Source organism: Rutilus rutilus, assembly GCF_951802725.1.
Source record: "Rutilus rutilus genome assembly, chromosome: 22".
NCBI classification, from domain to species: Eukaryota; Metazoa; Chordata; class Actinopteri; order Cypriniformes; family Leuciscidae; genus Rutilus; species Rutilus rutilus.
In genome coordinates this window covers 5,371,960-5,444,048 of record NC_140227.1, presented here as the reverse complement: position 1 = coordinate 5,444,048, position 72,089 = coordinate 5,371,960, and the positions used below count along the sequence as shown (strand labels likewise).

Below are 72,089 nucleotides of genomic sequence, written 5' to 3'. Positions count from 1 at the left end.
CAACAGCACAAATCTGCAAAACAGATGTTTTCTCAAGCACACCTGATGCAACTAATCAAAGATTTCATAAGTTGGATGAGGTGTGCTTGAGCTAGAACACATGAAATATCTTTGTTGAGTGCAAAGTCAAAATAATGGTCCAAAAAGTTAAGAGAAGATATCATCGCCCTTCACAAACAAGGAACAGGATACAAAAAGATAGCGAAGGCACTAAATGATCCTAGAAACACCGTTGGGTGCATAGTTCACAAGTTCCAAGTTCCTGGATGGGGAAGAAAAATAAGCAAGCAAGTAAGCAATACTATAATAAATAAGCAAGACTTGGTGGCAACAGGCTGAGGTTTCAGCTGTAAGGCTTGTACTAAACGCATGCCAGCGCTCCAAGACATACACCACTACTGACCCAGAAGCACAGGAAAAGTCAACTCCAGTTTGCTCAAAATCATTTAAATAAGCCATAGAAGTTGTGTGATTCTGTTCTGTGGAGCGATGAAACAAAACTGAAACTTTTCGGCCCTATGGGTCAGCGATATGTCTGGAGGAAGAAGAATGAAGCACATGCTGAAAAGAACACTCTTTTCAGATTTTGGAACTGTCTGTCTTCTGAAGGAGGCAGGAACCGACGAACGCTCAACATACTTTAATGCTAAAAAACAACAACACAAAACTAAAGTAAAGCGGCAGCCCCTCATGGACGACTGTTGCACAAACATAACCAAACACAATGTAAATTCCAGGCATGGTCCTCTCTCGTCCTTCACTGTCATCAATCCTCCTTTTATCCTCTAGGAGTTCCTCCGTGAGAGACTCGAGGCTCATTAGCAATCGCACCACTGGCCTCGCTCCGTTCCCACGGCTCTTGGCCCCACCCTACTTGCCACACTTAATGTCATCTTCCTCTCCAAAAGACAATAGCCCTCCATCGGATGCAGCTATCGGCATCTGATCCTAATCCAGAGCACCGACTGACGCATTGGGTCGCCGTGATAGGAAACCAAGCTGTCATCCGGCAACTTAACGGCACACAACATGTTAGGAACGGGAGGTCCTTGGGGATTCACCAGGCGGAAGAGCTCCCACTGCAACCCTCAAGTCCCCCAAAGTTAACCGCACTCGCTGCTGTGCTTTACACACAGGTGACGTGCTGGGTAACTTTAGCCTTTACGAGAAAGGTTAGTCTCGACAGGCGTGTCAACATGGTCATGTTCTCATAATGTGAACATGAACCATCCACGAATGCAGTCTCAGCATGCTTACGGCCCAGACATGTGAGATAGCGACCGTGGCCGTCAGATGAGGTCAGGAAATGACCACATCCAGGAAAACACGGACAGAGAGGCATCTTTTAAAAGATGCTTGCCGTCTGCTTGCTCATTTAGGGAAACTGCTCTTTTAACTGTTGAAGAGCCCAGAGGTGTGATCGCTGCACTTGACCACGCACGTTTGCTCTTTCTGTGAAAACACACCGCTGGATGCGCCATCTCTCCAACACAGAATATCTCCTCTTGTCAATGAAGGCAGATTGGCAGAGCACTGACAAACAACCACTTGGCTCCGATGCAAAAAGCTGAACGAATGAGTTCCACATGAGCTTATATGACGGCATGTATGGGGAGTGGCTTGTCATGCAAATCTCACTCGCCAATGACCACTTGAAGGTGATTGGGCTCCCAAGTGAGATCCTACTACATCCGTCTGGCAACGTAACGTGATATAGGGAATTGATAAGTTGGATTAAAAAAATAAAATAAAATAAAATCAGTTATGTCAAGAGAAATATTCAATGAAACAGAATGGGACACCCCAGATCCCTAAACTCTTAGTGAAGTTCACTAATGTAATTTCGGGAGGAGTGAACCCATCTAATCTTTCAATTAACTGCCGGAGCATATAAGCAATCGCTCACCTTGCTTGCACCTTGCATCAGCTGTTTTGGCATCCCTCCACCTCCCCAACTCTATTAACATAATTTAGGCATCTTGATACCATACTCATCATCCAAGCATTAGTAGTCCCACTGGGGGGTACATAAGCTCAAGTTGAAGTTGCTTCCTTGAGCCCCTCCACTGTGGACAGCAAGTCAAATATGCTTAACTTTATTAGCTTAAAGATTATATGGGCAAATGAACTTATGAATTGGGGTTTTGACCTCAGTTTTCTGGATTTCTTACATCTGCTTTGAGCCTGTGATGGTGGTAAGATATGAACATTGATATTTGGTGTATTTACTGCAGAAGTATGGCCTTGTTATGTTTAAGAAATCATCAGACTGAGGCGAGCCAAAGTGTGTTTGTGAAATTAAAAAGCACTGATGCAAAATACTGGGCAATAAGGGCAAGCAACTGAGGGGCGTTTACTCTGTGCTAAGCACCACTGACGCAGTAAAAGAACTGATGAGAACTTTCTCAGTGACAGAGACAATGTCAAAGCACAGCATATTAGACACATACAGATGAAGGAAGGACACCAGAGTGATGTCGTGTCACAAGTGAATTTGCACCCTTGACTGCACTGTTAGGAAATTGTGTTTGTCTGGTTAGGAACAGAATGTGTCATTTCCTCTGTTGCATGTCCAAAAAGAGAGAAAGACAGAGGACAAGGAAGGAAATATCAAAGTTGCCATAATAAATATGTTTGAATACTGCCAAAAACATGAAGATCTTTAGCTTCAATTATGATATTAGAGAGACCACCCATACATTTCACATGTTTTAAATGAGGTTTCCAAAATGCCTTTTTACAAGATAAAGGGTGATATTACTTATTAAGAAGCTTATTAAGAATCGATTAACAGCCACTGAATGAAATGATATTGATAAGATCACAGGAGAGCTCAGGACAAACTAAGTAAACTACTGAAACTAGATTTATCCACTGCTCCTAAATTTGAAGCAGGGAATCAATTATTCAGACGCCAAACTTTCTTTACTTTCCTGCAGAAGGCAGTCACTGAACCTTACAATGATTTTCCCTCAGTCTCTCCCAAAGACAAATTATTAACTCATTTTGTGGAATTCACATTATACATTCCAAACCCAGACAAGACGTATCTTCCACATTAGTAGTGCTGCTTGCCAAGGCAAATGAAAATACTATCATTATTGACTTACCATGTCTATCAAAACTGTATGACTTTCTTTCTTCTGTAGACCACAAAATTAGATATTTTGTAGAATCACACTGGTATTTTTTTCAGAGATGTTTAAAAAGGAGAAAAAAAAACACCATAAAGCTAGTCTGCGTAACATGCTTTATCTTACGTATTCAGAAGACATCATAGGTTTGTGCAAGGAACAGAATAAGTTATTATATTTTTAATGTCTTCCAGGGCACTGCGTTCAGGGCACTGCACTTTGGACATGGGACAGTCTTGCACACTTCCTGTAGCGTACACGCGCTCTCAAGTGGCCAAGACTGCAAGTGTGGGTATTTTGGAAAGGCCCAAAGATCACCACTTACTTCAGCAATAAAAAAAAAATTAAACACAAATGGGATGTTTAACTAAAGACATTTTTGCTTATTCACATGGTTAAATTGGATCATTGGATGTTAGCATCAAAGACATTAGTTATTAAAGTGGAAGAAGATTAATTAAATAAAGTATTTGTATTATTTAACATATTTAAGTATGGCAGGTTTGCATAATATTCTAAGTTTGCATTTAATTTTCATTCATTTTGAGGAATACTGAATCTGTTTTTGTACAAGTGAGACATTTAGTCTAGAACTATAATAACCATCATGTTCACACAACACCTCTGCATTTACTCCCAACCTCTCTCAACATGAGAACAGGAGAGGTGTCAGTCAATAAAGGAATTTATCTATTTAGAGATTTAGTGCAGTTACTGGTTCATGTCTAGTAAAATATAGACTATATGAGTTTTATCACCAGGATTTTATTTAAAAATAATAATAATAATAATTAAAAGAATTACATTTTTGTTTAAGTATTGTTGATTTTGTTGTGTCCAGTGTTTTGTCAGATATTTCTAAAATAATTTTTACAGTAATGCATCCTTTAAGAAAGTTAAATTGTTAAAACAAATTAAAACCATTATGATCTGCATTACAATAAACTGTCAATGTATAGAACAGACCTTTGTGAAGATTTATTCAGAGAAAGTAAAACAGTCAAACATTATTTGTGCCAAACATGTGGTGACAATACCGGCCATCCGTGTGTTATATGCTTGCGCTATAATGGATTGTGACTTTGTCCAGTAGTATTAGAAGAAATTACTCAAGGCTTAGGAGGCTCTAGGAACGCAATTACATAATGATGGCTGGCAAACACATCACCTGCTGTTGTGCTAGTTTTCCTCCAATCTGAAAATGGCAGTTTTTCAGCCTTTGGTATGTTGCCAAAGTGAGAACATGTGTGGTTATTGTTGGTGAGGAATTTATCACATATATGACTGTGTTTCGCACATTTGTGAGGTGGGGCTCTGAGATTATTTTGTCTTCCCCACTGCTGGCACAATAATTCTTCATGCAGCATCCATGAATCTGTGCCTATTAGGCCCTGTAACCATATGGTGCTTGGTAACTACACCTCATCAAGGTGGCTCTGAGATTTGCGTCGCATGCTGAGGCCAAGCCATTTCGCTCACTATACAGCAATCTGTCTGCGTTATCTGTTTTTTCTGAGAGGACTGAGAGTGTCACAGTTTAGTGGGCAGCATTTGCAATGTGATGCATGAATATATTCTAGTAACTAAAAACAACAGGTTTTTTTTATTTTACTTTTTGATGCGTTGGACCCACAAATATGTACTAAAATGTATATTACATAGGGTAAGATGGAGGAAGATCAAGTCAGAACAGGATGCATCAGCCAAAGTGTTATTTAGGAAAATAAATAGAAATATTTGCTAATTTAGTTTTTATTAATTAGCAAATTGTAAAATTGTAAAAAGCAAGAAGCCCCAGGCTGTATTACATTTATTTATATATATTTTCAAAACAACATTCTGTATGATTTATAAGCTGTTTTCCTCATTGGGACCAAAAATGTCCCCACAAGGACAAGCATATTGGATATTGATATCACACAGCCTTGTCAAATTTTTCAGTCAAGTAATGAGTCAAGTCAAAGTTTTGAGTCAAGTCATTTTTTTTTTCTGTGTGTGTGTGTGTGTGTGTGTGTGTGTGTGTGTGTGTGTGTGTGTGTGTGTGTGTGTGTGTGTGTGTGTGTGTGTGTGTGTGTGTGTGTGTGTGTGTGTGTGGTGCTATTAGTCTGCATTAGTCTCAGGAACAGCTGAGCAGGAGTTGTTGTTTTTTTCATCTTGGCCTTATGGGTCGGTCTCTCTCTCTCTCTCTCTCTCTCTCTCTCTCTCTCTCTCTCTCTCTCTCTCTCTCCTCAAAGTCACCCTGGTGGTATATTCCAGGTGTGCCACTGGCAGGTCTGACGGAGTCACAAGGTGTCCCTCAGCCCCCACGACCACGCCAGCTGCTCCAATCACTCTGATTAGCCCGAGTTTGTGTCTCAGAGCCACTGGAGAGGACAGGGCACCTCTGGGTCTGGGGCACTCTTTATAGACACACTGAATCAACAGAGACAACAGATATCTATCTTCAAATAGCGCATGACAAAATTCAAACATGGTGGTGTATTCAGGAGATTTCAGCCAACCAGATTGCTTATTGAATTCAGAGCCCACATTAACTTGTTATATTTTTTTCATTGAGGCTTGAAATGTGTGAAATAAAGTATCTCACAAAATCAAATCTAAAACTATGTCATAAATATTTAAATACAATTCCGTCTTCACATCAGAATTCTGCTGAAATACCAGTAATCCTTGAGGCAATCATTACAAGCCTAAGAGATAAAAAAACAAAGATGAAACAACACTCTTGTTTTATCCACCAGAACACTTTAAATGCATGCTTTTCCTCTTTTTCCTTTCGCCAGAGTGCATGCAGATTGGATCCGTTCCTGGGTCAGCTTGCCACCGGAATCGGTAATCTGTTCTGGCGTCGAGGGAAGTCGTTGCTCTCTCTTCAAGCTGACCTCATGTCAGCCGGGATGACAGTAAATTGAGATAAGTTCTAAAACTCTCACTAAGGTCTTAGACGTGTTGAACGATTCCCCCAAGAACAGCGGAACTTATGACATCCAACATATCTCAGGTTTCCTACAGGTTTGAAGATAAAACATGTCATTGATTTAAAAAGTTCCTCTCGTTGTCCCCATCTCTCTTGGGACGTCCCTGTAATTTTCTGCAAACCATGATGCAATAAAGGACAATCCAGGAGATTATAATAATGGCACCTTCAGTGCTCTTCAGACTGATGCCCAAGAAAAACAAACCACAATGGCCTGCAAAATGACCCATATACAACCAATGAATTCATTTATTTAAAGTTAACAATAACCTCACATTTTCATGCAATATTTTATGAAGTGGCGACCCTAACACATAAAATGCTTTGCCTCTATATTGTTTTCACATTAATTAAAAATAATTAAAATGTCCCTGATACATTTAGCATTCCAGTTATTTAGTTAATTTATTTATTTTGCTTGACGATTTTTTTCTTTTTCTTTTTTTTACATCAGTGCAAGGTGTGCAAAAGATAAAAACCAAAATGAGCAAATATTATTATTATCATTATCATTATTCATACAATTAATGACAACAATAATAATAAATACTGGTTTCTTGTCATCTTTGTTATCAATGTAGACGGTGGTATGATTTTGATGTATATATATAGATATATAATTATAATGTATATATTATTTTTTTACAATAGTATTCTCAAATGCTTAAATGCTTGAAATTAGTTTTGTAAAAACTATACATTATAAATAGCTTGTACTGTATATTGTCACGTTTAGTGTGTTTTGATTCATGTTGTAATTCAGTTCTAGTTTTTACTGTCAGTTTGTATATTGGTCCTGTTTGTTACTATGGTTACTGATTTGATTTGAGTTTCTGGTACGAATTCATAGGATTTGTTTGTGAGATAGCATTGTTCAGATCATTTGTTTGCCCAGTGTATTTAGTCCTGTGTTTTCCTCAGTTCTTGGTCTACCCTTGTCCGTACCATGTTGGTTTTTCTGTTCCAGAATCTCTTCAGTGTTTTGTGAAGTTTGAGCTGCTGCATCTAGATCCTTCCAACTTTTCAATGTGCTGCGACCATGACACATTATGCTTACATATACATTTCTTTACGGTGCTTTCATTCCTTGTTTGAATCCAGCAAAGTTGTGAGGAAGTAACACTAAGATTTAACATTTTGGTTGCTACATAACTCATATTCTTTGATGACTTTACTGTTATTCTCATATGTGGGGAAAATATAATAATGAACAACAATTAAGCGAGTTCAAACTTTGAAGGATACTAAATATGCGATCCATGATAGAGATGATGCCTCTGACAGTTCGCCAACAACAGGCCTCACCCCAGTATGTGAACCCCAGCATAGGTGTTGCTGCGCGGGCGCTTGCACGTCTTCATAGATAAGAGCCGAGTATAAATGAGGCAGAAAAAGAAGCAGATAGAATAGAGGAAAGAAGCACATCTTTGAATAATGAGATCATCATAATGACCGATTCCTCTGCACGAAGCGGAGCTTATACTGACCTAACAAACAGCACTGATACAGTAATTAACGTCAGATTGGGAGAGAAGCACTTGAAAAGGGGCTTTTAACGAGTCTTGCTGTGCAGGCAGCCGAAAGGTCCTCTTGACAAAGAGCAAAGCTGACAGTAATTAAGTGTGCATTGCTGGCAAAGACAAGGCCACCGCTCTCTGAACATTTCATCTAAAAACAACAGTGAGCCGTCCTTTAGTGTTAAAGATGTGTATGCGTGTGTGCTGGTTTAAATTGCTAGTTGCTGCTTAGTGCCAGAATGTCTGTTTGTAATTCAGCTGTACAATCAGTAAATGACTTTACGGAACTCAGGTGATGTCTACAGGAAGGACGCACTGACTAAAACAGAAATATAACTCTATCATTTCAGCCAGGTGGCCATTTTTTTTCTCTGAAAACATGTCATCTCCACCTGATTTCCCTCTTGTGGGACTAGAGCTAGATCAGCCATGTGGAATAGTTTCTATGTAGCCTCTACCTCCTTTGTCCATGATTAAAAAAAGATAGACGATGCACCTTCACTCTCTTTCACTGAAGTAAGTGAAGCCGCCATTGTCCCAATATGGCACTGACATCTTAAGTCTCGAGTCTGCACAGTAGCGAACTTGACTCATTAGGCCCTATTTTAACAATCTAAGCGCACTTAGGGCACTTTGCTGGTTTAACGATGGGAAAAATGTTTCTCCCAGTCTTTTACATTGTAATCCTTTTATTTTTAATATTTGGCATGTTTGTGTGCTGCTGCACACAACCCTGTGTGTGTAATAAGCAGAGTGTACACGCGTTGTGCACCCGCCTATAGGCGCACATTACTAACGCACAATTTGAATATAACATTTTTTGTCTCTTTCAGTTGTCTCAAAATAGCAACGCGCCAACAATACGCCTGAACACAACTCGTTTTCAGACCAGCAGCCCATGGGCGCACAAATGGGCCCAAATGCATTTTCTATTTAAACAACGTGGCGCAGGACGTGAAAATGATAACTGCGTCGGGCTGAAACTAGCAAAAACACTTGCGTCGTGCCTGGCGCTGCATTGCGCCAGGTGTATGATAGGGCCCATTATGTCTGTGTGAAATAAACATTTATGGAAATGTAGAAATTAAAGTTAAAGCTCCAATCTCCTCCTTCCGAAGATCCAGAAAAAAGTCTGTTGGCGCCTCAGTGACTACTTCACTCAGAGAAGCTGTCAATCTCAGCTGTCAATCATGACATGATTTTATAGCATCAAATAACTAACTAAAACCAAACTTATTTAAAGAACGAACACTTGAACTAACATCAGCGTGATAAAAACTGGCTAAAATGACAGAATACCCATCTTTGAAAAAAAATGTTTGTGGTGTAATTTGATTGTTTAGTTTGTCTCACGTCTCATTACATTACATGGAGAGGGTGGGCTTTATGAACTATACTGCATCAAGCACCTGGGAGGCGATCGACACGCTTTGGCTTCACCTTTCAGGACTCGTGTTACAGCCTCGTTGTTTTTTAATATATAAAATATTGATCTGCTCTTTGCATTTTTTAGCTGTTCATATGCATAAAAGATTTTACACATTATGTAGCAACGCTATGTATTTGGTCTTTTCGAGTTAAAATCCTCTCCCACTCTCTCCACTGATGATGCTTTGGAAAACACTGCCTACAGTGAATCCGGTGGGTCTATGTTCACCTTGACTTGTGGAATATGAAATAGTCAGTACCTATTCATGCTGTGATGATATCATTCATTCTTTTATTTGTATGTTCTTGGCATAAACACAAACCAAGGCAAGATCTATTGGCCTTGTGACACTATCCAAAAACAATATACTGTAGCAACACTAGCAACCAACCAAAGCACTCAAGCAACCGTGTGTGTAAACAAAATCATATCTAAAGGCCCAAACAAGCCAAAACTACATCAAAAAACTCGCAGCGACAAAAATCAAAACTTGCCTATTATTTTACCATAAAATTTGTGTATCATTTTGCTCAGATAAGATGAAGGAAAAAGAGACGAGTCGCATGCGTCTGCCCTCTTCACTTTATTGTTTGCTTGCCTCTGTCACTTCCATTTTTCTTCTTGTGCACTTTTTAGCTAAGCTGGACAGCCAATCAGAGCCAATTTCTCTCACCGACAGGCTCCACCTCTGATACAACATGCTCAATTATCCAAAAAGCTGCCAACAAGGGTCTGACTATTGCCAAAAACGAAGAAGACAGATGCTCAACTTTACGTGTATGTGATTCTATAACCAAATTATTTAACCAATAAGACTCCCTTAAATTTCCAGGACTCCCAGCTGAATTTTGTAAACCTGTGCTGTGTGAAAGGAACTGCAGTCAAACTGGAGTGCGTTTCCCGATAAACGACATTACTCGCTGCTTCACTACCATAGTACGATGCATCTTTGAAGAAATCAACTAGCTAGTCACGACTGTTTCCCGAAACTGTATTGTCGCAAAGTGATCGTTCAACCACGTTGGTTTATGACGTCACGCACGTGGTGGAGTAATAACTTCTTTTAATTAATCTGTTTGAGATCGGATTAACGCTAGATGTTTTGCTATAAATGACAGACATGGCATCTGAGGACTATTTCTCATTTTTCTCAGTTATTTTGCTTTATTTTCAGATTCAATCATTGTACGCACATGCACACTCTTCAAAAACAGTGCTTTAAAGGAGTCATAATGTAGAAATTTCACTTTTCCACGAGAATCAATGTATGTTATGATTGCATAATGATTATACACTGGCCGGGAAGCCGATATTTAAAAGTGAAGCGTTTGTTTACCTCGGGGTTTGTAAAATAGGCCACGTGCACGCGCACGAAAAAACGAGATTTTGATTTCTTCCCCTTCTTGACGTCAAGACGGGGGAGGATATACCAAATATGGACACCGCAAACCTATGCCGCGGGAAGCCCGCCCCTCTCCCCCTCTCCCCCTCAGATTCAGTTTAGTTGACTCGAGAAAGATGGAGAAATCGAGTGCACACCTGAGATGCTCTGTGGGTGACTGCCACAAACAACATGCAAATGTGTTTTATCTACCAAAAACGGACGAAACTATCAGGGAACAGTGGATGAAATTCATTTTTAATGACGCTGTCCCAACAACTCTTTCAAGTGGCATATCGTTAGGTGTGTGTGCTAAACATTTTACACCGGAATCTTTTACAAATTTGGGGCAGTATCAGGCGAACTTGGCCTCGAAGCTCCGTTTGGGAAAAGGTGCCATCCCAACCATCAGGGACTTGCCAGAAATTGAAAAGGTAAGACTGTGTTTTTATTGCTCTACTGTGGTTAACAAATAGCAGCTAACAGCTAATGCGGCTATTGTATGTAACGTTACCTTCGAGGTAAACACGGGGAATGGACTCTACGAATGCTAGCCACATCTTTCGACTTTGTTTTACACTAGCAGCTACAGTAGTGACGGTACAGGAGTCCATGCTCAGTGGCTAAAACTGTTTAAATGCAAGTATGAAAACAATATACCACTAAACATTATTAGCCAAACTCATGCAAAACATGCAGTTTGAAAATAGCTTTCAGATAGTGGGGCTTCTGTAAGAATGTATCTGGCAATGGTGTATTTTTTCTTTTTTCTTTGGTTGTGATTACAATTTCACTAACAATAAGTACCGTCACATTTATTGAGCTATTGCAGTATTTTGTCTATGTTTTTGTACCGCTTGGAAGTAGTAAAATACATTCCTGCAACCAATCAACGCGCCCCTCATTTGCATTATTATAATGACCGTCCACGACAGCCAAAACATCGCATCAGATCTCGCGAGACAATAATGCCTTTAGAAATAAGGGTCTGAGGGGCTCTGTGTTGATTTTTTTTCCACTTTTCTTTTTTAGAAGTGCCTAAAATACTATAATAGAGCATTTGGGTATCCAAGGTAACACAACATTATGACTCCTTTAAGTCTCTTGACAAACTAAAAAGACATAAATGACATTTGTAGTATGTATTCTAAATAAAAGACACAGGTTGTACTGAATGTCAGCTTGCTTTTTTTGCTCAAGATAAGTATTTATTAAGTCCACATGTCATGCAAACTAGAAACTATGCTTCTAACCACAGTCTTTCCATTGTTATTAAAATCATCTTGACTTTTTTAATCACTTTTTTATGGTTACAGGTGTTATTTACAGAAAATAAAAGCCGCTTGACTTTAGTTTGATATTCACACCACCATTCGAGAGTCACACCAACTGTCAATAATAAACACTGACTGTGTGAATGTAGTCTTTGACATTCTGGTTCCTAGATATGTTTCTAGACCCTCAACCTAAGTCTACTTTTTTTTTTTTTACATGTTTTATCATCTACCACTTGAAAATCGTAAATCCATTCAAATCGAGTACAAAAGAAAGTACAATATGACACTCAAAACAATATGACAATTTCCAGCAGGGTATCACTCTTGTAATCTGTAGACTTAACTGCCAGCAGCTTCAGGAAAGTTATTAGAGGATGGGTGTGTCTTGGTTATCACTACCGTGTTCTGGGTCCCAGACCTCTATGGCTTTTAAACTGCACCAGAGCTTTTATGAGTGTCTCACTAAGGACAGTCAGAATCTCATCAGTCCAGACAGAGTACCCGAGATGGAATCCGCTGATAAGTTTTATAGTCCTTCCCTAAGGATATGGCCCCAGAAAATCCGACAAGAGGAGCGTGGGGTGATTTCTTTTCTCCAGAAATTGACAAAATAGACCTCATCCTAAAGTTTTTCTGTGGAGCAACAAGACTTAATCAAATTGCGGGCAGTTAATGTATTCAGAGGGATACATTTTACTTGCCGAATGAGAGAATAGACCCATTGTGCTCAAAATTTGGGCTCAGATTGTCATATTCAGTCCCCTTCGAATTTGCTTTGGGAAATGGTGAATGGATTATGCTTTATTTGGCAATCTTTATCTGGCATTCAGTACATCTGAATAAAAAAAAAAGGACAAAATGGGCTACAGCATAATAGAGCGCTCAAATCAGTTGCTAGTTTTGCCAGTTTGCATTTAACATTTTCTATTCAGCTCATTTTTATGGAACTATTCAGAGGCATTTAACCAGGCTTTTATACTGGAAAAAAAGTCATGTTTGCAGTCGTGGTTTGAGCTCCTACAGCTTTAGATTTTTTTTTTACCATAGAAGGCAGCTATAAGCCTTTGCTATAATAGGCGCATATATATATGAAGTTTTTTTTTCTTTTCTTTTTTCTGTGGTAACTGATTGTTCTGTCTCAGTAGCCTTATAATAAAATACAAGGTCACCTACATATTATTCTTCATTTCGTTGTTTTACTTTTTATATATAAAAGGAACATTTCGGTACATCAGTGTCTATATGTTTATGATGCTTTGAATTGTTTGGTCTGTATGTAAAAAATCCTAAAATTCTGGAAATCCAATCCTGTCTAATACATGACAACAGTGACACCACTGGATGAGATATGGCTATGAATTTATCACATATTATTTTTAAATGTAATCCACAGGGCTTTGTATGTACATTAAATATATTATTTACTCCAATACAGTGTGAAAATATCTCCTCAAATGACATGCAGTGCACGAGTAATAAATATGATCCCCAAATCCATAAATGTATGGATATATGAAGGCCCTTAAAAGCACAATGGACACTCTGTCATGGAAATTGACAAATGGTATATTCATCATTGTGTTGATTTCTAATGAGCTCATGTAGGGGAGACTGGGGACACATATTTTGCTTCATAACTCACAGCCTATTACAAATATTCCTGGCATCTTTTGATATCAGAAACATTCAGGTGCCTAAAATGACTGTACCACTACCTGATTTACAACCAGAAAGACTTGATTATATTGAATTTAATAGTCATGGCTGGAGGGAATTTTGGGTGGCAAAAATAAATTATATGATACCATTTTATAAAACGTATGTCTACTAAAGTAACTGCTTTTATATGTATTATTGCTTTTTATACGTATTAATATTGCAGCATAGTTTCATTTGTATGAATAATTTAGCTGTCAAGATAGTGATTGAAGAAAAAGTATAAGTTGGAGTACATTAAAATTGCATGACTGAATTGAAAGAAAAAAAAAATAATCTTAAAAAAATCCATAATGAACATTTGTTTATTCAAAGTTGCTTTTGACTCCTGATCAATAGGCCTATATATTTTTTCAAAAGGATTTAACTTATCTCTTATTATTTTAATCATAATCATAAATAGTGGTGTGTGTGTGTGTGGTCGTCGTCTCTGGATTCCTTTTGCCACTAATTGACCTGGCAACAGAGGTTTATCATGTTTGTTTGCTTTAAAAAAAAAAAAAAAAAAAAAAAAAAAACATTTTTAAATGAATTTAAAACTATCCAGACACATATAGAGCCTTAGACTTTAGACATCAGAAAAGAGCAAACACACGTCTGAGAAAATGGTAACATTTGCTACTGGTCAGTAACGTTTTTAAGGAAGAAAAGGGTCGACTGCCTTTAGTTACAGCTGTTACTTTCATTTAAATGGAAGATGTATTTAAAACCAATCATGATGAGTACACTCAGTTGTTAATTTTAGTTGTGAACATATTGACACACTTTAACAGGATGTTCTCAATTTCCTCTTTGGTGAACGTATCAGCATGTCTCGCATCTGCTGGGAAGCTTTATGTTACAGTTGTCTCATCGTCTCAAACTGATTTTCTGACGGTTTCTGAATACACATCCAAACGCAAATACAAGATGATAACATAAGACCCGTTTCCAACAGGTGGCCTTTGCTATCTCTGTCTTTCTCTTCTTAAATGTGGTGTCTGGCCAAGATTTAAAGAGCTATCCGAGGGAACTGTGAAAGGTAGATTAGGTTTGTTACTCTGTGAGCAATCATTCTCCTTTCCCTTTCTCTCATAGACAGCTAATCAGCACCTTCAATTACCCAAATAAATGAATCTGCTCTCTTTCCAGCCAGCATGAATTAAAGTTCACCATCCAGTCTCAGCAAAATAAAGACCGCTCTAATTAGCTTCTGCACTTCATTTTAACTGTCAGAGTAGTTGAAAATTCGGGTCTATCTTTTTATCCAAATCATGTGATGCAGCATGACAGTTTCAGAGGAAATGCAGTGTTTCAATTGCCTATAGGTGTCCTGTTGATAAACAACAGTGTTCAAAATGATTTCATTTAGTTTAAAATATATATATATATATATATATATATATATATATATTATTTATTTATTTTCTCCAAAATTACAGTTTTTTTGCAAAAGAAGAGTTCAAATCAAGTCAAGTCAAACTGAGCAAAAAAGAGCAAAAGAAGACACTTTTTTAGTGATCTAGAAACTTTATGATCACATTATGATTGGCTATTGCGCTGTTCACACGATAAATCCTGTCTCTTTTAGTTCTGTATTTGCAAAATGGTTTGAATTAATAAATAATTAATGGAAAGACTAACTAAAACATGTGTAAACAACTCACATGGCAACAAATGTACTAAAAACGTAAACGTTTTTCCTTTGCATTTTCATCCATTATCCACAATAAAGACTAAAAATACTGTATTCTGCTGCCAGGCCAGTAGTTGGCGATGTCACTTTCTAAAGAAACACTACGCACTAGGGGTGTGACGAGGCAGTTTGCTCAAGAGACGAGAGGAGGCGTGATATTGAGTTCACAAGAACGAGACAAGACAAGATTTTTACAAAGTATTTTTAAGAAACCCTTAAAGGGATAGTTCACTTTGAAATGAAATTTTGGTATGTTTTAGCTTACCTCAAGGGCATCCAAGATGTAGGTGTCTTTTTTTCCGCAGTAGTTTCAATTTTTATATTTTTAGGTCAAACCGTTCTTGTCTGTCAGTCATTTAATGCAGGTCTATGGTCACTGTCTCAAAGAGCATGCACAGAGTCCAAATTAAAACAATTCCCCGTCGTCCAAATTAAACAATTCCCCATCGTAAGTACACATTGATGGCCTAAGACACGAAACGAGCGGTTTGTGTGAGAAAACGAACAGTATTTATATCGTTTTTACCTCTTATACACAGCCACGTCCAAGTGATCTGAGGGCGCGCGCGCATCCTGGTGTGTGACGTGTACGCAGACTGGTGCATAGATATATACACTAGATGTCGCCTTAAAGACATTCGTTCCAATGAACTGCCGTAGACAAGGCGACATCTAGTGTATATATCTATGCACCAGTCTGCGTACACGTCAGATCAGATCACTTGTGTATGAGAGGTAAAAATGATATAAATACCGTTCGTTTTCTCACACAAACCGCTCGTTTCGTGTCTTAGGCCATCAATGTGTACTTACGATGGGGAATTGTTTAATTTGGACGATGGGGAATTGTTTTAATTTGGACTCTGTGCATGCTCTTTGAGACAGTGACCACAGACCTGCATTATATGACTGATAGACAAGAACGGTTTGACCTAAAAATATAAAAATTGAAACTACTGCGGAAACAAAGACATCTACATCTTGGATGCCCTTGAGGTAAGCTAAAACATACCAAAATTTCATTTCAAAGTGAACTATCCCTTTAATGATGAAATACTAGAATATGCTGTCAACATGAATGACTAGAAAAAAATAGTCTGCAAGTGCATTTGAAATGTTTTAACTAATCATTGTGCAATGAATGTCATTTCAGTTCTACTTTCTGAGTATGAATTATCAAATGCAGTAAAAGACAAAAATACTCCAGCACTGTAAAGGGGTTTGCCACAAACTCAACTGACTGCATGGCTTCTCTCCAGTATGATTTCACACGAGTCTCGTCAGACCCATAGACAGTAAAAGAAATGGACACAGCGACCCCATTGGATTCAACGGAGACAAAGTGAAGTCAATTAGAAACTCTTACTTCCTGGGGGTCGAGCGTACTGCGCAGACTCAAACTGAGCTTGACGACGTAGATGTGACGTGAGCAACCCGTCTGTCTTCTAGTAGCTGTGCAAAGAGAAATCTGAATCATTCCCTTCCGAAACTTGCAGAGACGGAGAGTGTGAGTAGGAGCTGTCCATGAGCTAGGAGCAAGAGAAACGTTTGCTATGTATTCTGATTAATTATTTTGTCACTTTGCCTCCACGTCCCCCCGATTGCGCGCGAGCTTCTCCTCCTGTCCATACAGTAATTCTCTACTGTGCGACAGAGAGTCGTGTGGTTATGACGCAATCGTTAGCCTATTTTTACAAAAATTGCTTCTACGGGGCCATAACGGAAGCTACAAGGTAATGAAGCCTTTCATACATTTTCGTGTTTCTTTAGAAATAAATAATGGACAAATGGAGTCTGTAAACGCCTCAGATGTGAAGTTATTCGCTGTCAAAGTGACGCCAAAATGAATGGGAGTCAATGGGATGCTAACAGCAGGTGGGGGTCCGCTAGCCAATGGCGGCGCCCGGGGGTACCTTCAAAATAATAGAAAACCCTGTCCCCCTGGTCAGACCTCACTGTACATGATTTATGAGCTTCTGCAGCTTTTGACCTCCTAACTAAACTCCTTTCCCCAAATTGATCATAGAAATAAAAACACAGTTTTCTCTTATTAAGTGCAAACAAAAAGTGCGACCTTAATTAAAAGTACTCTCTCAATATTCAAAGTGCAAATAGAGCGTTTGAATGTGCGCTCGCGTTTTACTTTCGATTTCGCTTTCATGCATACTCTTGAATAGGGAGCTGCTTTGCTGAGCGCGCATTCTACAAGATAAGACATTTGTCGGACGCTTAGGCTCTGTTGTGCAACGAATCCTCCACCATGGTCTTGTTAGTCATCTCGTCACGTGATCAGTGAACTCCGATTCCTGCTGCACTACGTACGACTGCAGCTTGTGTTGGATGAGCTGGATGGAATTGAAGCGACCGTTATCCAACTGAATTAAATGGTTTTTATTTCTATAAAAAGCAAAACGACAGTGGAGGCGTAATGTAAACGTAGAGGTGGCATATTCTATCCTAACTTTACCCTCATGGTGGCAATATCACGAGACAGCTTTTTACCTCGATGAGAAATCTCGTCACATTTTAATCTCGCGAGATCACGTCGTACGAGATCTCTTCACACCCCTACTACACCACGCATCACGTCACCGTTGTCACAAATTCGCATTTGGTAATTTACACGGAGACAAAAACAATATCGTTTTAAAAAAACTTGCACTTTAAAAGCCATTTTCAATAGTTTGTGCGTTAAATTAATAGCATAAAAGTTTTCCGTTTTTAGTTGAAAATGTAGTTGTGTAAACGTTTAGCAGTCTGTGACCATCATGACACCAGCAGTGTTTACTGAGCTTTGATGACTGATGATTCGAAAACAAGTCTTCCATGCCAGTGATAAGAAATTTCCGTCATTTATGAGACAACGCTTCCCTAACATTGAAGGAATTTTCCTGTTTTCCATGTTTTCACTTAGACGGTAGGGGGCGCTATGACACATCTTCTGAAAGAGTACAGAATCTTCGGATCAAAACACAGGCGAAGAAGAGGCAGAATCAGATAGCATATGTAAGCATGCATATGTAAAATAACGTGATTATCAACATTAAACAGCATATAAATCAAAACTGCAATGTTACTGAATGAAACGTCGACCCAGGACGAGCTACAGGACTGTGAAGCTTTGGGAGTGTTCATGGAATCGATCTACTACATCTGTGTTTTGATCATCATTTTTAATCTGGTCTGGATGTAGTCTTTGACAAAAACATGTTTTTCTCAGCTTTTTGCTCAAAATGTTGTTGTTTTTAATGAAACTTACCCACATTCAAGTGTTGATAAAAAAGAATGCATTAAGGGTTTTTAGTTTAAAACCAGAGGCACTGTTCTTTCTTTTGATATATTGCATGTTCAGATATTCATACAACAAAATATTCTGAGGACCATTACATTTTTGTGAAATTGATCAAAAATGCTGGCAGTGACTGGCAACTTTTTTTTTTAAATGCTGGCGGGGGTAAAGAGTTAAAAAAGAACAGCTGAACATCAATTAACAAATAAAATATGAAATTAGTTATGCTATAGGTATTATTTTGGAATAAATGTAAAAATGAGAAAACTTGATGAGAAATAGACTTATTTAATAAATAAGAAAATATGACAGAAAATTTTTTAGTGTAAGTACTGTTTATTTAACCTAAAAAAAAAAATATATATATATATATATATAATAGAACACCACCAAGATATAACATCTACTTTAATATGTAAAATATTCAACTCAATTATTTAAATTCCATATTATTAATGTGCTCTCCAATTTTTGGATTTCTGTCCGGATAATGATAAAGAAATAGATAAGCATGTCATTGTTGTTTATTTGTTGGTAGTCTGGCGCTGTGGGAGTGTCACTGAAATGGGAACAAATTCAGTACATCAAATTCAGGGACTGTATGGTGTAATCTCTCTCCCCTGATGCAATGCGAAAATCGAACTCCTGCCACAACTGGGGATTAGCCAAGGCCAAGAGAAAATAATGATAATAATTACAATTATTGATCTCTTGTACCATGTGTGCAAATGGAGTAAACCAGGGTCTATGCTGCCTATTCTCCTTCCTCCAGTGAGAGTTTGCAGCTTTGGTGGGATAGATAATACACTACTTTAAGCATTAGATGTCACACTTGAAAATATTTGATAAACACTTAAAAGGAGAAAGAGAGAAGAGGGAAAGAGAGCAGTGACTTGGTTAACCAGACTTTTCACTGTTGGCATAAAGTCTGGTTCACACTGTAAATTAACCGTCAAGAAGAGAAAATCTGACATTTATCTGACAGTTTGTTTTGTTTTAATGTGTAATTTACGTCTTTTGTAGATTTGGATGTACACTGAAATGGATGTGCTAACAGCATGAAAACATAAGTATTTACATATTTGCGGGTGTTTATTTATTTAACCATAATAATGTCAAATTAGGTATTACAAATATGTGGTGGCATTAAACATTTAATTAATCTCATTGATTAAATACAATACAATCATGAATTCAACATTATGTGATACTAAAATGATCCAAATGTCTGTGCAGAACAACTTGTGTATGTTGTGTAAGAGTCGGGAGATAAATTGATATAACAAGCGTATATTTATTAACAGCCCAGCAAGCATAAATTTATAAAGTTCTTTGGCGTAGGCCCCGTCCTTAGCGCGCAATGCGAGGGTAGCGGAAGCTGCATATCCTGCCTGAAGACGAAGGCGACCCCCTGGAGGTAAAGGAAGGGACCATCCTGGTGGTGGTGGGGAGGATGAAGGGGAAGGTACCATCTTGGTGGTGGTTGGGGAGGATGGAGGTAATTGGCAGCGTCAGCATCTGCGAACTCAGACAAATGTAAGTACCAATCTTTTACACTGCGAGTGTTAACACATGATTGGTTAGAAGTGAGGTAATATATGACGCGCTGATTGAGTCTTCCTGGCAGAACTTACGCTAAAGCTTTCATTTACTATAACCAACATATAGATACCAATGTGAGAATAACTGCATCATAAATCATTCAAACCATTTGACTGATCATAAGCAGCAAAGCATAGCATTTCTGGTATTGAATTCTCAAGTAAAACAATATAGAGATTCTTCACAGAAATTCTCACAAAAACACTGCATGCATATTAAGACCAAAACAATAAGCTGATTAATAACAACAGTGCAACCATTTTGTCAACATAACAAGTGCTTTAGGTTAAGTTTGATGTGAAACAGTGATCCAATAACAGAAACTGGAGTGAGGAATGAGTTTGGTGGTTTCAAGCCTGGACAGAGCTTCACATTAAAAGACATGTTCATTCAGTCAGTCATGCAGAGACATGTTTTATAGACAGCAAATGCCCATCTTCCACTGAATGTCTCTTTCTTTGTCGCCAATGACTTGGAGTTGCTGAAATTTGAACGTCACAGTGCTACAAACTGAAAAATTGAGTCTTGTCTGTGTAAGTCTGGTTTGGTTCAATAGACTGAAAAATCAGTCGCTCAAACAAGTGAATGAATGAATGGATGAAGGAATAGTTGAATGACATCAAGTAGAAACAAACGAGTAAATGAATAGATCAAAATCATTAATATGTTTATATACTGTACTTTAAACAAAGAGTAAACTAATGAAGACAAGGTGTTGCATGACGTTCTCAGCTCGGTCAAGTCCACTTCTAACACTTGTCAGCCGAACAGTAAAACTTATCGGCTGATGTGAAAATTAAAAAAGGAGCAAATATCAGTCAACCACAATTATTTTTAATCATTTTTAAATAGACAGTAACAATTGACCTTTACACATGAAAATATATAAACGGGTTGCTTGGATATTATCATATTTGGGGATCTTTGGCATCAAACGCAAAATTGAAATATGTTGGGTGTCATTCAAACATGGTAGGCTGCATATTGCAGTATAGTCCTTAGGTTTAGAGGTTTGTTCAAATCCATAGCTTGCTGTATTAGGAAAATTCATGTCTTATCAAGCACCTCACTGAAAAAAGTCATGACAACATATTTTTACATTGCTTTAAGCAATGTAAAGTTAAGCAATTTTCAACTTTTTTATAAGTTATACAAGATTCAATTCATCTTTGTAAGTTAATGTAATCTAAGTTGAAATGACTTAAAAATCCAAGTTGATTGAACTTAAAAATTTAAGGCAGCAACTTTTTTTTACAGTGCAGTAATAATCGACTGAGACATAGAAACAAATGAGAGATAGTTTAGACTTAATGGCTATCTATTTGCCATTTTGCAGGAGGATTTCTTTCAAATCTTATTTCCTGCTCAGATTAATGTGGTTGAGGAAATCTGTGCTTTCCAACCACGCCTGACCTTTCTCTGATGAGCTAGCTGTGTTAGCCCACTGTTTTCCGGTGCTTCCGACGAGGCGAGAGGAACGCGCACTGATCCATAATTTAGAGAGCAGACCAAAAATCAGACGAGAGGGACTGCTTTGAAAACAAAAAGACAGACAAACAAGAGTTCGCTGAACCGCAGGAAGGAAAACCACACCAAATGCCAGACACTGGCTCAAACGCTGAGAGGCCCAGAGCTGGAGGCATTGCACAACAACGCCATAGATGAGGTCACAAAGTTTTGAAGCTAAAAGACACTCATATCTGGAGGACACCATTCAGATATCGGACGGCAGACCTCTTCACCCTGTCTGCCTTTATCTCACTCAGATATGAATAACAGTCGCTTGCCTTCAGAGTTGTAATACGAGGGATTCGCATCTTGCATCCCAAGTGGCTTTGCTCAAGATATCAAGGGATATGGCTGTAAAAGCGCTTGTTTAGATTCAACTCCAGCCAAGCATACATTTACTCCACGGGAGCTGATCTACTGCGTTCCAAGAATGCAATTAATGCTTGGGTAACCCTGCATTCGCTTCAGGACCTGAAGGACGGCAGCCCGAAACCTTTCCATTCTTATGAGCATCTACACACCTGATTACTTCAACTTCTCTATCTTAAGTATCCGGTTCTGTCACAGCGCCTCTGCTAAAGTCTTGCTAATTAGCCACCAATTACCAACGTTTGATGAATAAACCGTAGCCAACGACCTTGACTGGTTTACCTTGGTTTACCTTGTGTCTACATACAAGCAATACAATTCAGTCATTAAAGGGATAGTTAACCCGAAATGAAAATTCGGTCATTGTTTTCTAACGCTCGTGTTGCTCAAAGCCTGAATTACTTTTTTCTTCTGTGGAACATTAAAGATATTTTGAGAAAATGTTACAGATTTTTTGGGTTGGTAACCAAAATATTCTTCAAGATATCTTTTGTGTTCCACAGAAGAAATAAAGTCATTCAGGTTTGGAATCTGAGGCTCACCTAATGTCCTCTCCAATTGATCATTAGTTGAACTACTTTAAATGTTGTCAGAATTTTCTTTTCTTTTTTCTTCTTCTTCATCTTCTTTTGTTTCCCTTTAAGATTGAATCTAAAAGGCAATTGTCAAGGTCAGAAATAATGTTTTACTTAATGTAAATTAGGCGTATTAGTACAATATTCTTCACTGTAAATTACTTAATTAATGGAAAAATTTGATTTTGGCAGAAAAAAGGCTTAATTTACTAACAAAGCAAATTTATTCATTCATTTATACATCCATTCATTCATTCATTCATTCATTTATTTATATAAATTATGAGATACCAGGACATATCTTGACAGTTTTTGCGAGTCAACCATTCAAGGGCTGTAGCTTTATCTCCAGCGATTAATATTTTCTATAGATGTTGCTACAGTAGGTTCATTTCTTGAGTTGTTTGCTGGTGTTGTTTGTCACGCCGATGGGACATAAAAGATCCTCGTGCCTGTATCTGTGTTGCTATCTTAATAACCTTACTCTGTCCATTCTCCCTGCACCACCCATCCTTATTCTCCCTGATCTGATGAGAATAACCTCTTAACCATCATTTTTGTGCCAGTATGTGTAGATGCTGTTCTACAGTTATCCTTATCTAAATCATAAATCACAAGTTATTAGTAATGAATTGCAGATTAGAAGAACGGCTACAAAATATGTACAAAAAAAGAAGAATTGTGATGTAAACATTGCTTTTTAAGTTATCTCAAAAAGTAAGTCACGTAAAAAAAAAAAAAAGATCATTAAAGAAACATTGTGATTTCTGGAACGATCCAATGACTCCTCAATCATTGTGAATCTTCATTTGTTTCGGAATTGCGGCTGGTTTTAATGGCATACTGCATCACTGTTTCGTGCAGTCTCGCCACAAAGTCCATTAAGTTGTTTCTATTCATTTTAAAGTAGGCAAACAGACTGGCAGCAGCGCTGGCATAGGAGCAGAATAACTCTGCAGGAAAGAAACAGCCAAAGAGAGAGCAGGCAGATACAGAAAATACCAATGGTGCAGAAAGCTGTTATATGAAACGTTATAGAAGACTAGGGGCCCTTTCACACCTACCTTGTTTGGTCTGGATTGTCTGACTTTTCAGTTTGATCTGAATCAAAATTACAGGTGTGAAACCTCCCCCGGACCACGGTCCGGACCAAACAGATGAAATTTGGTCCGACGAAAAGAGGTAGACTCGGTCCGTATCAAACTGAACAAAGCATGTGTTTCTAGTGTGAAAGCATTTTCTGTATGGTTCGGACTTTCAGACCATTTACAGAAAGTTCCGGTGGTTCTCGCAGGATTGCTTGCAGTCTTCTCCTCCTTTCTTGCCGGCGACGATAAAATGTTTGCACAACGAGGACGTTCATTTGGCGAATTTGAACTAGCCTCGAGTATAGTTGGTGCTGACGCACGTCCGTTTACTAACCAATCAATGTCAAGATGCAGCTCACATAGATGATGACGACAGGAAGCAAGTATGTCATGTAAAGTTATTTAGTGCGCTCACATAATTGCAATGTGAAACCAAACCAAAACTAACCAAATGTATACAATGTATCAAAACATGAACATTGGTTCGGATCTTGGTGCGGACTTTCAGGTGTGAAAACGCCTTAAGAGGTCAGAGACTCAGTCTCATGGTTCTGTAACTAATCAGTATGGCTGTACAAATTCAATCAGGCATTTAAAATAGAATGTATTCATAGTATGAATGCACTGTAAGAATGCTTCTGAGTGCTTAATCTTGTTCTGTACACACAAAGTTTGATTATTTATGATACGGAAACCTGCATTTTCATAGCATTCACGTAGTTTGTACAGAACCAAACTGACCTAGTCTGTCTCTCACCATTGTAATTGCTCCCATCAACCACGTGTTCTAGGGGTAAAGCCCATTATTATTCATGTTCTAGGTATGCAAAGCTTAAAGTGCTCTTCAGCTTTTACAAGTACACTATGGTAGATGCACTATTATGCAAAATTTCATCATCATCATCATAGTATGCGCACAGTCAGATTTTCAATCTAAAAAGAAACCAATGGAATGGAACAACGACAAATTACTGTGACGCGACATCAATTGACAAAAAAAAAATGTATTGAGTTAAAAAAAGACATTTATCGCTCATAAATTTGAAAGAAAAAGTGCATGCACTGGATAAAAATGAAACTTTCTAGTTATTATGTGTTCTCGCACACAATCAGATGGAGTATATTTTAAAAGGCTATGTGTTAGACTGTGTGCGTATGCATTAAAAAAAAAACGAAGTATACTTTGGACTTAACCTGTACGTTTAATTTAAAGTGACTTACATTGCATTCAAGGTATACTGTACTTTTTTTCATGCATTCCCTGAATCGAACAGATGAGATTTTGGCATTCCTAGTGCTGCAATAATGCTGAAATAAGCAACTTGGGCCCTGTTTACACCTGGTATTAAGATTTTATTTAAGATATTTTGATCTAATGGACAAAATAAGCTCACGCAATTTACATTTGAATGCGACCGGAGACGACGGAAAAACAGAGAGAGCAACAGCTTTCGTTTCTGCTCTGAGCCGCAAGATCAGCCGAACGCTGTGAGTGTGTTAGAAATCAGGAATGGTGAGAGAATATTGTCTTGGTTCATCAGTTGACAAAGTTTAAATCCCGTCTGGCTCGCGCCTTTCCCATAATGTTTAGGCATTATAGGTCAGTAGGCGGAGAGTAGACGGTCTTTTGTGGCTGTTTGAACACATTCGACCACATGAGCGTTTACACTATGAAAGCAATCTTATCGAATCCTCGTTTACACCTGTATTTAGCTTCGTCCACTTGTGATCCAAACAACCAAAACACATCTTAATAGCAGGTGTAAACAGGGCCTTAATGAACACTAACAAAACGTGTCTAAACGGTTCACTCAAAATTGTCAGACGAATCCAGTCATTAACATTAGTTTTATCAAAAGCATCCATGTTTATAGTTTAAAGTCTAAATTATTTTAATATGGTTTTCATTATGCCAACGATTGTGAGTTGGCAGTGAGTTGGCCGGACCTGCGCCTGGACACGACAACAACGCAGTCCTGAAGTGTCAACTAGTTTCTCCCCTGTGAAGGCCTCCTTCCCATCCCTTTACCTCTGTACAGATAAAGCGTTGTCGGGATAATTCCAGTTCACGTGGCCACACGGAAGCGATAAATAATTGTTTATTATAATTTTTTGCGGCCAGACAAGTAGTTTGTTGAGGGTTGGTTTGTAAAGAAGGACTACATACCTGTGCACATATATATTAAAACGCGCATACCTATAGACTAAACACGTGATGCACATGTGCACGCCGTCAATGTTTTCGCGGGTTTGCGTTTTTGAGGTTTGCGCAGAGATAACCTTTTTTTCAAAAATGTTCAAGGCTTGCACCTTGGAATCTATTTCAGGGTTTGCATTCTCGATCCACCAGGCACTGTTTTGTGCGGATGAGCGGCCGGAGCGCGTTGAGTGTTTTCTGTTTGAACGGTGTCGTGTTAGCGGCCCCTAAGTTAATAACTAATGATCTTTGCAATGGAAGTGAATCAATCAATCAAAACTAACTTTAGCTGGACAGTAACTCTGTTACTGTAATTTCCTATTATCACTGTAAAGCTGCTTTGAAACAATATATATTGTTAAAAGCACTGTATAAATGTGAGTGACTTGACTTGACTTCATTATAGCAAAAAATTATTTGCAATAAATGCGTTGTTAAGGCCTGTTCACACCAAGATAAATGTTTGTGCAATAAACATTTTAATTTGAATGAACAGCTGTTAATCTGTCTGTTTAGACTGATGCTAATATTTGAATGCCATCAGTGCAACAGAAATACAGAGAGGCGTACATAATAAACAGTTTGGGCTTGCTGTACGCTATCTAGGGTCTTGGGGAGGATATTCTACTCGATTTTCTTGGTGGCAGTGATTGTAGGCTGAGGCTGTGGAGGATAACGCCAATCAGATTCACATGTTTGGTCACATGCCCAGAGCTGCTGCTGTTACATAACCCTACAACTTGGTGGCGCTCACGAACAGTATTTTTTAAGCGATACTGGATGGCAGGGGTATTTCCAACGCTATACGACCGAGTACGAGGTGGCTAATCCCCAGTGATGGGTCGGTTTAGGGGCGGGTCAGGGGTAGGTCATGCATATGAATTCATACGAATTGGGCATCTCATAAAATATGTACAATTTAGCAAACATCATACAAATTCATACGAGTCAGGTTGTATTATTTATTAATTGCAGTACTTAAAAATGTTTAGAACCAAACAGGGTAGCAACCATTATATCATGCCATTATATTATGCATACATTTTTGACGCTACAGTCAATCTGAGAAATAAAAGGAAATGAAAAAAATTCAAACAAAGATTTTGGAAAAAAACAAACCCCAAATAGTTGTTAAATAGTTTACATGTATCATAATTTTGTTGAATTAGAGATTCTGTGTGATTTAAACAATAATAATTTTCCAACGACAGAGCTGCGATTTTGTTTTAACTACAAAAAAAAAAAAATAATAATAATTGTATCACACAGAATATTTAAATATAAATTATATTATCTATTTAATAAAAATATCTCAAGAGTTTTAATTTTGGTTGACAGATTAACATTAGTGAAGCATTCCCTTACCTAATTAATATTCATGCCACAGGCTGATAAAATATGCCAAGTTTGTGTCGCCGGAACATCAAATCACTGTAGGCCTAAATAAACTCCACAGCAATGTGGAACGAACCAAAATGACAAAATGTGACAAATTTCCTTCAGCCTAATTCATCATCATGACTTACTAAATAAGAAACATATTTATTTATTTTTATGCTCAACTATTCAAAGAATATCTCAAAATGGCATAACGCTTTACAAATTATATGATGTTTTAGCCTGCATAGCGAACATTTCAACTCATTTTATCATCAGACGTCTGCTTTGCTTCCATTTTAGTCTACCATGACAAACCCAATACCTGCCTCTTTCAGCGCTTCACTGGAGGCTTCAGAGTTGCTACGTGATAAAAATACCCCATTTGCAGCTTTGAGGAGCCTACCTCTACTTGTGTCTACAAAGCAGAAACAATTCTCTTTCAGAGTCAGGTCCTTTCAGTCTGCCATGAATTCGAATCTGCCTCTGGCTGATATGTAAGGGTTCAATGTCCCAAAAATGCTGTGGCAGGATCTCTGTTATCTCCTCACGATGCCTAATGCTGAGAGAAGCCCTCCTCTGGAGCTACCTGAGACGTGGATCACTGTAAACTCACACTAACACTTCCATTTACTGCTACCTTGTTTAATAAACTTGTCGCAGAGAATAGGCCTGAAAAAAAAAAACACACAAACGCTCTGAATTTGTTTCTCTCATTGCTATTCATTCTCCCTCTCTTCAGCCTATTGTTGTTTAGCATAGTGTTTGTGCATAGGAACAGGAGTGTGGGTGTCTCCACAAGGGCCGTCGAGTTGTGAAAGCACTCTTTGCATCTTAATGTCCTTGCTTTCAATATATGACCGGATAGAGCAGCACAGCGGTGCGACTGAAACAAAAAGCATCATTTTGCATTGTGCCGAAGCTTGTCCTCGTTCCAGCTGTGCGTTGAGAATTAAGGCTCACTGGTTCCCCCTGCTGAATGGATAGAGATGTACAGGCAGATAAGTTTGCTCTTTGTTACATCTCTCCAAGGCACAATACATCTCTCAAGTCTATGTATTGTGTACTGTGTAGGCTATGTAGTATTATCATTATTATTACAAGGCTGCATTTATTTGATCAAAAATACAGTATATGTAATATTATTTAATATTATTACAATTTAAATGAACTGGTTTCTGTATGAATATATATTAAAATGTAATTTATTCCTGTGATCAAAGCTGAATTGTCAGCAGCTATTACTCCAGTCTTCAGTGTCACATGGTCTTTCAGATATTTGTTCAGCTTCCTTTCAGTGTGTGTGTGTGTGTGTGTGATAATGTACAGTTAGTTGGTCATCATTACCAATGTGTACCATGTACTGTATGTATGTATGTATTTATTTATTCCAATTAACGGGCTTAACCAAATAATAATTAACATGTATATTATATTATATTATGTTTTTTAATACAACTAAATAAATACATTGACATTAAGCTTGTGGTATATTAACAAAAGGTTTCTAACAACATTCAGGGCATAACATTCATTTTAAGCGACGAGTCAGACCTTCATTTGTGTGATGTGAGGTTCCGTATGAGGATTATCAATGTCTGACTGTGTGAATGATTCTCTTTGACAGAGTGCATGATGGGAAGGAGACAGTGAGAGATTACACATCATCAAAGCGATGTTTGCCAGGAGAAATGTGTTTGCCTTTCAAGCAAGAGATCTATTAGAAAATGCTGAGGCATATCAAACGTGCTAGCACTCCCTCAGTTTGATGCACAGAACCAAATTGCTGATTCAAAATACATCTCCAAAAATGCAGAAAGAGGTGAGAAATGAGATTCTATATTTATCTTATTAGTTTTATCTTTTAATTACACATTTGATCACAATTGCGAGACTAATCTAAGCGATTTCCATTTGGATCATTCAAATCGTTGGCCCATTTCCGAGCGAGTTGTAAAGCCCATAGGCGTGCACGTATTCAACATGTTTTCAGATGTTGGAAACAGGGACTGAAATGCATACTGAGGAGATGGAGAAAGAACAACCTTCACTTCAAAGCAAAGAGGATATTGCTGGGAGCCACCGCTCTGAGCTCCAGAAACACGAGAAATATCTAATAATCACTATCTCTGAAAGCAAGTGAACTTCAGCCAGCTTCAGAAAACTCAAATCGGTGCAATTACACAGACCATGTGCCAAGCTTCCCACACAATGTGCTTTTGAAAACAAAAGGTTAGTTCTTTCTGTATTTATCTGAAGGTCTATCTAAAGATTCAACTAGAGTGAGAGGCTAAGTCATTTCTTTCTTTCACGCGTAAGCCGCTAGAACAGTCTTTCAGCGACGACAAAGGGCCATAATACATTAACACAGGAAAATTGGGACAGTCTGTCTCTACAACATATCTTTTCATATTTCTTTTATTTATTTATACCTTACTCTTACTCATCATCTGAAGGTAGGACTAAACTTCTCCAATGCAACAGATAAACCTTTACAAATAGTTCTGGCTTTTTTTTTTTTTCAATGCGCAACAAACACATTTTTAATAGATTGAATCCATTCTATGCTGAATAGTCTGTCATGGTTGCAAAAAGTGTGTGATCATTTTTATTAAAGAAAGAATCAAGGTTTGCAGTTGCATCTTTCTCTGTCTTGGCCATTCAAAATTCATTTATTTCTATCAAATCATTTTGCAAGTAGCAGCATATATTTAAAATACTATATTCATCTGTAGGTATGTATTTGTTTCTATTCATTAAAGAATCCTGAAATATTAAGCAGCACAACTTTTGTCATCATCTATAATCATCAGAAATGAGCACCAAATCAGAATATCTGAAGGATCTTGTGACACTGAAAATTGAAATAATGGCTTTGCCATCACAGGAATAAATGACATTTAAAAATATTTTATGCATGTGTGTGGTGAAAAAGTGGCTAGGGCTGTGTTCGTTCTTGCCGTGCCATCATCCAATCACATTGTTGTGATATTCTGTCTCCTGGGTCATTTTTACTGCTCTTTCTTTATTGGAATATCTTATTGGTAGCCATTCAAAAAAAATAAAAAAGGCATGACGGCCCTAACGGATGTTCTCTATTCATGTCAAATCAAGTGAGAGTGCATCAGTTCTCAGTTTCTGAGAGGCTGACCTCCAAACATATGTCATTTCCCTGAAGAAGGAAGTGGTAAAGTAATGACCTTGGGATCCTGCTGTCCTCATATCAGTTTCCTGTCACTTTAGGTTAATATCAGGATGCTTCTGGACCTTGCATATTGATTCAGTGAGATTTGCACAGCAAAGCGGTGGTCACAATGTTCCTGTTCTAGGAACTATAATGGTTTTATTTTTTTTATTTTTTTCTCTCTCTCTCTGTGAATAGAAAGAGAGCGTGAGGGGAACGGTCTAATTTACCCACACTGCCTGTGTGATGATGAGGGTCCATCCATTATACCCAGCACACACACACACACACACACACATGAGTCCTAAGAGGATCTTCACATAATTACTGTGGGTACACTAGATTAAATTGGGCCCGTGTCCAGCTCTGAGTAAAAATACTGAGGACCATTATCAGTCAAACATTTCAAGCCAGCTGATAAGTCATTCAGCACACAATGCTTGGCAGGGCAGGTTAGTGCCCTTAAATGATCCGTTTACATTTTCATTGGGTTTCACATTGAACCCAGTCACCCTCACCTGATGTCTCCTTCCTTTTGATTCTCTGTATTGCTAGAAAAATGTGCGATCGCATTGTTCTCGTGTGTGTCATATCTGTCTCTCACACTAGCTGTGGAAAAGGGCCTTTGTTAGTTGAATTACATATCACAGTGTTTCTCATTGCTTTATTTCCTCTCTAGATTGGATGTTTTCCATTACATCTGGAGAGCATCCATCAAAACCTTCCTGTTTGTCAGGCTATTAATGGCTTGTTGTACTCTGAAACTTCCCCTATCCTATTCTCCTGTCAATAATCCCAGCTTTTCACTTTAACTGATTGGATTTGATGGGGTGTATTGAGGGTCCAGAGTTGAAGTTGTAGTGAGCAAAGGGGAAAAGCTAACAGGGTTGCCAGTTGAGAGTACACTGTAAAAAACGAAAAAGAAAAACAGCAGCTGTGGTTGCCAGACCTTTACCGTACAAAATATGGCAACATTTGAGGTTTTACAGATTTAACTTAAAGTGCCCCTATATGCTATTTTAAAGGTTCTTAATTTTGTTTAGGAGGTCTCCTACATCCATCAAGCATCTAAGCTCAAAAAAAGCTTATAATATACATTGCACATCACCATATTTTTCAAAGATTCTCAAACGTCTAGTCCGAAGATTCAGACTTCTGATTGGCCAGATGGCCCAGTCTGTTGTGATTGGTCTAACGCTTACAGCACGTGTCGGAAACGTAACGCCTGAACTTCAGCTCCGTAGGCTTCCTCGGTCCTCAGCGATTGTACACACTGTGAAGACAACAACGATGACGTCGATTTTACCGTTTCAATCTGAGCCTGAGTCCGATGATGAAACATTGGAAGAACTAGTTATTCGACCCGAACCTCCATCGCAAGGACGACTTGAGCAGGACGTTTCTCAGTGATACGCAGTGAACATTTTGAGGTACGTTATGATGTGTTTCAACTGTAATTCCTCACCATCAGTCTTTAACACTTTTATCTTTAAACATTTGCTGACCTTTTATATTCACAAACAGCTGCATGAAAGGTAATATCTGAAAAAGCATAATAGGGGCGGTTTAAATTTACAGTTAAAAAAAAACATATTTGTTTAACTGATATTATGTTAAAATGTTAAAAAGCTACTAAAGTACTAAAATCTGTTTTGTACCATTATAATACACTAGCAACCACTAAAAACCACAGCTGGTAATAAGAAAAACACTTAATTAATTAAAGTTCATCACAAATGGCTTTTCCACAAGCTGAGATAATTACTAATTTATAACAGTTTAACTCAGCTTGCTGGTCATATTGTGCATGATTCTTCAACATACATTATACCACAGAAAGAAAAAAAAAAAGATTTATCTTTGTAATATTTTAATAAAACATAATAACTTGCCCCACTTTTGAAATAACTTTCTCTTCCCATTGATGTCATTTACAGTAGCTACTTACCCACTGTAACAAACCTGACTTTCTCACTTGTATTTGTGTCATATCATAAAGCATCACCGCAGATTTGACATCAAACATCTTTGAATGATCTATGACGTCAAATCTTGTAATGCATCTTGATGCACCGCATTCAATTGCACGTAAACATGAATGAGAGTTGAAAATAAATGTAATTGTTGTTGTTGTTTTTTTTCCTTATGCAAAACTATTGTATGGCTTCAGAAGACCTGAAATAAAGCACAATAGTTATATTTGATAATACATTTTTGGCGCTTGACATCTCCGGGTCCACATTCACTTGCATTGCATGGAAATGAGCAGCTCAGACATTCTTTAAAATATCTTTTCTGTTTTACGGAAGAAAGAAAGTCTTACAGGGTTCGGAATGACAGAAGTGTGAGTAAAAAATATAATAATTAAAATTTTGGGATGAACTGACTAATTTACTTTTTGATGTCTGTTCTGAAAGACCAACATGAATGTAATAGTTGTTTCATCAGACGCTTGTCTTTGTTCAAAGCAAGGCACCACTGAGACTGAGAGGGAAAACAATAGAGATTGTTCTTTACAGTGAGACTAGGAGCTATTTCTAAGAACACACCAACTTGCAAAGTAAATGAATTTTTACTGAGATCTGACTCACTCTGTGTGCTGTGATGGACCTGAGGCACTGGCCTGATCTGCAGTATACAATGTTAAACTAGTTGTGAAGGCAATGCAGATCTCTAGAGATCTTCCAAACATGAAATGAATCAAAGTAGTGGATGTGTACGACTGCTGTGTTATATTAAAAAGTCATATTTGGATGCTTTACACAAGAACTTGATTTCTTCACCTCTGCTTTTGAAATCACTGAAATTATATTCTAAAAATCAATACAAAATCACAGTCTTGATGCATGTTCCTGGTCTTATTGTGCATGATTCATCAGAATTAAAATAATAATAATAATAATAATATTTTCTCAATATATAATAACTTGCTTGACTTTTAAAATGACTTTCCATTTATGTCATTATCTGCCACTGTAACAAATTCACATTTATCATGGCTCCATTTTTGACCATCCAATCAATTCCTGATGGATAAAATCTAGTCCTCCCCTATAATTTTGTTCTTTTTCATTGAAAATGTGACATTACAGAAATAAAATGATTTTTGAATGCAATTAAATGTTTACTGTTAAAGGGATAGTTCACCCCAAAATGAAAAATAGCCCATGATTTACTCACCCTCAAGCCATCCTAGGTGTATATGACATTCAATCAATCAAGAGTTATATTAAAAGAAATGTCCTGGTTCTTCCAAGCTTTATAATGGGAGTGAATGGCCGACATTTTTTAATATAACTCTGATTGTATTCACCTGAAAGAAGAATGTCATATACACCTAGGATGACTTGACGGTGAGTAAATCATGGGCTAATTTCCAATTTTGGGTGAACTATCCCTTTAAGGTTTTTTTTTTTTTTTTTTTTATAGCAAAATATACTTTTGAGTAGTAGCCATATTGTACCCGGAATCTAAAACCTAACAAACATCTTTTTGTGAAATATTTTGCTTGAAATTTGTTCTTGGGATTTGAAACAAATGAATTTCTTTTTTATATATATTTTATCTATTGCAATAACATTCATTTTTAAGTGTACACAAACTCATGCTCATTAAATATGCTCACTTGTCTGACTAAAAATTTATGTTTTAGTGAATTGTTCGGCTACTGAGTTGTACAAGGTCTTTCTTTATAGCCCTGAAGGAGAATTTATCTAGTGGGTTAAATATAGCCTTGCTAGTGGTAGAAGTTTTAAGATGGTCTCGGAGGGGCAGGTGAGTCTGACACCGGTATCACGGGAACTGATTATTTCAGAAAGTCAACAAAGAAAAGGGTTTCCCTGCAGATATTCTCAGGCAAATTCAAAAAGACAGTTAGACTGAATTGCTAATGTACTTGGATATGATGAGATATAGTACCTAAAATGTACTTCCCAATGCTTCACTTTTCAGTGTAATAGGTAAGTAGTCTATATGTTGATGGCTGCTGAAACATATAATAAGTAAAGAGAGTTCTTATCCTTCTGCTAGTTCAAGAACAAGGAACATCAAATAAATCTCAGACCAGGAGGGTGAAGTTAACAGAGTTTACTTGTAATGAGCAGTCAAATTTTTCTCTACCAAATTTGTTTGGTTTTGAGCCTGACCCGTTGACACAAGGCAGGATGGATGTTGTTTACACCAAATTCTGACTTTACCAACTGAATGTCACAGCAGAAATCGAGACCCATCAGACCAATGAACGCTTTTCCAATCTTCTGTTGTCCGATTTGGTGAGCCTGTGTGAATTGTAGGCTCAGTTCTTAGCTGACAGGAGTGGCACTCTGTGTGGTCTTCTTCTGCTGCTGTAGCCTGTCTGCTTCAAGGTTCGATGTGATCAGATATGCTCTTCTGCAGACCTTGGTTGGAACAAATGGTTATTTGACTTACTGTTGCCTTTCTATCTGTTCGAACCAGTCCGGCCATTCTCCTCTGACCTCTGGCGTCAACAAGGTTTTTTTGCCCACAGAACTGCTGCTATAGCAAGCAAGGCAAGGCCGAGAGCCGTGAGAGAATGGCGTGAGGATTACTAACCCTGAATTACTAACTTCGTTCCACGGATCGTTCTCTGTTAACCCTAGAGATGGTTTTCTGTGAAAATCCCAGTAGATCAACAGTTTCTGAAATACTCATACCAGCCCGTCTGGCACCAACAACCATGCCATGTTCAGAGTCACTTAAATCACCTTTCTCCCTCGTCTTGACCATGTCTACATGCCTAAATTCATTGAATTGCTGCCATATGATTGGCTGATTAGATATTTTCGTTAACAAGCAGTTGAACTGGTGTACCTAATAAAAGTGACTGGTGTGTGTGTGTAATGATGGGTCAGAAGCATGTGGATCCATTTGCAGATAAACTTTACTAATCAAGATCAGAGTCAAACAGGCAATGTTCAAAACAACAGTGGCAGGAAAATCAGAGGCAGAGCAGAAACAAAAACGATACCGGGCAAAAGTCAGGGCAGGCAGCAAGGCAGTTAAGGTTCCAGAAAGCAAGGTCACAAGGGCAGGCGGCAGAGAATCAAATAGAAGTCAAACAATCCAAGGTCATACACAGAAGAGTCACAGGATATCCAGGAAAATGCTTAGAAATGTCAGCCAGGGCAAAACAAGACTTCGCAATCAGTATGAGTGTGAATGCTGCTTAAGTAGAGCAAATAATGGAAAACACCTGTGCGGGTAATTAGTCTCTGTACGGGGTGCATGGGAAATGGAGTCCAGGAAAGTCAATATTCAGGTGAGGGTGCCCTCCGGTGGCCATCAGAGAGAGCCACAGAGGTCTGATTCATGACAGAGTGTGTGTGTGTGTATTTCATTACATATTTAATGTTACATTTTGCACATTTAAAGACAGTTAAGACTATCTTGGAAATGTTGGAATCGAAACTGGTCCAATCTGGTCTAAACTGGTTGATTTTATGGCAGAGTTCTGATATTTTGAGAGAAATTTCTTCTTAAAGAGAAAGCAACAGGAATGTCAGAGGAATGTCACGGCATTTCCGATGTCGGACAAAATCAACGTCTGTATTGACTTTCAGTGCAAAACAAAGTAATATGAGCTATCTTTATTATGGTGAGATGTGCCAACATGTGTTTAAACTGAGAGATAGACTGCATAATCCAAGGATTCACATTTATTACAGATTAATGAATGATGTTCCACATGGCCTTTAAATCTTTTAAAATGTTCATGTTCTTAGTGCATTTCATATTCTTGTGCTTTTCCCTGAGTGATAAATTAGCTTGATTTCCATCCCAAAAGCAGCTTGAATAACTGCAGTATGTTGCATATGTGGAGAGAAAACTCTTCACTGGCAAAGACACAAAGACTCAATGCATGTACATTTGCTTTGCTTTTTTCCATGATGCAATTAAAAAAGTAGGCTACTTTAGTTTAGTTAATAAAAAAAAATAAAAAAAATGTGTGTTCATAAATCTGACTTTCCCTAAGGACAAAACAGAAGAGGTCTCCTAACACAAGCACAAGTGGCAAAGCAAAGGCAAGAACAGGATTTTTGTCCTCATCAGTGATGCAAATGCATGTTAGAGTCAATTATGGACTGAGTCGCTTTGTAAATGCATCTGAGAAGTAGAAGGGAAGCGAGAACAGAGGACTTAACATCTACTAAAAGCCAAGGTGCGCTAATAGGCCTAAACCTACAAAACTGATCTTGACAAAACAAGTTTTACCTGTCATCAGTTTTGGAAACAACAACATTTCCAGTCTGACATTAATAAATTGACAATTTATTTAAGTTATTATTTCTTAATAACTTGTGCTTATTTTGTGTTTTAAAACCTGATAAATCAGCATATTGAGAATCATTTTTTTATATATATTCTACCCTTAATTTTAAGTATAAACAGAACCATATTTGGTTCTTTAGTTCAAAAAGATGGAGCTGAAAATCTTTTCTTTTCTTTTTAGTTTTTCTTGCAAATGAAAGGATACAGACATTAACAGTGAGAAGATAATAAATAAATAAATGAATAAATAAAAATGCATTCCCATTTGGAAATCAGGTCTCAGCATTCAAGCAAATTATAGGTTTGTAAATATTTCTGATGGGGGTTTGAGAATATGCCACACACAAAAAAAAAGTTGTTTTATATATATTTATTCACTATTTAGTTGCTTTTACCTCAGTATTCTGTTTGTACTGGTCTGTCTCAGGTAAACATGTTGTTCTCTTAATGTCATTCTATTTAAGGAGTAAAACAGTGTTTCAGAGGTGAAAAGAAAAGAAAAATGACTCTTTAATGAGGCTTATGAATTATGAAATTAAATTGGCTCTATGAATGATTGGGTACAGAATGGCGGTGGTAAATATTGTTAATAAAGAGTTATGTTTTGTTCAACACACACTCGTGTCATGACCTTTAACAATAGTTGTCTTAACTTCACTCAGTATTAATAAAATACATTTTCCAGCCGTCTTTGAAAAATAAAAGTTATAATTTATTGTGTGATGAGAATGAATTGCCACCTTTAACAACACCATTTCTTAAGTATGTTATTTAAAGTAGATGGGGGGGCGTGGGGGGGGTGTTTGCAAATGAATGCAACGATTGCAAATGACTGCAACTTTTTGTATAAATTTGCATACTAACATTTTTATACTAACTGGATTTTTTTTGGGGGGGGGGGGGGGGGGATTTGTATGCCCTGTTTGGAAGTTCTTTTTTCAACAACTTGAAAACATTTAACTATATTTAATTAGATTGTTAGAAGGTTCATGTGTCCCTCATATTTCATTAATTCACCTCTTACCCGCCTCTTATTTCCAAATCACTTCGATGTCAATTAGACAGTTTTTCTGTGTTTGATTAGAGTGTGCAGACTCACAGGTAGTTGGATCTCCAGAAGTCCATCCTGTTCATCAAAGAAAATCTGTGCATCCCCAGCAGATGGCAGTACTGCTCTGTTTGTTTTTGTAAGATAGATAGATAGATAGATAGATAGATAGATAGATAGATAGATAGATAGATAGATAGATAGATAGATAGATAGATAGATAGATAGATAGATAGATAGATAGATAGATTTGTGCAGGACGGCAAAAATAAATAATGATAAATGTATGAACTGGACTCTGCCTATCCAGAGTTACTTACTTTTTAATTAAACTGTTGTTTAAAATTATTATCACACTTGCAAGTGTCAGTCTTGTGTCTAAAATTGAATAGTTAAATTATAAAATGAAGTGGTTAATTTGGTGTTTTTCAGCCTTTTTAAAAAGTATACGGCACATTCCGGATTATACGAATACACTTTACAGAAAATGAAAATAACATTGCTCATATAAAATTTTCTTTTATCACCTGACATTAATGTGATTAGAATGTGTTTAGACTGGCTCACTTTCCTGGGCCATGGCTAGATTCCCACATTTCTCCATATGTAAAAACAAAGCAGACCACCATGTCTTGATAATCCCGGCAAAAATCAGACCCCATTCCCTGAATTCTGACAGGTATTCTGAGTCCATCCCACCATGAGCCTTTCCCAAGACTTCCTTCTCTGTCACCGCCAATTAGCATAATCTTGAGGCAGTGGATAAATCCTGTAAGGAAAGCGGAGTAACAGGTGCCACGGATGGTCTGGTTTACTCTGACTCAGTTTGATTCCAGTTTGTTTAAAGCTAAGAAACCCAAGATGACAAAACAGCTACCTCAAGTTTACAACCTGGTCCTTTTTGTCAAGCCAAAGAATGTCAGAGAGACTTAGTCATTATAATCTAACCCAACTAGTCACTTTTGCCAGACTATCCCACGTCTGATCTGCCAGGGAGAGCGAGAGGGTTTTTCTGTCTTCACCCCCTCCCTTCCTCCTTCCCTCCCTGGTGGAGCCCAAGTGGACACGGATCAAGTCGAGGAGAAGAGTAGAGTTTGAACTCACAAGGAAATCTCTGAAATCTGGGCCTAGCGGACATACAGCAACCTCATCCCACCCCAAAGTCTCAGCATGGGGGCGTCCTATGGCAAAAAAGTAAGTATGCTCAGTCATTTTTGTTAAGCAGTTTTGGTAACTGAGGTACTGGTGAGTAGATGACACAGGCCATGGCTTGTTTTCAACACTTGACGTGTCTTTAGAGAGTCTTATGGTCCGAATCATTAGCATTCAAGGCACTGCTATTTTGTCTTTAATGGTTAATATTGAACAATTGAAACATCTAACCTTTTTCAATGTAACCATTTAATGTGTGAATGAGTGCTGATTTTAACGTTATTTTGTTTGTTATAGTCAACATTCATCATAATGCTTTGAAACTTTCAAGTTAACACTTGTTTAAAAAGTCTAAAAGAGCATTTGAGTCCAGGACGGTAAATGCTGTTTACGGTTGGCGCAATATAAAACGGAATTGCTCTCATTTCCATGAGTTTGGGATTAACCCAAGAGCCCATAGTTGGTGTTTTGAATGTTTAGGCCAGTTCCAGTGAAGTATTGGAGTAGAAACACTGACAAATATTCGAGCTATGGGGCGGGGTGCATGCTGGGAAGGTGTGGTGGTGACTGAAGTTGACTCATTGCTCAGTGCTGCTAGTGACAGCTGACAGCTGCTGTAGAGAGGGTTATTAGAGGATTATACAAGAGCCTCTTCTGATTACCTATGTGTGAGCCATTTGACTGGACAATCAAGCGTCAGGTTTATTAGGGTGAAGAGACACAGTCAGAATTAAATACATCTTGATCCATATCACGGATAAGGAACTGTTCTGTATAGGCTTGTAGTTGAATGTTTTGTGAATTAGCAGGTTATTGACCAATCTTCATCCAGAAAAGGGTTGTTTCTTAAAAGCATTGTGAGCTAAGTTGATCATATTAGAGACTGTTGGTGGCAATGATTCTACGATCTAGTTAGTCTTACAATGCTTTTGAGCCCTGGACCATAACTAGTTGTCTAATTGTGAAAACATTACTAGTTGTACTGTGTCTGTGGGTGTTTCATTGGGCACTTTTATGAGACCAGGAGTTGATTTTTACTCAAATTAATGTATTCCCCCCACTTTTTTCTTTTTGCTATATGAGAATCACATTAAAAGTAACTTTACCTACTTTTCACATGCCTTTTATGTATAGACTTGTTTTTGCCCGTGTTTCAGATTTTTTATCTTAAATTATGAAATGCATCATAAAAACATTACAGTATATATGAATACATGAAAATGATAACAATACAAACAAAGAGTATAATAAACATAAACCATTTCATGTGCTTGCTTACACTTACTTAGGCCTACTTACACTCACACACTCACTCACTTAGCCTACTTACTTACTTGTTGTTGTGGTGTCATTTGCATCATAAACAGCAGTTTTGTACCTATTAGAATTTACAGCACTTGTTTACTAAGTAGAAAGCAGTCAGTCAAGAGCTTGAGAACAAACAAAGAAAAGACCAAATAAAATTCACTTGCAGGCAGAATATTTAAAGTAATTAAAGTCAAATATAAAGTAATTCAGTCACATTATGCAAAACGTGAAAATAATGTGTCATTTTGTGTATTTAGGATATATAAAAAAAAGCTAGCTATGAAGTTAGGGGTGGGGATTTTTCTTGTTTTTTTATAACTTTCATCATAATAACAATAAACTGACAAAGAAAGTGTGTTTTAAGAAGTCTATTCTTTAAAAGAAACTCCCAATATTTTTCCCTTCATTCTAGCAGCGGGGCAGAGGTCATGGATTTATGCTGATTTACTTTCAAGACACGCTATCAAAAAGCAGCCAATAATACTGTAGCAATGACCTTGCAAATTCCTCTCCATGTCCCACATGCAAACTGGAGGCAGACCAATTCAGTATCCCGTAATCACCCGGAATATCGACTTAAGGTTCACAGCCGTCTCATTCTGTTCAACCGGCATGGTGGATCATGCAGCCTGTCCTTCAAAACTTACAGTATATCTGAAGTAAAGCAAGAATGGTGGGCCCCCGGTGAGCAGATTGTTGTTTTGATAGTCTAGCAGTTATTGGAATGTGAGTTCTTCAGTAGTAATGTCTAAGGTGCAGCAGAGAAACCAGTGCTCAGTGAGAGATGAAAATGTCAGCTTGTCAGAGCTGTAATTTCACCCTCTCTGCCAGCTTCCGGGACTCTTGGCATGAGCTGAATACCTAGACAAGACCTCGCAGTTATAGACCCTCACATTACAAGACCCCTCTTTCCCTTTTTCAAATAGGCTGTTGAACTGAGGCCTAACTGGAAGCGAGATCATTTGTGATTGTTAAAGTCCCCCTGTAGTCAATCATTTTATCCCTTAAAACTCACCTTTAATCACCAAAATGACACGTTTTTTCTTCAATTTTTTTTGTTTTTGTCATGCCTTGAAGTAGCTTGAATGTACACCCTTGCCTCATTTAGTATACGTGGTTCTATAAATATGCAAATGAGCCCCGCCTCCACTCGTTGACGATCACACGTTGACCTGATTGGTTACAAGGTAGTTTGTCAGAAAGTTTGTCGATTGGTTCACTGCCGTTTTATGGACAAAATACTCAGCAATGGTGTTGACTTATGAATTTTTTCATATGTTTTTTTCTTTTTTTCTTAAAGCACATTAAAAACACCACATAGACATATAAACAACATTAAAAGCTTGATTTTCACCACAGGGGGACTTTAATATAACCTAATGCAGCGACATGCTCTGTTTTGTTGGGTCTGGTAAACGCAATTGATTTCATTAAAACTTTGTTCTGAGTTCATCCTGTTACAAGCTTTATTCCACTGGAGCGTGTGTATCCACTGTGGCATTTCATGCATGGGTGAGATGAGACGCACCTGCTCAAAGCTCACTCAATCACGAGTGAATATGGAGTGATTGGGAAACTGGTTGTAATCCAAGCAAATGAAATCTTGCGAAAAATAAGTAGGCCTATACTTTTTTGGAGTATAAAAGTATACTTTGTGAACTTATATGATAGTTTACTAGTCAAATACATTTTTTGGTTTATGAAAGTACACTTTGAAGTATACTCTCAATATAAACTACTTCAAGTATGTTTTCATTAAGTGAACATATCATAATAAAAAAAAAAATTATATAGGTATTAATATTATTTTATACTTGAAATATACCTTTAACTGTACTCTTTCCATAAAAAAATAAATATATATATTTTTTTAATTATACCTTTTTATAGCTTCATGCATTCTTTTTTTATCAACACTGGAATTTGGGTAAGTTTCATTGAAAAAAATCAACATTTTAAACATAAAGTTGAGAATTACTGAGCATAAACAGCACACTCGGTTCCATTCCAAACATAGCCTCTGTTTTGACATTTTACGTGCTTTGGGTGGAAACTGTTTAGGAACAATAAAGCTCAGACTGATCTTGGATGTGCATCTCTGCTCCTAAATTATAATGAGTAACAACAAAGCTGGTCTAGGATCAGGATTAATACGGCTACATCAGCCAACTCCTGAGCAGAGCACTTGCATGTGATTTCCCTACTGCTAAATGGGATGTCAAGTTGTGCTAATGCTTCCTGTGCCAGAGACCTACTGAGGAAGATTAGACCAATCAGACAAATCCTTTCTAAATGATCCAACAGTCAAGCTAAAAATAATGACACGCTCTGGGACGGAATTTAACTCTGAAAGTACAGGTGTTTATGTGTTATGTAAAAGTTATCTGAGACAGCACAAATGTCTAATATGTTCAAAAGTGTATTCACGTTTTTGTTTTTTAATAAATGGACTAAAGTAGCTTTTGTAAAGGTGCACAAGGTGTTTATTTGCCTGTCTGTCTTCCACTCACTGAGTCATCAGTGATGTTGGACTTCTGACATCTAGTGGTGTGGATGAAGCATCACGCAAAAGCAAGTTTTCAGTTACCATATTTGTCACCCATGATTCATTTATTCCACAATTAAAAGTGAGGCTGGTCATGTGATTTCAACATATCAGCCACCATGATGAGGCGACCCGCTTTATGTAATACTTTTACTGGCTACTGATATGACTGGTCTTTGATTCTCATAGTGCATCTTTAAGTTACACCAGGTTGATCTTATAATGAACTAGTTATAATTAGCTATATAGTTTTATTTGTTGTGTTATTTTTCTGCTGTACACCAAATATGAGCTTTTATTAATAAAGGAAAGCATTAACATTACAGTAGCTTTTTGTTTTAATGTAATGTTAATTGGATCACGTGTGTTTTCACAGTGTTTGAACATATGTATTGATTTTGTTATAAAAAAAAAAAGAGTAATCCTGAATAACTGCTGAATTCTGGAGTTTAGCAGCTTCCGGTTGGCTGATGTCAGACAGTGAATGTGTAGGAGAAAAAGTGGGTCAGATTCAAAGTAAGATGGGTCCAGACACCAGAATGTATAAGAACCCTGGAGACGAGTAACTGAACCTGTCCGTGGTGCACTTCAGCCTCTGCAACAAATGAGTCTCTTACACAGGACTCTTAAAGCAGAAATCCCTTTCTCTCTCACTGTCTCTCTCTTTCAGCTTTAGCACAGGTCTCATTTCACTCCATTAAGAGAAAAAAAAACCTCTGAAATAAGAAACAACACTTCAATTTGAAGGCTAAATTGTGGGTTGCAGGCAGAGATAGAGGTTAATCTGAGACTCAGGAATGTTGAAGTTTCAAGTGACTGCTCGGGTGTTTCACTTTACATTCGATATTTGTTTCACTAAATTAGACTTATAGTTTTCCTCGGTTTTAATTTATGTACAATTAAAATCTTTTTAAATACTTTCATTTTGCTGTGTGTTCTTGAAAATGATGTAAAAGACAGAATGAATGATCAAGCATGTCAACATGTCCATTAAACTCGGTCAAATGATGGAATTTATACAAAACTGAAGTGAGGGAAAAGGTTCACCACACATCATAAAAAAAGAAAACAATGTAATCAACTTATGAATAGTGTGGCACACTGTTTAAAAAATGAAATATTCTAGAATGTCTACAGCAATGTATGGTTTATGAACATGGTGTTATGAATATAACTGTGCATATGATTTTTATGACTTTTTATTGTGGTCAAAAATTCTAGAAAGATATATTTGCTAAATCCTAAAAGTTGATTTGACCATCTAAATCTGTACTGATAAAGAGCATGTTTGTCTGCAAGTTAATAATTCCAGCCTACAAATCAATTTTCTCTTTCATTATTTTGGTTTGACCTTAAATATGAATACTAATGTTTTCCACCCACACAGTTTCCTCCAACACAAAGCAATTGTAGCCTAGAACAAATTGGGTTTCAAATATTGTTTTTTGAAGGATTATTTTCTCATTCGCTGGAGAAGAATCACTTATACTATGGGAATCATACATTTGACCCAGCTGATCAACTGCTGATCAAAATCCATGCTTGCATGCATTGCAAGTAAATGAATAGTCTGAAACTCATTCGTTGTCGTTACTGAAATCCCCAGAGCTTTGTAACTGACACGTTGTGATTCATTGAGGGCTTAAAAATCACAGCTGCATATGGCTGATTCGCCCTTTGACATATGAAACTAAATATATGTGTTGTGCAAAAATATTTGATGACGTTTGACGCAGTTCAGGTTTTATTTATAACCTTTTTAACTGCATTTACATGTATAGCATTGAATGTATCGGTTTGGGGCATGACGTAGGCTGTGTGGATATGTACTATCTAGTACTATATTCCCCACCAGGTGGCACAATCGCTCCAAATGTTAAAATGCCTTTAAGAATTCCGTATGAGCATATGACATTTAAAAACTGTGATTTACTATAAAACAATTGTGTGTTACAACATAAGGCAAATATCTTACCAAAAAAAAAAAAAAAAAAAAACTTTTTTAGTAGATTTGTTTTACATTTAGCATTATACTGTTTTTAATTTATATGATTATTTAAAACCCCTGCAGACAGCATACAGTAAATTTAGGCTCTGTCTCCTACAGCATGATGTCAGACATCACTGGTGCTAATTTTGCAAATATATGACCAGGATATTAACACGCCTTAGGAGGATCAAGTGAAAGAAATGTGTTTAGTTTGTGAATTGTCTGAATTGTCTGCCTATCTTAAGGAAGCCCTGTATAATATACGTAGATCAAACCATTTTACAGTCCAACATCTCTAAATTCACCCATTTTTAGGCAGTCAAAACATATTACTGTAAAAGAAGTTGACCTCACTAATTCAAAAGGTCTGTTTTTGGACTGCTATTACAGTACAGATATTTTCTCTATTAGATGAGCCACATTTGAAGTTGTGATGAATAAAAGTCTCACATTAAAGTTAAAAGACCCCAAACTCTTGTCCGTTTACTGTAGAACATGCATGTGCATTAGCTGGACTAGCCTAAAAAAAAAAAATATATATATATATATATATTGTGTGTGAGTGATTGACTTGTTGTTTGTGATGTAAGTTTGAGTCTTTCCATAGTCAAGTAGATATAAGATATATTTGTATTGTTGAAAAAGACCTGCTTGGGGACATTACGGGTTGGTTTGCACAAGGAAAAGTGTATGCTAGTATATGCTAGTGCACGCACTTGACTACACACAAGCTGTTTAATAGAGTGGCTCCAAGCAGCCCAAGATTTATCACCATTTCCACTCACTTTCATCTCAACGGGAAACGGGAAGATGGATTCTGATCTTGTGTAGTTTACCAGGTCTTAGCTCCCATTAAAACACATAATGACCATTAGGGGAATGGAAAATGTTTAACTGTGTAAGGAAAGAAGCCTTAAGGGGTCTCTAATGTCTGTTTCATTGCAACATTTAGATTCATATTCATATTCAGGCCCAGGCAAGCAGATCAGGACCGTGGGAATCTGCAGAACGGTGTCACATGTCACAAACAGAATGATAAACGAATAAACAATATTTTATCGTACATGAAATCATTCCTTATCGGTGTTTGTCTGTGTGCCGCAGCGGGTCCCAGCAGAAGACTGGAGCGTTGATCCGTGCCCATGTTCTCCAGTAGGTCCCGTGGATAATTAGCAGGCTGTCTCTCCCCTCCGTGGCCTCCGCTAATTGTTTGTGTTGTCTAGGAAACCTGAGAACCCTCAGCTTGAAACCAGAGCAGCAAAGCAGGGCCAAAATCTATTAAAAACACCCTTTTTGTTTGTGGCTTATGCGTGAGGATGCAATATCACTTTGCAGTGTATATGGGTACAGAGACAGGTTCTGAACAGCGTAAATAAAACATGAGAGATCAGAACGGGCCACAAGCAGAAAGGTCAAGCGATCACTTCGGCCGGTAACTGGACACTACAGGTGAGGCGCTGTGGCATCCAGCCCATCTTGGAGGACAATGGTGCATTCTAGAGGAGGTCACGCTTGGCTCTCCTCAAGGTTTAGTGATGCCAGATTGCTTTGGCTGTGGCCTATATTCTGTCCCTTGTGATAGACGAGAGGACAACTTTGATTTCAGAGAGGTTGATGTTCTTTTCTACATTAGGCTACTACATCATACTACACTAGATGAAACTAGGCCTACTATACTATACTACTTTTTACTGTACTGTACTATATACTGTCCTGTACCGTACTGTGATGTATTGTTTTGTTCATTCCCATTGTGTCACGTTTTGAGTTTATTTGTTCATGTTTAGAGTTTGTTTTTGTTCTGGTCTGTTCATGTCTGTGTTTCAAGGTTGGTTTATAGCTTGTTAATTAGTTCAGTCTTCCTCCGTATGTCTTCATGGTTACTGATCGCTTTATTTCTGGTCAGGTGTGTTTAGTTATTTGACCCCTCTTGTTTACTGTATATTTAAGCCCTGTGTTTCAGATCATTGTCAGTTCTATTACTATGTTGGTTGTTCTGTTCCAAGTTCCAGAGATTCTTTAGTCTTTTGTAAAGTTTTGAGTTTGTTTAATAAAAGAAGCTGCCGCATCTAGATCCTGGCAACTTTCTTTTGTGCTGCAACCAGCGATTGTGACACATTGTTTTTCATATTTTATTGTTTCATTTTACCTTTCAATGGAAGTGCTGTCATTGCAGCTATAACTTTGATTTCAAAGTGCCAGATATTGTTTCTGCATAAAAAATTCATAGTAGGGCATATACTCTTGTATAGTATAGTGTAATGCAGTGTATGACTTTCATTCTGCAGTGGAGCATATTTTGAAAAAATGTATTTTGATCATAAAAGTCAATAGGGTCCCATGTTGTTTTGGACCCCATTAACTTGAATTATATGGACAAAAACTATTGAAACATTCTGGTCACTGGTCAAGCAAACACACATTGTGGATTCTAGACTGTAAACTATCCGGCAGTGTTCCTATCAAAAAGGTGATTGGCCCTTTAGATGGAAGCTTCCGTTCCTACTGTTGCAAAGCATTATGATTTCTACCATTTATTTTTTAAATAGTGGTCTGTCTCTCGCTTACGTCTGCACTGCACTGATCTATCAGTACTATGCTATACTGAACTTTACAGTATGCTATTTATTCATTCACAATTTTAGAGATGGCCTGTATTGTTTAACGTTTAATTGGTTCATTTGTGTCTGTGTTGTCTGAATTATCACAGTCATACTGATACATATTGACTGGCTTAAGAACCATTTCACCAGAGAATCAAGATAGATGAAGCCCAATTCCACACTTAATGGACTGAGGGGCATTCCATAATTAAAGGAGAGCATTCAGTGCCGAATAAATCCAATTCAGATCTCATTCATACTATTAAACACCACTCTACCATTCACGGAACGCTGCTCCAAATATGGATTGACTCTTAGTGAGCATAAGCTTATTTCAACCTGATTCCATTGTTACTTGAGGAGGCTTTGCATCTTTCAGCCTCTCAGCAAGTCTTTGTTGATTATAATACTGTGTAAAGCCTCTCTCCCAATGAGAGGACACAAATCCCCTTTAAATACAAGCAAATTAATTACATCTCAATAAAGCTTCCCTCTTTTTTATGTCAGGCCTGAGAGCTCGCTCAGAGGAAACACATTGATATTTGTGCAGGTGAATAAAAATCCTCTGCTGGTTTTGTTTGCAAAGGGTGTGTGAGGGACAGCTAACCAGAAATTATTGCACTGAATTTTCCCTCTAGGTTGTAAGAGGTCTATGTAAGCCTGAAATTAAAGACATTTGTTCTTTCCTCAGAATGTCACTCTCTTTTATTTCCCAATTTCCATGTCCTTGCTGTGAGTGATAAGACAGTGAGGCCCTTGTGAAGACACCAAGCCTGAACAGGCTTCTCCTAGCAACTGCAGCTACAGTATCCATTCACTCAGCTAGAGGGTTCTGCATTGAATATAGCTCAGGAAAGAGCCGGAAAAGAGTCCTCGGGCATTAATTTGTAACTGTGGGCTGTAGAAAAGCTGGGTCCACTCAAAAAGAGAAGGGGTGCATGCTCCCACTGCTGGATCACAAAACTTTTACATCTGAGACCAAGTGGTTTCATTGAGTATAAATACGGCTGAATATGAATATGAATATGTTTTGGTTTGGTTCTGTTTCTGTTTGCCTGTGTTTCTTGTCATTGTAAGTCGACCTGTGTCCAAAATCACCCTTAAATAGGACAATTTTTGAGTGGACAGCCATTTGTAGTTGTGTCCGAAACCATAGTGGATGTTATCGAGTGCACTCATTCAATCCCACAATGCACCGCAATAATGAGAGTACAACCGATGTAAGCTCAACGGCTAGAAAATACCCATAATGCACCGTGACGGGAGCGTTGAATGAATTCCCACGTCCCGCTAGAATATGGCGCCTGTAGCTCAATCATCCATCCATCCATTTTCCAAATTGCTGGTCCAATGTGGTTACAGCATAATCTCATACAGGAACAAATTCCTTTTTACATTATTTAATAAGGTTCATATATAGTTTCCATGACAGAGTTCAAGATAAATCTTTTCATCTTACTACTGGAGCTGCCAGTTTGCCAAGTTTCAAATGATTATTAAAAAGCAAGCACAAACTGTGCAAAAGCGACAGACCTTCAGGCGCAATTAGTATCCAAATGATGTCACTCGTTTTCATTCACTCCTTCAAGTGGACTATATTAGTGGAGTAATGTAGGGAATAGTGAATATAGGGAATAGGGTATAGGGGGCGATTTCAAACAAAGCCCTGATTTCCTCTTGTGTGCCAGTTAATTAATGATTACTTTCACCTGTGGTTCATTTTGTTCCCTCGTTCACCTCCGTGTATTTAAGTCCTCAGTTTCCTTTGTTCAGTTGTCTGTTCTATGCAGTGGTGGTTCTAGACAAATTTTATAGGGGGCCAAGGAGGGGCCAGTGTTTAACCAGAGGGGCACATTAAAAAATGGCAACAAATGATATTTAACTTTATTTTACTTTAAAATCATATAAACATTTATTTTGTACAAGAGTGAGTGCAGGTGCAAAAGAGGTAGGGCGATACAAAATGAAAAATATATACAGGGTGTCAATTCAATGTGAACAAAACTCCAGGGTACACCAAAAGGTACAACAATGTGCCATTTCCTATTTATGTTTAGTGTGTTCTTTGTCAAGAAGATCTGCTAGTGTTGCATCAGCTTTAACAGCTCTTTGATGATCCCTCCATGCTATCATTGCACACTTGTGTCGTTCAGACTTTGCTGAAAACCCTGCATCTCTCATAGTTGCTTTTTTCCAGTTTCTAAAACCAGGTGTTGAAACAAAAACAGTGTCTGGGGCATTTGGTGTGCTAAAATGTCTACATGCATAGCAATGTGTAGAGTCAATCATGACAGAATACTCAAGCCACGGATGAAGATTATACCAGTTTGGCCTGAAACTCTGTCTTCTGTCCCCCAGCAAAGTGGTTGGGAATATATTCAAGTTGGGCTGTACTGGTACATAATTCTTGGACTTGCTGATATCTGTAGAAAGATGTACAGTAAACATAGGGCACAACTACAACATTTATTTACTTATGCATGTATATCTGCATGTATTTCAAAATGTAGGTCAAGTATTTACAAAAAAAAAAAAAAAGAAACATTAGAGCCATATTGACACAAAAAAGAATTTACAGCAGAAAGCACCATTTTAAGGACACACACTGCTTTGCAAATAGTAAGAACCTTCTTCGTCAAAAACCTGATGGTGCAGTACCTGATCTACTTTATAAACATATCGAGACCAGACATTTACAAACTTGATTTCATTATCAGTGTGAGGACCAAAAGTAACACGGTTATGTGCAAGAACAACAAGTCACTTACGAGATGAAATCGTTTTGCTAACCTTCAACTCTTGCAACAGGAGGGGGGGCACAGGGGTAATGTCTACAGAGGGCACGGGCCTCCCTAGGCCTCCGTGTAGAACCGCCACTGGTTCTATGTCACGTAAAGTAAGGTTAGCCTAAGCTCCTTCTCATTAGTCTAGTATAGAGTTGGACTGTTAGATGTGAGTCATGCTTAGCCAAGTCTATGTCGATTTACTGGTAGCTCTGCTTTAAGGGATCTAGACTCTCTTGGGGCATGGCTCAGACTAACTTGAGATTCTCATTTCAGCACTGAAGCTTAAGGGCCTTTCCTAACATGGTTATATTAGTTACTGGGAGCAGTGTTGTGCAAGGTGTGTACCCCTGACACATTATTGGCTCAGGGCTCAGGCCTTTGAGTTTTAGTGCCTAGGTTTTTAGATTGGTTCGAACCAAAAGAGGGCAGGCATTGGTCTGCATGGCGTAGTTGATATTGGCGTCCCCATTGTGTCAGCAACTGACGCAGTGTAGTGTTCTCTAAAAAGGGAATGTCTTGGGGTTACCTGAGAAAGGGAACGAGACGTTGCGTCACGTTGCCATGCTTCGGGAATGCCTGCATGTCTTTCTTCAGACAATAAAATCTGATGACGTGTTTTCAGGCGCCCTTCTTATTTGCTGGGGCATATCTTGTGACATCATCACAATGCATCAGCCAATGATTGGTGTGATTTTACACATGCTTCAGGCACTGGATTCCACGAGGACACGTTCCCATAGCATCAGCAACTAACGTAGCATCTTCTTTCCTTTCTCAGGGAACAGGGGTTACATACATTCTATGGAATTGTACAACAGGAAAAGCTCTTAGACTTAGAAACCAATATGCTGATCTAAAAAAAAAAAAAAAAAATTCAATTTTAAAACTTAAAATTAGTTGGCATTCTCATGGCATTCCAAAAACTTTGTAACATTAAAATAGGTTTGGCAGCAATAGTCAAATGACATCATTGAATTCTGGTGCATCTAATGACGGCAAATTTTAATGAGATGTGAGAATTAGAGGAAAGTTTTCAGTCAAATGTTGGTGTTTTCCTCACACAAAACCATTTCATGAGTCATGCAGACTACTTTTATGGTATTGTTATGGTGTTTTTGGTAAATTTTTCAAAGTGCAGCATTAACATTCTACTAAACATCTACTTTTTGTGTTCTACGGAAGGAAGAAAAAACATAAACGTTTGGAACGACATAAGGATAAGTAAACGATTTTTGGATGAACTATTAACTATTCAAGAATGATCCAAAACTATTGTATTAAACTCAAAAACCTGTGAAAAATTGTTCTTAGAAGGTTCTTTTCGGACCCTAAGATTCTGCCTTTATTTTCTAGAACATAGAAATGCTACTCCTTGCTAGAATTGCACGGCAAGAGAAAAGGACTGGAACAGCCGGTTTCATGTTACAACAGCAGAAGCATAGTTAATGTGCTTCCACCTTTCCTGGATCCATGACAACTGAACTCTCCCATAATATATCCTAAATCAATTGGAGAAAGGAGCAAGCAGACAGAGAGTCAGTAATGCTGTGATTGATGAGAGCGATGTGAATATTTGTAAGCTGAAAAGCTTTTTTTTTTCTCTCTCTTCTCTGTCTCTCTCTCGCACGACGCACGCATCAGAAGGGATACAACATTGAGCAGCAGAGTGTGAAAAACGGAAAACACCTGAATGGAGTGGGTAAGTCTACACTCACGCGTCCTTGAGAACAATGAAAGCCGCCCAACAGCCCTGCAGAGGAACAATGCAATGTTGCCACGGCTCATTCTGTTCCACACAAATGTCTTTGACCTTGTTTCTTGACACGTCACGGCTGAGTCAAAAAGACTTCCGAAGTTCCATGCTTCTTGATGTAAAATAATAATAAAGGCATTTAAATGTATCATGTGCCACTGGACTTGAAAAGTTCTTCATTTGATCTAGGAGCGAAGACAAGAAAGAACCTGTTTTTAATAGATTCGCAGGCATAATGCGAAGTTTAGTTGTTTGGCAAGAAACGCCAAACTTGTGCAATTAATATAGAATTGCGATCAAGTCGAATTTATTTTTATAGGGCTTTTCACAATACACATTGTTTCAAAGCAGCTTTACAGAAAATCATGATGTTAATGGTTATAATATCTTAATATCTTCATGCCTTATAATGTAGTCGCATTTAGCAGATTAGAGCTGGCCAATAATATAGTTTACGTTTTGCGATAATACAAGGAATCAAGAAGTTGAGCTAAATTGGCTTAAATATATATATATATATATATATATATACTGTATGTATCCAACTTTATATAGAGAGCTTTGCGATAATACAGTTTACATTTCTGCGACGATATAAACAATTACACAGCCGAGATTTGCTATATACAGTAGTACAGTATATATTGCTATATGTGAGTATACTCTATGTATGCAACTAAAGTAGGATGTACTATACACTGTAAAAAATTTGTAACACTCCCAAATCAAAAATTTCAATTGACCGATAACATCTAAATTTTTCAATTGGCCCAAGTGAAAATCTCTACATTTAATTTTAGAATTTACAGAATTTCACTTGGGCCAATTGAAAAATTTAGATGTTATCGGTCAATTGAAATTTTTGATTTGGGAGTGTTACAAATTTTTTCCAGTGTACAGCTTTTAATATATCCCTGACAATAATATAGTTTACATTTTTCGACGATATAACAATCAAGCAGTTGAGACTTGCTAAATAGTATAGGCTACTACCGCTTAACGTGAGTTTACTGTATGTATGACGGTAAGATTGGATATACTTAGTAGATAGTAGTTATTCTTTATTAATTATTAAGTTGTTAATTAATCTGATCACGGTTATGATTATATATGATGATTTGCAACAGCTTTGAATGACTTAATGCACAACACAACGAAATTTAAAAAGCAAACACAAGTTAAGCTCATCCAATCAGAATTTAGAGTCAGAACTACAGCGTCTATTTTTATAATATTAGTTTTGAGTCTTTTATTTTTAATTAAAGAAATAAAATCACAAAATAGAAAATATCGTGATTGCTTTCATTTTTTTGGTTTGCACCAAACACACATGGCTATTTAATAGCCTATATAAAACTGTTTGTTTTTTCTGACAAAAATAAAAAGATTGTGATATACTGTTACAATGATATGAAATTCCTCATACCATGATATGCAATTTTATAGCTATCATCCAATTTCTTTCCTCTTATATAACTAACAAATCTCCCACAGAAGCCCTATTTCCAGTGTAAAAAAAAAAAAAAAAAATTCCATGGATTATCAAGTTAAGATGAGTCTGACGGTCATGTCCAGAGATGTTGTTTTGTGTAATCTTGAATGTTAACATGAACATTGCGCGATCGTAAGATGATTCACTCTGTATGTGTGTGTGTTTTTTTAATTGCCCAGTGTATGAGTTTGTGAAGGATGAAAGCATTTTGGTAGTCTAATGGTTAATGTGAGATTTAGCAGAAGCGCGAGAGAGGGAGAGATTAAGCCCTCCACTAATCCCATCGGACTCCTGAGAGAGAGAGAGGGTGTGTGAGTGTGAGTGTGTGTGTAAAAAATAAAGTTGGGAGGAGCAGGAGGGGCGTATCTTTGAAGCCCAGTGGTCACATGACTGTTGACACTGTGAGAGAGGAGGCATGTGTGTGAAGAACAGCAGAAACTCAAAAGAAACGGCCCTCACATAAACATGTAGGATATCTCACACACACACACACGCACACAAAGGCAACAGCAGGATGGACCAGAGAGTTGAATACAGTTTGTATCCCCCTGAGGGCCAGCCCAGCAGACCCAGAGATGTACTTGTTAAGTCAGGTAAGACAGATACAACAGACTGTGGCTGAGATTACAGGATGCTGAACCGATGATGCTGTATTGTGCAGGAAAACTTTACTAGGAGTGTATTTGAATACCAATGATAAGATAATTAATAGATTTGTAGTATTCATTGAAATTCATTATATTATTACTATGTAACAACTCAGTTACAATGTAGTAATTACAGATGAATAAACTGTTTCATATGTTATATCAAGATACATTCACACTGATGCATTTGTCATGCTTTGCAACAAAAATAAAATATGATCTCTGCCTGCTTTAAACTAAAAATCTCTGTTTTTAGAGTTAAATGTATAATGTTTTTAAGAACAAGCTGGTGTAGTATATAAAAGACCAACTAAGAAGGCAAAATAATGACATGAATGACACTTAAAGAAATCAGTTTGGTGAGAAACAGGGAGCCATGCTTTCTCTGAGCAACTTGTTACTCATGGAGTTTTGCTGCACAGTGAGGCAACAGACTTCAAAAACTCTTTGATTGCCATTAGAAATGCACCATTTGACATTTTCTGAATTGTACTTTTGTCAGCTGGTGGTAAACTTGTGGCAATTTCAGTGTCAGTAACATAGGTTAAGTGACAAGAGGGATCATCTTTCACAATTTTGTTGTTGTAATGTTTTACCAGCAGTATCTTACTTGTGTTTGTTTTAGCCGAAAAGCACAAGGTCCACAATGTATTTCTGCCTGACCATGATCGACACCAATAAACCCAGCTTTGTGTATTTGAACAGTTATCTTAAATCATCCATCTCAGAATACCCAGCTTTTAAACAAACACGCCTTTCACCAACATATCTTGGGAGTCTATTAAGCAATTTCTATATGAATCAAACCTCAAAGGGATAGTCACCCAAAAATGAATATCATCTTTTACACACCATAAGGTTGTTCCAAATCCGTATGACTTTCTTTCTTGTGTGAAACACAAAAGAATATATTTTGAATAATGTTTAACTGTTTTTGTCAGTGAGGTCCAAAACATCATTGCACCCCACTGACTTTCATTGTATGTTTTTTTCCAAATATATTTTTGTGTTTTCTACAGAATAAAGAAGTGCATGCTGGTTTGGAACTACACAAGAGTGGGAAAAAAATGACAGAATGCTCATTTTTGAGTGAACTATCCCATTATATTCTATTATATTCTATTCAGGTATACTGACATAAAATAGCTTAGGAAAAAGAGAATGATCCAAGTTAGTCATAGAAACTCTTTTTATTTACTCTTCCAGTCCAGATTTAGATGCTTGAAATAGGTTATATTGTGCTATTGTGCTTAGAGACTGCTGCGTTGTTTCTTGCTGGGCACCTTTATAATGCTAATTCCCTGTCTGAGAGCTGTGCCTAAATTTTATGGCTTGCCAAGGACTAGTATTCAGCAGGGATTATGGGAAATGGCACCGCACTTCCACACAAACACACCCATGGGAGAATGGGATCCCAGGGCATCCTCTGAGAATGCTGACGTCGCCATGACAACTGTCAGCATTCTATTTGTATACAATCCAATGTGGGAACAAACTAACTTCTTATGTAACAGGGATTTTTTTGTATAAACAAAAATGGTATTTTTAATACTGAATGCCTGGTGCTCAACAAGACAATGTGCTGCATTTTATGTGATGTTGAGGAATCTAAACTGTGCTACCAGTATTGCCTTAAAGGGATAGTTCACTCAAAAATTTAAATTTGAACACAATCTGAGTTAAATTGTAAAATATCCTTGTTCTTCCCAGCTTTATGATGGGAGTGAATAGTAACTGAGTTTTTGAAGCCCAAAAAATGCATTTATCCATCTTAAAAGTAATCCATTGGTTCCAGCGGGTTAATAAAGGCCTTCTGAAGCGAAGCGATGCTTTTTTCCCACACAGCAACATAGTGTCGGCCCACATCAGGTACACATGGATTCCACACGGCCCAGATGTGGGCCGGATCTGAGCAGACACTATGTTGCTGTCTGGGTTGTAAGAAAAATATCCATATTTATAACTTTATAAACTATAATCTCTGGCTACCTGTAACGGCCGTCTGCGAGTCTAGTCTAGACCCCATGCATGACGTAGGATGTAGGAGTAGCGTAAGCTTAGGTGAGATTAAATGCCTCTCGCGGTTCAAACAAACAGGGCTGGGCAACAAACTCAAGCTCCTCCCACATTTCTCTTTAAAAATTCTCGTTTTAGACTTCTAATTCGTGAGCAGTGTTTTGTTTTGCTCTATCCTCTGCGTCAGGTCGGGTCAGAGGTCACTCTTCTGCAACTGTTAACAGAAGCCAGTCATTATAGTTTATAAAGTTATAAATATGGAATTTTTTCTTACAAAAACGAAGTTTGTTTTGAAGTTTGTTCTTTTTAAATGCTAAAATAATCCAAATTCTCTTCAAAATAATTGTGGATACTCTGCTAGGACACCTGTGTGATTCTGAGGGGAAAATGACTCCATACATCCACTAAATATCAAAGAAAAGTGCAGTTCTGAGAGCATCATTTATTTGCCACTTCATCTGGTGTTTTATAATCTAAAGCAATTTTTGTAAACACGCTCACTTTTCTGAAATGATCAAAAGTGTCCACTTTTTTTCTTTTTTTTTGGACCATTGTATTTCAAAGAGCCCATGGTACTGTACTTTCTTGAAAGGGTTAGCATATTAGCACACTTTTAATTTTAGTAGTCCTACTGAATGACTTTTGGTTATGCTGGGTATAAGGAAACACCTGCTGTAGCCACACAAACAGACACCACACAAAATCAAATTAATCCCACAATGTATCATGCAATTCTTGGAAATAGACTCAGATCTGATCAGCAGAAGCCCTTGCCTTTCCTGTCTGTGTGACTCCAGGGTTTGTGGGGGATGTTGATAAATACATTATGCCCATAATAGAGGGATATTCACTTTCAGAGCAGACACAGTCCACCGTCTGTTGCTCTTCACCATGTTACTGATCCCTAATCGATGAGATCAAGGACAGGCTTCCAGAGACCCAGATTATGGAGCAATACAAAACATTTTGTAGCGCTTGTGCATATGTGTATGTGTAAGTCCTTTTATCCCTACTGAATTCTATCTGTAAGCTCTGGATAAATACACAGAAATCGTTTGTATTTCATAACCATGACGCAACATTCTCGCAGCACATAACATTGAAGTGGGCCACACATATGCTCACTTTGCTCAGTTAACAGCAGGCAGACATTGCAACACATTCATTTGCAAAAAAAGCAATATTTGCACACACAAACATGAAAGGAAACAAAATGAAACATATTCTGGTGATGTTACAGGCTTTAACTCAGGTGTCCACTGAACAAGATCACTTGAAATATACTTAACTGTCTCACAGAGACAGATATTTTGGTAACACTTTACAATAAGGTTCATTAGTTAACATTAGTTATTGTTTTAACTAACTTGAACTCACAATGAGCAATACATTTGTTACTGTATCTTTGTTAATGATAGTTAATAACAATACAGCTGTTCATTGTTTGTTCACAGTGCATAATGTTAACAAACACAACCTTTGGTTTTACTTTTAATAACGTATTAATAAATGTTAGAAATTAATATTAACTAAGATTAATAAATGCTGTAGAAGTATTGATTATTCTTAGTTCATGTTAACTCAAGTAGTTAACTAATGTTAACTAATGAAACCTTATTGTAAAGTGTTACCGTGAATATTTATATTTCATATTACTTTTTTATTATTCCATAGCTACATAAGCCCACATACTGTGTAGACTCTCTGACTTCCTTGTGCCAACACGCTCTCTGACTCTGGATTCATAATATCTCATAAACATGAAATATCTATTTTAATGGATCAACAGCATTCGGTATGGACAAAATAAGGTCCATATCAGTGATGTTAATCCAATGGACTGTGAGAGATGAACTTTTAGCTTTATTTTTCCTGATGCATATGACATTTTCTTTTCAAATTTGAGCAAAATTGTGTTTATCTTTTGCCGTTAGGGGAAGTGAAAATTATTTCGAGAGCAGTTGTCAACTGTGCAATATATAAAACTTCTGTAGATCTAAAACTAGATTTTTTCATTTTCTGAAAGAAAACGTGTTGTTTGTCCCTAACAAATGCACTGAATGATAAGCATGATAAGCATGTAACCCACAATACATTGTGTATTGTGGGTTACATGCTTATCATGCTTATCATTCATCTGGAGCATGAAGTGAAGTGAAGTGAAACGTATAGTACTTGGATGGTTTGTTCCCTTACAGAGAGTATGAGCAATAATAATAGTGATAACATAAACTGAGAATATAATAAAAAAAGGATTTAGTACGCAAGAGACACAAGGGTCTTTAGTTCATAACTTAATACTTAGAATATGTAAAAAAAAAAAAAAAAAAAAACGTTGGTGTAAACTTGCTGACCTCTGGGCTACAAATACTTTCACATGCATGAATTCCCTTCATCATCTTACCTGTCATCATCAACATCATTTCACCCCTGTCCTCTTCTCATGCACTCTGATTGAGAAGTGCTAAGAATCGAGCTCAGCTTTTTTAATATTGAATGGTGGAGACTGTCTCTGGTTCCTCCTCCAAGCATAGCATTGTTCTGAGCAAGCTTCAATGCATATGACACCTGATCTGCTGTCACTTTAGCATGGATCACTGCACTTTTAATCTGTCCTATCCTCAGAGCAGTGTCTTTATGCAGTTCAGCTGCAGGCTTGCATTATGGATATGGATACAAGTTTGTTCTTTAGTGGAGATGAATTACAAACTTGTCTGAACCAGTACTATTTAATAACCTACTTTTCTAAACGTACTGACTACCCTGAATTCTCTTTAAGCAAAATATTTCTTTCTCTCTTTTGATTTTTAGGGTGAAATATGCCAGAGTGTGGTATTTATTCAATTTCAGGGTGAAAAAAACAAAAATGTTTTACAAGTAAACTATCTTTGGGGTCAGAAAAGATCATTCACATCAGTGCATCGTCTGCGTGTGATGGTGTGTTAGAGGTCTGGTGGTGTAAAAATTCTCCAAATAGCTGGAAGAAATGAAGGTAAGGAATTTCCTCCCAAACCCAGAGGAACGTAAACACTCTGAATTCCACCTGCTACTTTCAGGAAACCTGCTTCGGCTCACATGGAATCATTTAAACTGGAGCAGAGACAAGTAGTGTATGTTGTAGTCGTGTATGTAGATGCTTGTTCTCTGATGTGGGTTGTTTATGCTCCACCATCCCACTTACTGCTGTTTATTATGTTCTTCTTTTGCGTCATTCTCTGCCTTTCTTCTCACAGTTAAAAGAAGTCAGGAAGGGAAACCTTGCTTCCTTTCAATAAAATCCTTCCTCTCACATTGTTTTCTCTCTGTTCTCAGCCTCAGCGTATGCCGATATTCAATGGGAACAGCCTCATCAGCCGAGAACCCCGGACAGGGATCCATTTGGTTACCCTCATCGCGAGATCCCCCCATTGGCCAGTTACGCTCCTCAGCCTGATTACATGACACCGGATGATGATCTCATCAAGCCCAAAAAGCTGATTAATCCTGTGAAAGCCTCTAAAAGCCACCAGGAGCTTCATCGGGAGTTGCTTATGAACCAAAAACGGTATGAGGATACACAAGTGTACAGTACATACACACTCATCTGCTAAATGACAGGCAATGCTCACATTAAATCCACAAGTACCAGATGTGGCCCGGATCTGGGCCGACATTATATTGCTGTCTGCGTTACCAATGTAAAAAAGTTAAAAGCTGCAGGGAAGAAGGAGGTGGGAACTAATAATCATTCAACATAACAACAAAACGAAAGTAAGGCGGCAGCCCCTCATCGACGACTTGACGCATTCATAGTTACGTTACATCACTAAATCATGGAATCAGAGCCGGCCCGAGGCATAAGCGAACTAAGCGGCTGCTTAGGGCCACCAGGGGGCCCCCAATCGATTTTTTTTTTTTTTTTTTTTTTACTCAGATTTTTTTTTACATATTAATTAACTTAAACAAGTGACATGAATGAATTAATGACTAATTCAAGACAAGAAAATTCTGATTTCATGATCAATATACCTGCCTACAACTGCTGCTGTGTCTGCCAGTGTTTGAGTCACGCGCATAACCTCGCGTGCATAGACAATTCGTGCGCAAAGTCACGGTAATGTTAAGCCATGTCACAAAATTTTTATTTGATCAATGATTGACATTTAAATCAATGATTTATCCTTTAAATTTAATAATATTCAGAACAGAACAAGAATAAAAAAATAACTATAAACAAGCCAAAACGAAATAATTTAAAGCGAAAGTGAAAGTAAGCGGCGTTGGGCTCACGTATCTCTCTCATTAGAATCAAAATGTTTCAACATTCGCGATGTATTTGGATGGTAAACTATTCGTTTACCAATATCGTATTGTTTATCAATACGTTCCAATATCGACGGAAAAAAATTCACACGCGCAAAAAAGTGCTTGGAAACATCGCAGTGGAGCGGAGCTTACGCTGAATGATACAAATTGTATTAGCCTACTGACTTTTTAAAAAGAGCAGCGTAATTTTTATATGTTAGGTTGACTATTTTATTATTATATTTTATTACGGCTATAATGAACATACTGCGATGTCAAGATTACAATGCTGGAATGTTGTGTGTGTGTGTGAGGCGCGGGCGCGATCGAACAGTGGAAACATAAAAACATACTCCGTCATGTTCATACAAGACATCATTCAAACTGCAAAGTGTTGCAAAACGTTGGAGGATATTGTGCAAATAATTTACTTAATGTGTTTTGTGACAGTTTGTTTTCAGAAGTTTCAAAGAGTTAGTAAAAGAGTAAAGAAAAAGTTTAAACTTTTTATTTAAGTAGGCCTATCTATTTTTTATTAAGTATTTATTTTGTATTAATACATAACCTCATTGTATTAAGTTATAATGTAACATTATAGTGTGACATTTGTGTCAATAATCGTCAAACAGGTGACTCAAATTCTGCTTAGGGCCCCCAAAAGGCTCGGGCCGGCACTGCATGGAATGGCATAGTTTTAATAGCGCCGTGTTGTAAGGTAGTGTTTATCCGACCCGCAACCTGCACAACTAGGATTTAAACCTGGCTAATCAATGTTCCAAAAATTAGAGATTTATTTTAGATTTGTCTCATTTTAAATTAACGCTAAAAGCTAAGATGAGAAATTTACTTCAGAAAGAAATGTACATATGCTATGGTTAAATAAATGTTCAGTGCTATCTTACAAAAAATCCTTTTCTTTTTTTTTCACTCTATATAGTGTTGATATGGCAACTAGTAAATATGTAAATAAGTGAATAAACAAGTTACTTCACGCTAGCATGTGTGGAATCTTTTAAACCATGTTGGTGACAACTGGCCCCGTTAGTTGTGCCCCGCTCTCCCCCAGAGATTAAAGTTTGTTAGTTTGATCTCTGAGCTCCTGAGCAAGATATTTAACTCTAGGTGGCAGTCTCTGCAATACATGTTTTGTAAGTCGCTTTGGATAAAAGTGTCTGCTAATTGACTACTTACAGGTAAACGCATAAGTTCAACCAGAGTTGGAGATTTTGGACAGGATAAACATGTGCTGGAATGATGGTCACTAGTTGGCTACTTACTTTCTCAGCACATCTGGACAATTTTTGATTGATATTTAGAAAAATGTTTTGTTATTTTGAACAACTTTAAAGGAGCCGTATGTAAGATTGTGGCCAAAACTGGTACTGCAATCACTTTCAAATTACTGTAGAACGGTGTATCCCCTCCCCCTCCCCCTCCCCCTCCCCCTCCCCCTCCCCCTCCCCCCTGACTCAAGGTTGCCAGATAGGCTGCAGGATCCAGCAGGAACGTTTGTAGCTGCAGCTGTGGTAACTAGAGCAGAGCTGGCAACCCGGATGCCGAAACACTACTGACTTCGTGATTGGTAGATAGGTGGAGGGTGGCTCTTCAGGCCAAAACACAACATGACAATATCAACATCAGTTGAGGGCTGCAACTTCACTTTTTAAATGACAATATCCTGGCCGGACTACTGTTGTCAGTGATATAAGTATTTGAAATGAACATGATTTCTTAATGTCTAGTGACATATCAGGGCCATTTTATGATTAATTGTACAGCTCCTTTAATATATAATTGTAAACTTACTAATTTTTTTTTTTTTTTTTTTTTTTTGCAATGGAGCAAATGACTTAATGGTAACAGTTTATTTTGATGGTCCCTTTCGAACATTCTGTTGACTATAACTGTGCAACTACATGTCAACTAATTCTCATTAGAGTATTAATAGACTGTCTGCTTAATATTTGCTAACTCTTTATTGTGATGGTCTCCCAATTCTACTGACTATAAGTAACTTTGCAACTACACGTCAACTTATTCTAACCCTGACCCTACCAGTCCACTAATACTCTACTAATACTCCAATGAGAGTTAGTAGACATGTAGGTGCAAAGTTACTTATAGTCAACAGAGTGTGTTAAAGGAATCATCAAAATAAAGTGAAACTGACTTAATAATTTCATTACTTTTTGTTGGTTTCAGCAACAATAAATCAGTAAGCAAAAAATAAACCAAATTCTCCAAGTACTGAAACAGAGGGCCTTCAGTTTTTTTTTTCCTCAGATTCCATGCTGTCTGTGCTAGCACTTTGATTAGCATTGCACAGTAGCTTAGTAATGTCACCCCCCACTTCTATAATACCAGTAAATGTGGTAAAGGTGAACACACTCCCTCTGTCTTAGCAGAGGGGTCTAAAGCCCTCAGGAGTGGCAACAGAACCCTTTTATCCTTCCCCCTCTTTCCATTCCTCTCTTTCCTAGACACTTTAGGAGGTTTAAGATTTAAAGAACGCAATGCTCAGCCAATTAGAGATATAGTGTTCACATCCCACGCGGGTCCTGCATTGTGTTTTCACACAGGGGAAATGAGCACTTATCTAAAGTGGCCAACGATAGAGCTTTGCTGTTTATGCCGCAGATCCTGTGACACAGCAAACCCAAGAACTTAGAGTGCTCTTGAGTGCGTTGTCATTTTCAGCTGTGAGATTTTAGACAGAAACAGGTCTGTAGTGCACAACAATGTTGGAGAGTAATTAAATAAGTCCACGTACATATTGTGGCTACATACTGTTGTCACTCATAATCTTGTTCTGTACACAGATTTTGGTTATCCATGCAAGTGTTACGTGCATGGCAGTGTGTAGCCTAAAAGTAGCATCGCTAATTTGCACTGCGATAAAACATCACATTCTGAACTGGACAAATGGGTATTCTGATTCATTTTAGCATTCTTGTAGTAGCTAAATACTTTTTTGCTTGCAGCTATTGGTGCATTCAAATCGTGTTGGAGTGATTGCATTTGCAAGTTGATAACAATGAAAACAGACAATGAATAACAATTTGTTTGACTTATCATAATGTATTCTAATTATAATGTTGATGTGACCATTTTGTTTGTAGCTCAGTTATAGCTCATTCAGCTGGTTTATGAGGAAACAAATTTGAGTAAATTAAATTTCATATTATTCTCTGTGACAATACAAAAATGATAAAATATAGATATAACGCATTAGTTAAACATCTAATATGAATCTTTTTGGTAACACTTTATTTTGATGGTCCCTTTTGAACATTCTGTTGACTATAAGTAACTTTGCTACATGTCAACTAACTCTCATTTAGAGTATTAACAGACTGTCTGCTTAATATCTGCTAACTCATTATTGTGATGGTCCCTAACAGACATTCTACTGACTTTTAGTAACTTTGCACCTACATGTCAAACCCTACCAGTCCACTAATTCTCTACTAACACTTTACTGAGAGTTAGTAGACATATAACGTTACTTATAGTCAACAAAATGTGTTAAAGGGACCATCAAAATAAAGTAAAAACATATTTTTGTTCTTATTTACGTCAGGAAGTAAATATGAAAATAAAATTCTCCAGCAAATCCATTTTATCAATTGACCAAAATCACCTGAATGCCTGCCATGTCATAGTTATAAAAATCATATGTATGAAATGTCCAGGTTGGCTTGAATGTGGCATATCCTCATGCAGTTCTCAGCTGGTTTCCAACTGAAGCTAAGCTGGATTCAGCCTGGTCATTTCATGGATGGGAGACCTCGTAGTGAAGGGGGTACTATGGCCCGGTTTCACAGACAGGGTTTAAATTAAGCCAGGAATAGGCCTTAGATAAATTAGGACATTCAAGTAGCTTTTATAAATGTGCCTTAGAAAAAGCATTACTGGTACATTTTAGTTCTATGACTAGATTTAAGCCTTGTCTGTGAAACCGGGAAAAAAAGCATTGTCCTTTGGCTTAAACCAGGATCCTGTCAATTTGTAGGTTGTTTTTTGATCTGCTTCCTGGCAAAATTTGCTGGTCTCTATCCATCATGTCTTCCTAATCATTTCCATGCACATAGATTAGCTAAATCACAGTGTTCCTGTCCCAAACAGCACCCTAAGCTCTCATGGTCTTCTTCTGAGTCTATACTTTCGTGACACAAAGCTGCTTTGACTGTAGGAAAGAAGTCTGCTGCGGAGCTCGTATGGATTAAGGGCAGATAGCAACTGCAAAGGGGACACTCGTGAGCACCCTTCTGAAACCTAGAATGATAAACGGGGGGTTTCAGGGCTTATCAGTTCTGTTCCTAAAGGGCCACGGCCTGCAGAGTTCAATCCTAAACCGAACACACTTGACTGTAATGATCAAGTAATCCTAAAGACTTTGATTTGCTGAATCTGATGTGTTTAATTAGCCTGGAAATCCAGACCTAAATCTGAAAGATTAATGGTCTGGCATCGACTAAAGAAAATCGGCCAGCTCGAGGGGCAGTACCAAACATGCATTGAAAATCTCACTGCACACAATTGGATAACACTACAGCCAATCACAACAAGCCCCATACGCTTAGCTACCCGCGGAAAACGCCCTTCTTGCAAAGGAACGATTCGAGCGGCGTCTTCTGTTCCTCTTTTAGATAAAAAGCCAAGTCTAACTCATTCATTGTAGCGGTCAAAGCCGTTTCAAACAACTGGTGTTCATCCATAGCCATCTTGCAATGTTTACTAATGACTTCGACGTCACAGCGCTGTCGTCATCTGTTTAGCTCGCCTCTGGCCCGCCTGTATCAGATAACCGGATGTGATTGGTGCAGCTTGGATACAAGGGCATATTTAATGAGCATCATTACTAGACTCCAGAGTAAACTCGCTGAGCAAATTCAATTTGTGCTCTCGCGAGAACTCTGGATTTCCAGGGTAGTGTTTAATTAGTGTTGAAACTAAACCCTCCAGGTCATGGCCCTCTAGCCCTGTCCTATGATCTTGTGGACTTAACACACATGCTGCAGCCATTGTATGCAAGGATGCAAGTGCACATGAAGTGTGCCATTTGGGACAGAGCCTCTGTCTCATCTTCACCAGTGGTCGGTGGGAGTTCCTATGCATCATCCAGGGGTGCGTTTGCCGAAAGCATTGACCATAGCCAACTATGGTCGCAAGTTCCGCCATTATCAGCATAGTTCAATGAGTCTGTGTTTCCCGAAACCATAGTTCCAACGAACATTCGCAAACAGCATCGCAAAGTTGCGTGGTTGGAACGACAGCTCTCGACCTGTGGTTAAAAGCATAATTTCTTGTTTACATGACATCTGGACTTAATAAATACTTATCTTGGGCAAAATAAGCAAGCTGACATTCAGTGCAATCTGTATCTTTTATTTCGAATACATACAAATGTCATTTAGGTCCTTTAGTTTGTCAAGAGATTTAAAGTACTGTTTTTGAAGAGTGCGTATGTGCGCACGAGCTCTAGTACGTAAGAACGAGCCTATGATTGAATCTGGAAATAAATTCAATTAAATGAACACAGCGTGATTTATGATTCCAAACCTCATCACAAGTCAGATTGTGGATTGATAACATTCAGAATTTTCCATTGGTAAGAGGAGGAGTTGTAGTCTGTCCAGCAGGTTTAATCACTATGGTAGTTTAGCTATTTTCAGTTATAGCGTTTCAGGCTATCGTTTTAAAATAGCTTCCCCAACACTTTAATAATTGCCGGAGCTAAAATTCTCAGGAAGGTGGACCTCTGGGAGCAGGACTGGACACCGTTGACTTTGACCAACATGTAGCACCAGTACTAATCCAGCTATCTCATGTGCTAAGACTAATAGGAACCGATGGAGTTGCAGACAACATGAAAGGAGGGCCAATTTATTAGAGGCTTTCATTACAGAGAAAAAGTCACTGTTTGTGTGGGTACATTCATTAGTGTGTGCACTCTGTTCCACTACCAAACACTTTAAACCACAGAGAGCTTTCTGGCACAGTGCCATGTCGGCCATTAAGCAAGTATCTTTTAGTTACTGTTGGCACTTTTGCCTCTTTGGTGCTGAGAGACCCTGCAGAAGATAGTCTAGAGGACATTAAAAGAGAGAGAGAAAGGGATGGGGATCTCACATCCACACAGATAACAGTGGGCATCAAAGGTGGCACAGGGTGGCAGAGGAAAGCGCCTCTTTTCTCAAGCCTTCTCTAGATAAGCCTTTTTATTTGGCAGTGATGTAGCAGAGCTCTTTACGATAAGTTTAACTAAACACTGAAAGAAATCAGTCAGGAGAAGTGATGCTAAAAGGAGGCACTAAAAGGGGAGAGACACATTTGGCTCGTATGTCACTGTTAGCCATGATAGGAAAAAAGACACCATCTATGGATCATTTCAGGAACAGGTCGATGCCAACGATCCGAGCAAAGGTTCAGCAAGTGAGTATTCATAGCCGAGAGCTGAGATAGGGCCAAAGAGCAGCGTGTTATTATTATGAGGAGCTTTCAGGAGCCGTCCGGGGGCCTGATGTCTCTCTTGTTATCTTCATTAAATGTCCCTTGTGTTTATTTGTTGTTGTCTGGCTGTCTCTTCAGCTTGAAGGACACCATCTAAATTAACAGGGATGCTTATTGGAACTCCCACATCTGCTGAACTCCCCACGCGCACACACACACACACACTTCCTTCCCCTCCTCTCAGCACCTGTGGCGCCACCTCCCTGCGGAGAGAACAAGCTCACACGTAATTTAATTATCAGTCTGTCTGTATGTGTGAGTGTGGGTGTGCATATGTCTATCCTGGCACTAAAGTTATTAATTATCACGTGTGTTAACAGCAGCTTGGCATCTTGAATAAACGGTTGTGAGAGCTTACGCAGCATTGGTCAGAATTGATGGAAGATTCATATATATTCAGCCAAGCTGCACTTAGACAAACAAGCACACAATTCTGATGTCGGGTCTGTCAAGATGAGCCCATTGTAAATGGTATTAGCCTTGACTGTGACTAAGATGGAAAGTTACAACACTGGCAACATGAAGGGTAAAAACAACAGGAAACTAATGGATATTCTGCCACGTTTACAGTCAAACAGCTCTACATATTTCTATAATAAATTTTTTGTACATTCACACCTTTTCTGTTATTAAAAAAACAAAAAAACAAAGCACACATATCTGATTAGTGACACTAACATGACAATACTGACACCTGCTGGATGACTATGGACTGCATCAGCTGATGATGTGTTTTCTATTCTATTCTATTCCATTCTCATTTTTATTTATTTTCTTTCTACCTTTTCTATTCTGTTTTTATTCATTTTATCTACTCTATTCTTTTTTATTCTGTTTGCTATTTTATTCTTTGTTGTTGTTTTTACCATGTATTTGCTATATTTGTATTGTGATATTTAATTATTATTTTTAGTTGCTGTTTTCTATTCTATTTATTTACATTCCTTTCTTTTGCTCTGTTTGTTGTATTCTAATCTTTGTTATTTACATTCTACTGTGGTCTATTGCTTTCTATTCTATTCATTTCCTTTCCTTTGCTCTGTTTGTTGTATTCTTATCTTTTTTCTTTCTTTTTTTTACATTCTACTGTTGTATATTGCTTTCTATTAAATTCCATTCCATTCCATTCCTTTCCTTTCCTTTCCTTTCCTTTCCTTTCCTTTCCTTTCCTTTCCTTTCCTTTCCTTTCCTTTCCTTTCCTTTCCTTTCCTTTCCTTTCCTTTCCTTTCCTCTATTTGTTGTATTCTAATCTTTGTTTTTTACATTCTACTGTGGTATATTGCTTTCTATTCCATTCCATTCCATTCCATTCCATTCCATTCCATTCCATTCCTTTCCTTGCCTTTCCTTTCCTTTCCTTTCCTTTCTTTTCCTTTCCTTTCATCTATTTGTTGTATTCTAATCTTTGTTTTTTACATTCTACTGTGGTATATTGCTTTCTATTCCATTCCATTCCATTCCATTCCTTTCCTTTCCTTTCCTTTCCTTTCCTTTCCTTTCCTTTCATCTATTTGTTGTATTCTAATCTTTGTTTTTTTACATTCTAATGTGGCATATTGTTTTCTATTCTATTCTATTCTATTCTATTCTAATCTATTCTATTCTATTCTATTCTATTCTATTCTATTCTATTCTATTCTATTCTATTCTATTCTATTCCTTTCCTTTCCTTTCCTTTGCTCTGTTTGTTGTATTCTAATCTTTGGGGTTTTTTTACATTCTACTGTTGTATATTGCTTTATATTCTATTCCATTCCATTCCATCCCATTCTTTTCCTTTCCTTTCCTCTATTTGTTGTATTCTAATCTTTGTTTTTTACATTCTAATGTGGCATATTGTTTTCTATTCTATTCTATTCTATTCTATTCTATTCTATTCTATTCTATTCTATTCTATTCTATTCTATTCCTTTCCTCTATTTGTTGTATATTATAATCTTTGTTTTTTACATTCTAATGTGGCATATTCTATTCTATTCTATTCTATTCTATTCCTGTTTGTTGTATTCTAATCTTTGTTTTTGACATTGTACTGTCTATTCTTTAGATTTTCTAATTCTATTCTATTCTTTTCTATTCTATTTTAAATTGTATTTACTTAATTTTTTTTATATTATTTTATTTTATCTAATCTAATTTCCTCTGATTTCTAATGTATTCTTTTATTTTATTTGACACACCTCAGAGGTATTAGTGTGGAGAGCAAGCCAGAACTGCAGCGTGTGTTGGAGCAAAGGAAGAGAGAGCAGATGATAAAACAGAGAAAGCAGGAGGAGGAAGCCAGGAGGAAAATCTCTCCACTGGAACAGGAGCTTCTCAAGAGACAACAGAAACTAGAGGAGGTAGAAACCATACAATCTCAAGCTCAATATCCTCTTCTTGTATATCAGAGATCTATCATACTAAACCCTCTTTCAGATGAATATCCTGTTTAGCTGCAAAACACCAACCAAATATGCGCTAAATGTGTGTGTTTTGTGCTTTAGCTGGAGAAGGAGCAAGCAAGTGTGGAGGACAGCAACTGCAGCGCCCCGGAGTTCATCAAAGTTAAGGAGAACCTGAGACGAACGTCCTTTACGAGTTCTGGAGAGAAGGAGGTGTAGGGACACAGACTGGATCCAGATGTGTGTGTTTGTGCACAGCCAGTAACATAGAGACCTAAACACTGATCTTCTCTACTGCCTGTCTCACACCAACAACACCTTCAGCGCTCTCTGGAGCATGTTCAGAGAGGACAGAGATAAAGACAGGACCCAAAGAACCTCTACATCTTCACTTCATCAAGAGCTTGATGCTCAAGAGGTTTAAAGAGACTGTGACGAGAAAGAGTGTGTTGTTCTTTCTGCTCTGGATTGGACACGATGGGTTAAAGATTAACTGTCCAGGCTGCTTGTGTGTGTGTGTGTGTGCGTGCGTGTGTGCGTGTGTCTGTGTGTGTGTCTGTGTGTATGCATGGATGGACAGCTATGTTCTGGTTCTGTCACATTAGATAAAAAAAAGTGAAAACAAGGTACAAGGAATAGTTTCAGAGTGAATAAACATTTCTATTTCCCTCTAACCGAAAGGCTGAACATTTATAAGGCGACAATTAGACGAACATATCAGTATTATAGACAAATTATTGCTTACCAAACCGCCAAATATTTGTTCACTGCCTAATTTTAAACGTTGTCTCTTACACTTAACAATCAGCACTTGTCACTTTTAAATGAAAATATAACAACTACTATTGTTTTCAGCCTTCATCATCCTTGATATTAAGCTGAAAAAAAAAAAGAACATAACATTGATCATTACTACAGTGATGGCTAAAATGATGATGCACCATTACAAGAAGCTAACTATTTAATTCGACACGTCAGAGAGTTAAACCTGTGTGAAAATAGAGTTGTCTGGTTTGTGCTTATTCCAGTGCCTTTGTTTAAGTAATGCAACAGTATGGGCTGCCTGACATGGTTCAATGTATGTTGCACAGAATTTTGTTCATAGTCTTTATGAATCTTTATGAAATGTTCCATAATATGGGTGCGTATCAGGAAAAGTAAAGTTTCTTTCAAATGATTTGCTGCTTCATTGTTTAAACAAACATTTACAAATGAAAAATAGAACACAAAGCATTAATGGCTGAAACATGTTTAAAGTGCTATATGTTCACTCTCAGACCATTTTTATTTTTTTATTTTTTTAAGCTGCAGTCCGTAACTTTTTTGCGTTAAAAATTATCCCAAATAAATTTTTGAGCAAGTACATAACCAGCCAGTGTTAACGGTAAGCTTTTCCGCGGGGAAATTCGAGCATGTCTTTGCGTCATTACGTCACATCTGTCCACATAAAGAAGAGTCTCGGCTATGAGTGTGAGGATGTTGAAGGTAGAGATTCATTGCCTTTTCTCACAGCACTCGGTATAATTAAACTTATGAATTTAATGGCGGATCCAAAAAGGTTCAAACGACAATCACCAGTGACAACTGGAGATTCACCCATTGTAAAACGCAAAAGACTTCGGAGTGGCTACAGAAAAAAAGAGACTGCAACCGCGAAAACAAGGATAAATATCAGAAGGGCATTAAATGTAGTCAGGCAATGCTGATGTTGTTAACATTAACAATTTGAGAACAAAGTATAATTTGCATGGTTTGAAGTGATGTGATAAGCGATCGTTAGATTTAATCAGTGCGATTTACTGCAATGCTTTTTCCCCTTGGTCAGAACAAAAGTGGATGATACTTACTTGTTCAGATGACATTTTCCGGTGAAAGTTTTAATGTTGGTCATACTTCCAAAAAGTAGAGTCTGTGATCCCGAATGACAGAATCCACACCGGCGCGGCGACTGACAGCCGCACATTCTCCTCAAAACATTGGATTCGTCCGCGCTGTGCCGTGCCGAAGGCACAACCCACGTAAAGTTGATAATTCCGCGAATAACTGCAATTGCAGATTTCGAACAGAGATGGCGACAAAGAGGAAAAACTACGGACTGCAGCTTTAACATAAGTCATGTTTCCATTTTTTCTCTGTTTTAGATTGTTTTAAAGTAAAATTGAAATAATATGTAATTGCTGCCTTTTCTGGCCCCTAAAGCCATTGGATAATACAACAATCAATGTGTTACTTGACTACAATTCAGTGTTTATTTACTTATGTCAAAATCATAAGAAAATATAAGAGTAGGCTATATTTTTTGTAGCTTTAGCCATGACCTTTTGATTCTTATAAACAGAGAACTTACACAATAAATAAAAGGTACACATGCTTCATATAAATAAAATAAAAAATAAACGTACATTTTGATTTTGTCCCCCTTATTTCCTGACATTACAGTTTTTCTCGATTGTTTACACACATTTTCTGAAAGCATGCCTCATATTCTCAGAACTCTACACACAAATCCAAAAACACACACACAATGGGCAAAACCCCTCAATTCTCCTGCAAAATGAAACTTTACATTCAAAACAGTGTTATTTCTTCTCAAAATGGTATTTTGTTTTCAAATGACACACACAAACCATCATATGAATAGATATTTATAAGAACCAGTTGAACACTGATGTGCTCAATGTAAAACACTATGATGAATGGACTTCTCCATTCATCATAATGACTTAGGCCTTTTTTTGTTCAGTGTCACACTTTCTACAGACAGTACATACATAAGTGTGTTGTAAAATATCTGAGAATATTGTTTTTATACTCAGAACACACAAATACACGGTAACGTATATATTTTATTTTCCCCACAAAAACAATGTACACAGTGTACATCCCAACCAACACAAAGTAGGACATACAGTGGTCTACATACAAAACAACAGAAGAATTTACTGTATACTGTTACAGTAATAAAAAAAAAATCCAATGTTGGC

At 37.6% G+C, this 72,089-nt stretch overlaps 1 protein-coding gene across 2 annotated transcripts; it reads left to right on the top strand.

Annotated features, from left to right (window-relative positions):
- Positions 1-38,378: 38,378 nt before the first annotated feature.
- On the top strand, positions 38,379-70,869 carry LOC311281695 (protein FAM107B). Of its 2 annotated transcripts, XM_084394874.1 has the most exons (5): positions 38,379-38,826; positions 51,658-51,715; positions 59,237-59,468; positions 68,907-69,063; positions 69,208-70,869. In XM_084394874.1, the coding sequence occupies exons 1-5, from the start codon at positions 38,803-38,805 to the stop codon at positions 69,322-69,324; spliced, it is 588 nt and encodes a 195-aa protein (XP_084251000.1). In that variant the 5' UTR covers positions 38,379-38,802; the 3' UTR covers positions 69,325-70,869. The 2 variants fall into 2 exon arrangements, with proteins under 2 accessions (XP_084251000.1, XP_084251001.1); XM_084394875.1 differs by lacking the exons at positions 38,379-38,826; positions 51,658-51,715 and adding an exon at positions 53,639-53,854.
- The last annotated feature ends 1,220 nt before the right edge of the window (positions 70,870-72,089 follow it).

Excerpts from the sequence above, each read along its gene's own strand:
- LOC311281695 (XM_084394874.1), top strand. The coding sequence starts at position 38,803 with ATGGGGGCGTCCTATGGCAAAAAA. Across the intron at positions 59,469-68,906 it reads TTGCTTATGAACCAAAAACG|AGGTATTAGTGTGGAGAGCA; the intron begins GTATGAGGATAC and ends GACACACCTCAG. Across the intron at positions 69,064-69,207 it reads GACAACAGAAACTAGAGGAG|CTGGAGAAGGAGCAAGCAAG; the intron begins GTAGAAACCATA and ends TTTGTGCTTTAG.